We start from the raw sequence: 72,089 nt of genomic DNA on the forward strand, positions 1-72,089 counted from the left end.
TACTCATAATGGGTCAATGCACACAAAAACATCTTCTTACAACGTTTCTCGAAAGGAACGCATTTGCAGCAAACATTTCCTTGTTTACCGCTGTTCAACCACAAAGAAAATTCTGTTCACAGTGCTCATAATATTAACACAGATACAAATGCAGGCTGCAAATACACATCACTCTACTTCATTCTCAAAATACTTCAGAGCAGCCATGTTTCTTGTCACACCACGTCACACACAAGAACCGAATACCACCAGAGGCAGAACACTATAGGAATCTTTGTTCTTGTTCAAAATTACAGGTATGACATCTCTGTGGCATTTCTCATTGGCGGGGTCGCCGCTCGCCCCCAACACCTTAGTTAAGATATAGTAGCTACACAGTGTAAGTAGTGAATACGGATATCGACTATTGGGCATAGACATCTTAGCAAAGACTACTTTCGAGATAATGGGCATATAAAACCTGATAACTATGAAGTTGACAATAATAACAGCCAACTTTCAACGTATCCTACCAGTCCTTCTGTTGTTGGATTTCTTTTCGTGGTACAGTCTGTACTCCCAGTTCTTTCCTTATTTCTTCATTTTTTGTTTTGCCTTATCTTGCGCCGTCTTTCTCAGATCTAGCGAATTTGGTTTCTGATGTTTCTAATTGCCTTAGGCCTTTTCACCATGAAGTCCAACTTCCTGTTCCATGTAATACTGTTGGGGTTTCAGTGCTGTGAATTTCTTTTGCGTTTCTTTTCTCATTTTACCCGTTAATGTTTTCTTATAGTGCCACTTATAGTTTGATATGCGTTAATTTATTATTTATGTATTTCACTTTTCCATAAGTTATGTCATATCCTACATTTTATAAATAGGACATATTTTTTATTATCATCTTACTGATGATTACCTTAGTTATTATGGGATATTTTGCTAAATAGGCTATTGTGTTCCTTTTTGTCTTTGTCTTCAGGTTATAATATGGGCTTATATCGTTTAATATATATATCGCTATTTGTAACTTCTCTTCATTGTCTTTAAGAATACCTGGTCGTCAGCAGAAAGTTTCACATTCAGATATTTATCTCTTCCATTACATATATCTTGTATTCTGTCCTTCACCTATTCCCTGTCCAGATACTCGACGTACAAGTTGAATGGTGATATACAAAAGCATTGCCTTACTTTCTGATTTATCTCTATTTCTGGTGTCAGCAATTTACCGCTTTCTGCTTTATTTCGTCGTTTTTACATAAACCTTGGCATACTTTCACCAGGTACCAGAGGAAACAACTTTTCTCCATTGTTGTCTAGAGATTTTTCTCAGTGGATGCAATCAGATGCTTTTTCTTAGTCGATAAATGTTAGGCGTGTTTCCAAATCGAGTTCTCATATTTTTGTATAATTTATTTCAGCGTGAAAACTTCATCGACAAAGGATATTCGCTTCTGGAAGCCTGCTTGCTGTTGTAAGAGATGTTTCGAAGCCTTCCATTAACTATTTTGATGCAAATTTTATAAGAGGCAGTCAGAAAATTGATTAGTTGTGTTATTTCTATCCTCTTTTTAAAACAGTGAAATAAATTTAGTGCATCGCCATCCTTTTGGTATTTCACCTTTACGTGAAAACAAGTTATAGACGTTCGTGGAGATATGTACCGTCTGTGCAACTAAATGAAGGCAGTTTGTTTCTTTCCATAATCGTTTCGCTTCTTTTATTTGGGAAGCATCATCAGTGGCCTGAACTACATGTTTCTTTTTATTTATACAATAAAACGCACTACGTGGTAGGTATAATATGCTGCTATATCCAGGACCACACACATGTGTTAACAGCCCTGGAAATCGTAAGTAACACCGAATGATACATTCACAATACGAAACTTGTGCTACAAAAGTTGCTTCTAATCTAAAAAGCAAGGGAAAAACACGACTAAATATAAGATAGCAGCATATTATATCCATCAAATAACACGTTTTCTTGTATGTATAAAAGAAACATGTATTTCAGGCCACTGATGATGCTTCCCAAATAAAAGAAGCGAAACGCGTATGGCAAGAAATAAACTGCCTTCATTTAGTTGCGTAGACCATACATACCTCCACGAATTTAGAGCAACTAAGGGAAAGACGGAAACCAGATAAGAATGACAAGTTACAGAGATCGAATACTCTGAATTCTAGAAATGTTCCACCATATCTTACTGGTTCAGACTTTATTCCATCTAATCAAAGTGCATCTCTATTTTCTGCTCTGTTGAATTACTGTTTTAATTTTTTCAAATATATTAGATCTGTCCCTTCCTCTTCTTTTCCATCCGTTTGTTCTTCTGCATTCATATTACACCATAATTTGTTATTGACATGTATCAAGCTTTCTAAAGGAATGAAGCTTGTATTTGTAGTATTTTTGTCTGTTCTTTTTAGCTGTCTGATGAGCTTACATGCTATATCGTGTCCACCGTGAGTGTTACGTTCAGCTCTGATTGTAAAAGTATTCCGTGATATCTATGTGTCTATCTTAATAGTTTTTGATTTCGTGTCTGATTTTACTATATTTTCGTTCTTATTCGTCAGTCTGTTTCTGCAAGAACCTAAATGCATTATTTCTCTTTTCTATGGCCTTTTTGTTTCAACGTTCCCAATTTTAAGCCCACTATTTTCTGTTCGTTATGGGTTCGTCGTGTTGTACATCTTTAGTGACCTGTATTGCGACACTTTTAATGTTTATCCATTCTTCAGTTAGATCTTCACTTGACAGTATTTGTTGGATTAGTTTAGTTAATCTACATCACTATAGTTTCCTTAAAGTCTCTTCTTGGAACAGATAGACCTTAAAAGTTTTGTTTGGGTTTCTTTCATTTTCCTACGTTCTGTTTTTTTTTTTCATTTCCCACAGCTGGCTCTTGTAATGAATTAGAGAAATTGTTCATGCATCACACAGTATGAAAATTATCAATGAGGTCATCGCACACTAGAAGCCAACGATTAATTGATACCAATAAATAAATGAAATCAAACGCAAAAGGTTATGAGGATAAGGGTTTGATGTATGATTGGAACACATTGCTTAGATGATTAAAACATGAAAAAAGTATGTAATTCAGTACACGGTGTGCATATTTCAATACACAAACCAAAAAAAAAAATTACAAATCTCAGGGCCTATTTGATTGGGCGTGGACACGTCTCAGTTATTAAGGGGAGGAAGGCGGGGTGAATCACCTCACCATTATTTGTCATTATTCGTCTTGTACTGTACTGCTATCGACGCCAGGCGCTGCGCCCGTACCGTGCGTCACCTCGGAGCTGTGAGGCTGCCCTCATCAGCAGTCGCGACTTTGCGGCGAGGCCCAACAGTTACGGTCTCCACGTTGTCTCCCCGTTGTAGGTTGCGTGGCCAAAACCGTGACATCATGGTGCCGGAAGGCGAACATTGGCGATGGATGGAAGAGCGCCCATATCGTCTCGCTTCCGGCACTATCTCACCGACTCCCACTTTCAGTGACCGAGTGAGGTAGCGCAATGGTTAGCACACTGGACTCGCATTCGGAAGGACGACAGTTCAATCCCGCGTCCGACCATCCTGATTTAGGTTTTCCGTGATATCCCTAAATCGCTCCAGGCAAATTCCGGGATGGTTCCTTTGAAAGGTCACGGCTGACTTCCTTCCCCGTCCTTCCATAATCCGATTCGATGAGACCGGTGACCTCGCTGTTTGGTCTCTTCCACCGAACAACCCAAACCCACCCCACCTTCACTTCTCATCCGTCCCCCAGCTGAACTACCCTTCGAAATTTTCTCCTCTCACGGCGTTGGCAGTGACGGACTCAGTTTACAGTGTGGCCGACTAGCTGATTATCGTTTCATGACCACGCCTCACCGTGCAGGGTGGAAGTTTCCTATCTTGCGTGGGCTGGGGTGTGACTCGGTAACTGGCGTCTTTGTCACGATTTCACATTCTTACGATGTTTTTCTGCATTCCGAAGCTGCCGTGAGAACAACCACACAACACTTCTCTGTAACCACTATCTCTGCGTAAGGCCTGGACAGACTCGTGTTTAGGCTTCGTCCGGGAGTCTGCTGGTATCCGCGATTTACAAGGAACGTCCTTACTGTCCAGAAACCATATTTATGAGAAGGCCGACTTCTTTCACACGCCTCTCTGTGCGAATTCTACGCGCTTTGTGTACGCTCCTCCCGATGTCTTTGGAATGGTGGAATTGTCGCCACATCTCTGCTTTCTAAAAAAAAAAAAAAAAATGCAGCTAGAACGACTGCTGCTAGGCCAGAAGAAATCACATGCTTTCGCGTATACATTCTTGGCCTTCGTTTCTAATGGGTGCAGGGGTCCATCAGTTTTCGGCACGCTTCTTATTGTCCGCCAGGCTCTTCGAAACATATTCACTCTTAAGAGAGACGAAGGCGTCCGCCGGCTATCCGCTGTGTGGTTGCAGAATGGCTGCAGTGTGTGCTTCTCGGCGCTTGCGCATTGGGTTCGGCTCCCTCCTCCTCCTACTCGGCTGCTGACACTGCGAGTTGGCGAAAGTGGCCCCGGGCGGAAGTATACACTGTTATGTTCAACGAGATAGTGGTCCACACTCGTGTTTCTCCTCCTGTATACTTTTATATATATAATCTTTGAAGCTAGATTTATTTTCTATTGTGTAATCAATAAGGCATCTATGCCGATGTGCAGATCACGAGTTTTATATGTGTATCTTTCTTTCAAAAAACTATTGGTTACTTTCAGTTCATTAAAGGTGACAAAGTGTCTTGGATTTATTCCATTGTTGTTAATGGTATATTCTCCATAGTTGTCTATCAACTGCTGTATAGATCCTTTACCTGTTCTAACATTTTGGTTTCCTGCAAAGATGACGTTGTTAGTGTCGAGTATTTTATTGAGATGTTTCTATAATTGCTTGCCATACAGATTTGTTTCTTTCTTCTTTCCTTCCGCTGGTGAAGACTTTTGAGAGGAATCAATGAGACAAGTAGCCTGCTCGTACCAATCAAGAAACGAGACTTATCACTTATTTAGACTCCACAAATTTTTAATAAAAATGGTGGCTCTCCCGCCGGAGGTTCGAGTCCTCCCTCGGGCATGGGTGTGCGTGTGTTGTTCTTAGCATGCATTGGTTTAAGTTAGTTTAAGTAGTGTGTAAGTCTAGGGACCGATGACCTACGCAGTTTGGTCCCTTAGGAATTCACACAAATTTGAACATTTTTGAAAAATGTTGGTCCGCCGGGACCAAACAAATTAGGTCAAAGTATATTTGTGTGTTAAGTGAACGTCCCCTTTAATCAGTTTCACTGAAAGTGACGAACGCCAATTAAACGTAGCAGCACGTTAGTTTGTTTTGGACAGTGTCTGACGGAAAGTGAAATTCTGACTGCTGCTATCAATGGCTACGAGAGTGTTTGTGTTATTGAGTACTCTGAGTAAAACGTTCCCTGATTCTAGCTGCCACAACACTGAAGGTAAATGTTTACACGCTGGCTTCCTGTTATGACGCTTTTGCAAATCACACATCGAGTCCATGTTGATCGACCTGTCACTGTGACATGGAAAACGTACCGGCTGCGAGAGTGCTGAATCGTGTTCATGCTAACAGAATACTTCACATTTTCTATGTTTATTCATTCACGTTGACCGCTGAGCGTGACACTCACAGTTTATTGAATTCATTTTTTGGTAGGTCCTGTTTTTCCCATATTACCTTCTCTGTGTGTTCTTTTGTTTTCTTTCTACCGTTCATACTGCTCATCTTTTATTAATTTCTCTGCTTTGGAATTCTCCATAAATTTTCTTTCTTAATTATCTTTTTTGCATTATTCCTTCCTAGAACTTTCTTGACCTCTTTCATGCAGGTCACATTTGATTTTTTTTGCCGATGAAATACGTGAATCGTATGTGATTGGTCGAATCCCTGAGTACGCATAGTAAAACAGTGAGCAGCACCCGAAGTGGACGACTGCTTTTGTCATGCAGAAAAATGAAATCGACACCAGTGCTGGAAAACTTGTAGCACATCATTAACCAATCGCTCAGAGAAAACCTGAGGGATTACACGGAAAATTTTTCTTGTCACAGTGATTAGCTCATAAATAACATAATCTGTAATCTAAAACGTTTATATAGAAAGTAACTGCCATAATTATCAGTTTTATTATATTATTGGTATGAGTGCAGGCTACGTAATAATGCAAGCACTTTTCCGAAGAGCTTGTTTTGATTAGTACATTAAGTAGCCACGGTTTTAAAATAGTCTATATATTGGAACTAGAACGATTAATAGAGTGTCGGTCTGCCTAGCAATGATACATCCGAGATTTTTGACATTATGCGAGAACGTTATTTGGTGCAGCTAAGTACAGTGCCAAAATCTGCAAACGATAGAGATGACGAACAGGAAGTTTTCCACGTTCTCGCCTGGCGTAGACGTTGATTGCAGTCCTCATTAATTGAGTGAGTGGGCTGAAACACCGGGTGAAGTTCTTGCAAATGTTCTCCAAAGCACGGCATAAACAACAGAGACGAAGTTGTAAACGTACCGGCATGCTGTACAGCGCTTTGTGTGACATGACCAACAAAATTTGAGAACCGTTAGATCACATGTACCAAATCCCAGTTCTTGGGATATGTCTAATGATGATGTCATCGACTAAACAGTCCACTCTATTCTTTCACGCCAGTTTATCACATTTATATCGAAATATTTGAGGAATCCATTGCCATCTGACCTAACAGAATGGTAGAGCATCAGACAGGAGGAACTCAATAGTTTCATGGAAACCAACATTCAACATGAAGCTTGGTTTATTGTTGGTACAAGGATGGTTAAAAAATTACACTAACAGGTCGTCCATGATGAAAGGTTTATTGCTGAAACGAAAACGACAGACAGAGTTACAAAGGCACTGCTACACATTACTGTTCCACATAGTTGTGTAAACAGTTGTTACATCGGTAAAAAGTTCTGTCGAAGCCATTACAAATGAAATAACGCTGTAGATGAACGAATCACTTACCAACAAAATCTTCTTTAACTGTCGGTGGGGATAAAAATCATTTGGTGCGAAATCAGGGGCGTATGGAAGGTGTTCTAACAAAGACCATCTTAAACGCCTGACCAAAACTTAAGTGACTGAGGCCGTACGTGGCTGGGTGCTGTGCGTGCAACAACACGACACATTTTAAAAGCAGTCTCGGTCGTTTCTTCACAATCGCCCGCTGGAACGGTTCCAGTGTGGCACAATAACTAGCAGCATTCGTAGTCTCTGTATGGGTCAATAAATAGAACAGCAGCACACCCCACGTGTTTCCCAAGAGACTGAAGGCGTAACTTTCTTTGCCGAAACTATTGTTTCGAAATTCTTGAATGGTGGTGTGGGGGAATTTGGTGAGATGGGGGGGGGGGGGGGGCTCGAAGAACGGGGTTTGCCTCCATAACACTGATGGCTTTTAGCTATTTCGTCACAGGTGTCATATGGTTTACCCTCGTTTCATCCCAAGTGCTGATATGCTACAGAAATGGCACATTCTCGACTGATGCTACGTTAATTACTGGAGAGACAACTCCAATCCTTTGACTTTATTCTTGCCTGGGACTTGTTGTGGTACCCAGAAGGAACACATCTTTCGTTAATTCAATATGTCATGCACAACATCCACTATATTGCTTGCCACTAGAGACTTATTCCTGTCCAACCTGCCTAAACTGAATCAGAGATTGGACTGAATCAATTCCTCGATATAAAATACGTCCTCGCAGATGGACATGTTGGACCATCAGGATCCGTCTTTTACGTCTTTTCTGACTACCCAACATTTTTGGCAACATAAACGTATCTTTTTTCGTGGCGTTACACTCGCTCCATGAACTTCCACTCTGATGTATCCTAGGGTATGGCTTTACAGCAATACAGGTACGTCCGTCGGGTTGCATAGACTGCCAACAGAGCGTAAATACAATGCATAACAGAATTAAATGATCAGTTTTTCGAAAGCCGTAACTCCCACGCATTGCAATGCTTAAGTTTGAAATTTGTCCCAAGCGAGGGGCCCACCATGTCACTCTCGGGTCCGACGACGCTTCAAAGACCAATGCGTAACCACATGCGAAAAAAACGTCACAACTCAGAAGTTCGTGTGACGTATGAAGTTGGTTAGTAAGGGTTAATAACATCACACTGGCGCCAAAGTTCACCACATTTATCGTTAATGCTACCATCGACATGTCACACGATCGGGAGGTCGTCACACCCCCTCTTACCCATTTTCACCCCTAAATGTGAAGCCTCTACAATGGAGGACAGAACTGCGACGCCCAGAGTTGAAGTCACCCGGTATTCTTCTGAGTGGCAGAGGAAAATATTCCACACACATTGCCGTTTAGTATTGGCACGAAAAGGCGGCAGGGATGGTATAAAGGGCCTCAATGAAATCACACCTTTCCCAAGCGCGTTGATTCCCACACCTTTCGCGCTCGGAAACGATAGTTTGCTGTGCATTGAGGAACAGGAAGAAGTTATTGACAACCTTTGACACTGTTCACATGGTCGGGCTTTTGAGCCCTTCTCTTAGGATGCTGCATCCCGATTTAACATGATCGCACCCCTTAGGAGGGCAGTGCAACCGCAAATTTTGCTCTGATGTACAGGTTGGAACCACAGCGGACCGTTTAACAACACCATTAGACGAAATCTGAACTAGATCTGTAACAACTGTGAGTGCTTATGCTTTTATAACCCTGCTATTTCGCCTCCTCCTGTGACGTGATCAAGGGGCGTTTTGCCGTGTTATTCACGCATGTGTCAATATCTCACCCCCACGGATTCCCTGTGATCACGCCACAGGAGGACACAAAATAGTAGCGTTGATAAAGCATAAGCACCGTTAGCTGATTCGGATCACGTTCATATTCTGTCTAATGTTTTTGAATGGCCAATAGTGGTTCCACCCTGCACTGGAAACAAAAAAATTTGAGTCGCGCTGCGCTCCAAATGGGTGCGATCACTTTGGATGGGAATGCAGCCGCACAAAGTCGATAGAGAGGGGCTCATACGCCCAACGGGGTTAGCAATGTCAAAGATTGTCAGGAAGATACTCCTGTTGTCTATCACACTGAAGACAGTCGCTACGACCACGAAATATGTGGAAATTAGCGCCTCAGGGCAAGGGTTGCTTTCTGTTATGTGCTTTATGCCACACTCTGCGCCCCTTTCAAGCATATTCTGAGTCGCGGTGCGTCTGGAATGTTTTCCTCGGCCTCTCACAAAAAAAGTGTAATTTCAGTGCTGGATGTTGCGGTTCTGTATTCCATCGTAGAGACATCAAAGGAAGGGGTGAAACATGGATAAAACGGGGTGTGACGACTTTCCGACCGTGTGACGCGTCTTATTTGGTACTGTGAAGAATTGTGGTGAAATCTGGTGCCAATCTGACATCATTAACCCACCTTAAACATCACATGAACTTCTCAAATGTGACCATTTTATTCCTATTAGGCGACGCCTTACTATTTGAAGCGCCGTCGAGCTCGAGGGTGACGTCACAAGGCATCACGCTTTTTCAGAATTTCAGAGAATATTCATATGTACCACTGACATACATCTCGAACATATGCATCGCAATGGGTGGGAATTAAGAGGTTTCGAAAAAGTGATACTGTAATAATTCTGTTGCGCATTGTAGCAACACGTTTATGAGCTGGTTTGACGAAGAATCCACTCAGACCGATGGTGCCAGGATCATAACCCATTTCCTTTATACTGGTTTCGATAGGACTTTTTACCGATGGAATAAACGTTTACACAATGATAGGTATTACGTGAAAAAGTAATATGTACTAGTGCCTTCGTAACTTCGTTTATAGTTTTCGGCTCAGCAATAAACCCTTTCTCACATAGGACCTGCTACTGTCATTTTTGAACTATCCTCATATTAGCAGTTTTGGGCTAGAATCAGACGTGATCATTGTGTTTGAACTTTGTGCTAAAATTTGACTATTCGCCAGTTCAACTGCATAAACTGTGACTTGATAAATGTTCAGATATTTGTGAAACTGACAGTAGTGGTTATGTACTCACCTTAGGAATAACTAACAATTGAGAGCGTGCATTATAGCATCTGGTGACTGCCGTAACGGTACATTGCTTGGCCACGAATGGCCGCTAGAGGCGCTTTCTTTAAATGTTAATTCCTTCTTACACTTCGCACTTCGACCATGTATCAACGCCTGTATCTTGAAACTGTATTTAGAATCGCAGAAGCACAGTTATCTTCAGTTGCTGGTGTCGTCTGAAAGCTTTGGTCGTTTCTTCTTCCTAGGATTGGAATTTAGTTCACACGAGAAATTAATAGACCAATGAGTGCCCTTGTTACCCTACTTACTGAACCACTCTCGTGTTAGCACTTATTCTATTCCTCTTCGTTGCCCACTCATATATGTTGGATGCAAGACAAAGCGGACGCTGACCTTTGCATCGCCGACACGGCATACATGTGAGTCTGACTTGCATCGTCTGGTGTGTGCATTCCAGTCTTCGATCGCCGACGTGTTGTCCTGGTGTGTAAATGTTTGCCGCTCTATTCTGGCGCAATCACTTCCCGCCCCACCTAGTGGTAAACACAGGGGCCGCGTCGAAATTACTTGCCTCGTATCCGGCTAGAGTGGCGTCAACGTGGCGTGGGAAGAGATAGGGGTCACGCCATGTACTACACGGGAACGACAGTATGTGATCGCAGCGCGTTGCTGTATAGCCCAGAGAAGTGACCGGCGCAAGGGGTCGCAGGAAAAACACTCGTACTTTGGCACCAACAGGCCAGTTTGGAAGTTCTGCATTTGCCACAACTGTGATAAGGTACGATTCCTTTCCTTTTGTATTTATACTGCTTAATGCGTTGCTTCGAGAGAGATTATAGGCTGAACAGCATCTCAGAAACGGGAAAAGCTTTAGAAGAATCAGGAGATCGTTCGCTCTGATCGGTTATCGCAGTACTCGTCAGTATTTGTGAATGATCCAACTGCTTTTTAGTTATCATTCTACACACTTCGATAAAATGAAACTAGTTTTTTGTTGCCTTGTACGTTTGGGGTTCAGCAGCTTGCAGAAATTGACATGTCACATTATCAATTAACCGTTCGACGAAAGCTGCTTTGTGGTACTATTTTATTTCACTGGACTAGTTTCTGGGGTTGTCTATCACCAGTGGTATCTGTACTATGCGAAAGATACATATTTCGTGTAATAAGTTACTTACAGTACATACTGTAGTGGTTTCATACATTCGACTTGTCTTGTATGTGGTGTTCACAGGATTTTCCCAATGACAATATTTCGTAATGTTCATGTGATAATAAGATTACATGACTTCTATTTACATATATGTAATCAGTGTAGACATTTTTTCTGAAATATGTGCAATGGTCATTGGCAATTGCTGTATGTTCAAAGATAACTTTTGGAATGCAACTTAGAATATACGAGTATAAAACGCTACTTCTAATTTGTATTATCTCTGTTAGCAGAACAAAGAAATATGTTTTCATGAAATACGCTAGGGAAATTTTTGATGAATTTTTAATCTTTTAGATCGGTCTGTACGTTTAAAATTATGTCATCATGTTTCATTATATATGAGAAAATTCTATTTCTTCCAAAACGTTTAGTAAGCTGCCTGTTTGGCAATATGTGGGACTGATAAGCATTGAGTCAGGTCACTGGCCGTGTGGTTTTGTTCTTTAAAGTGCGTAATAAACGAAGACAGGTTCGTGCCACTTAGGTTGAGATTTTCTTTAACTCTTGTTCTGAAATTTCGCCCAGTTTGTCCTGTGTAAATTTTCTCTGTCATCACATTTTAACTTACAGAGACCTGAACGTGCATATTTACAGGATTCACCTACGGCACGAAAAATTTTTAATCACAATATGTGCTCCAACATATTTTTAGATTGCTTTTCTGAAGTGCAAGACTGATTTTATCTGAAATTTTTCCCCAGTTTGGTATGACAGTGAATTGTGTGTTTCCTACACTTTGTTCTTGTTAAGTTAACACTATCTTTCATTTTCTTTCAATTTGCGTGTATTTTTCTGGTACAAATTTTGTCGACTGTGGTGGGACTATAACCTTTATTTTGCCACCATTATTTTTTGCTGTTGTTCCTAGTATCCTTAATTCAGATGTTATGTTTGAACTTGTCAATGGATATTTTTTTAGTCTCTCTATACTGTTTGAAAATATGTTTCTTTCTGTGTTTTTGTATGCCTAGAGATAATATGTATTATAAAGTCTGTGGTGGTCTGTAATTTGTGCATTGGTCTGTATCTTGTGATTTCGTCATTTAGATAATGCTCTTCAGAAAAGCAATCTAAAAATAGGCTTCAGAACACGAAACACATTGCTGTCCGGGTGTTTATAATTGAAAATGCGATAACTGTGAGAAAATTTATATAGGATAAATTGAACGAAACTTGAAAACTAGATTCAAAGAACATCTGTACCTATCTAGTGCGTGCCTGTCTTCGTTTAGTACACACTCAAAAGAACAAAACCACACAGCCAGTGACATGACACAATGCGTGTCAGTCATAGATATTGCCCAAGAAGGCAGTTCACTAAATATTTTGGAAGAAACAGAAATTTTTGAGTGTATAACGAAACAGACTGACATTGTTTTAAACGAACAGACCGACCTAAAACATTAAAAACTCATGGAAAACTACGTTAGCGCACTTTAATGGGAATACATTTCCTATTTTTGCAAATAAAATGTCTGCCATACGTAGATAACCATGGCGCTAGCGCTCTGAATTCATTGTTATTCTCTTAAATATTTGGAAGATTGATAGTTGAATCTACGTCGGTCGTGTTTGTTGTGTATTGTTCATCTACTGTCGTGTCGAAGCTTACGAATCTCAATTAGGACACATTGTTGGTAGCCTCTTAGTTGGTGTATCAGTGGCAATAGTGGCAAATGTACTAGAGACACAGTACCTAGTATCAAAACTCAGTATGTTGGATCACGTTCTTTGCTGAACACAAAAAAGGAGTTTAAGAAAGTCAGTTTGGTTATAGGGAGAGTTTCAGTAGCATGTAAAAATATGTTCTTTATTTACGTAATTGATTTTGCTTGAGACTTTTGCTTGCTGTATCTATTTGTAATCAGTGATTTGAAATGTTTCCAACTCTGATTTTATTCTGTTTCTCAAACTATCAAATGGAAAAAAGACATGATACGCATCGAAAGCATCTTTCCAATCGCAAAACTATAAATCTGTGTGTTGGTTTATACTGAAAAATTCCACATCAGCAATACTATTGCTGAAGACGGCGAATACCAATTCCCACTATCCTCTGCCCCGAGTCCCAGTAATCAGCTGTCTTCAAGTTCTCTATGAAGACCATGGTTCTAACAAATAGTCATGTCTGCACTAACAATATTTTGTGTAAGAATTGGAACATACTGCGTTTTATCGCAGCTAAGATTCTATTAGCTGTAAACGAAGACTTGCTTCTATGCAGAAAATGATGTGCGATGTTACTGAGACCTTGACTTAAATATATAACAGTTATGTTGCATTATTCGCATGCAGTACTGGTTTAATTTACCAGCAACAGATAGAAAGCAGTAGGTATATAAGGAAATTACGTTGCTATTGGTCGCAAACCTACTACGAGAGAGTAAAACAACGTTTTGCTTGGTACTGTTTGAATAAGCCATGAAGAATTACATTTGTTTTAAAACGTGTATGTAACATTTAAAAGGCACTAACAGCCCTCTTTAAATGCAATACGGGGCGTTTATGCTACAATTTTGGTTTGCATAAAAACATAATGAAGTGGATGGCATATCGTCTATAACTGATAGCAGAAAGAAGTGGGCTGTTATCACGGATGAAAAGAGTGCATAGTCCAAAGACAAGAAACTTATTTTAAGAATGTTGAAAAGTAAAAGGAACACGATAATAAAAGTAAGAACGGAGAATTTCACTTAAAGAAAATAATGAAAATACATACAATTGACAACAGATCTACAAAGCAAATCGGCAGAGAATAGAAAACAGCTATATTTATACAGGGTGGTGAAATACTGTGTCACGAAATTTTAACCCTGGGTAGCTGATGCCAGTACGGACCAAAATTACTCATCTTGTGTAGTTCGACTACATACAATTTTTAGACTACGGAAACTTGGCGCCACGCGCTCCGATTGGCCGCAGGATTCCCCTGTTGCCGGATTCTCTGGACAACGCATGACCGCGAACGCTTTACGTGCCAGAGATCGCGATGTATCCAAGGCGGCCCGCACGCTCGGAGGTATCACGCCAGCCTTCCACTCTGGGGCCTGGGGGTAAATCCGCTGGGGTCCCGACACGTCCATTATAGCTTCATGATAAGACGCACCGGGAACAAACCCGTCAACAGCTGTTAGTTCGCGTACAGAAAGTCTTTTACAAATTGTGTCGGCCCTGAAAAGGGCCTTTTTTGGAACTGTTTACTAAAAACAGGTGCTCGAACTGGTAACGTCGTTCGGTGTTTTGCTGAAATCTTTCAAAGATTCGTGGCATTGCCCTGATGTTACTCACGGCACGTTGCGTGCGATCCATTAAGTCCTCTTCATTATTAGGTGGTTCGCGTCTGGGTGGGTGATCTAGAACCTTGAAGAATCCTTACAGGGAAAAGTCCGGTGGTGTGAGGTCTGGTGATCGCGGGGGCCGTGTCCTATGAGCACGTCTGCTAATTATCCGACCGTCGAAGAATTCATGTAAATACCCGCACACAGCACGACTGTTATGTGCAGGCGCCCCATCTAGCTACAACCACATGTATAGCCATATGCCCAGGGTAAAATCTTTCGCGGGGGCCGTGTCCTATGAGCACGTCTGCTAATTATCTGACCGTCGAAGAATTCATGTAAATACCCGCACACAGCACGACTGTTATGTGCAGGCGCCACATCTAGCTACAACCACATGTGTAGCCATATGCCCAGGGTAAAATCTTACGCGGGGGCCGTGTCCTATGAGCACGTCTGCTAATTATCCGACCGTCGAAGAATTCATGTAAATACCCGCACACAGCACGACTGTTATGTGCAGGCGCCCCATCTAGCTACAACCACATGTGTAGCCATATGCCCAGGGTAAAATCTTTCGCGGGGGCCGCGTCCTATGAGCACGTCTGCTAATTATCCAACCGTCGAAGAATTCATGTAAATACCCGCACACAGCACGACTGTTATGTGCAGGCGCCCCATCTAGCTACAACCACATGTGTAGCCATATGCCCAGGGTAAAATCTTTCGTGGAGGCCGTGTCCTATGAGCACGTTTGCTAATTATCCGACTGTCGAAGAATTCATGTAAATACCCGCACACAGCACGACTGTTATGTGCAGGCGCCCTATCTAGCTACAACCACATGTGTAGCCATATGCCCAGGGTAAAATCTTTCGCGGGGGCCGTGTCCTATGAGCACGTCTGCTAATTATCCAACCGTCGAAGAATTCATGTAAATACCCGCACACAGCACGACTTTTATGTGAAGGCGCCCCATCTAGCTACAACCACATGTGTAGCCATATGCCCAGGGTAAAATCTTTCGCGGGGGCCGTGTCCTATGAGCACGTCTGCTAATTATCCAACCGTCGAAGAATTCATGTAAATACCCGCACACAGCACGACTGTTATGTGCAGGCGCCCCATCTAGCTACAACCACATGTGTAGCTATATGCCCAGGGTAAAATCTTTCGTGGAGGCCGTGTCCTATGAGCACGTCTGCTAATTATCCGACTGTCGAAGAATTCATGTAAATACCCTCACACAGCACGACTTTTATGTGCAGGCGCCCCGTCTAGCTACAACCACATGTGTAGCCATATGCCCAGGGTAAAATCTTTCGCGGGGGCCGTGTCCTATTAGCACGTCTGCTCATTATCCGACCGTCGAAGAATTCATGTAAATACCCGCACACAGCACGACTGTTATGTGCAGGCGCCCCATCTAGCTACAACCACATGTGTAGCCATATGCCCAGGGTAAAATCTTTCGCGGGGGCCGTGTCCTATGAGCACGTCTGCTAATTATCCGACAGTCGAAGAATTCATGTAAATACCCGCACACAGCACGACTATTATGTGCAGGCGCCCCATCTAGCTACAACCACATGTGTAGCCATATGCCCAGGGTAAAATCTTTCGCGGGGGCCGTGTCCTATGAGCACATCTGCTAATTATCCGACCGTCGAAGAATTCATGTAAATACCCGCACAAAGCATTACTGTTATGTGCAGGCGCCCCATCTAGCTACAACCACATGTGTAGCCATATGCCCAGGGTAAAATCTTTCGCGGGGGCCGTGTCCTATGAGCACGTCTGCTCATTATCCGACCGTCGAAGAATTCATGTAAATACCCGCACACAGCACGACTGTTATGTGCAGGCGCCCCATCTAGCTACAACCACATGTGTAGCCATATGCCCAGGGTAAAATCTTTAGTGGAGGCCGTGTCCTATGAGCACATCTGCTAATTATCCGACTGTCGAAGAATTCATGTAAATACCCGCACACAGCACGACTGTTATGTGCAGGCGCCCCATCTAGCTACAACCACATGTGTAGCCATATGCCCAGGGTAAAAACTTTCGCGGGGGCCGTGTCCTATGAGCACGTCTGCTAATTATCCAACCGTCGAAGAATTCATGTAAATACCCGCACACAGCACGACTGTTATGTGCAGGCGCCCCATCTAGCTACAACCACATGTGTAGCCATATGCCCAGGGTAAAATCTTTCGCGGGGGCCGTGTCCTATGAGCACGTCTGCTAATTATCCAACCGTCGAAGAATTCATGTAAATACCCGCACACAGCACGACTGTTATGTGCAGGCGCCCCATCTAGCTACAACCACATGCGTAGCCATATGCCCAGGGTAAAATCTTTCGCGGGGGCCGTGTCCTATGAGCACATCTGCTAATTATCCGACCGTCGAAGAATTCATGTAAATACCCGCACACAGCATGACTGTTATGTGCAGGCGCCCCATCTAGCTACAACCACATGTGTAGCCATATGACCAGGGTAAAATCTTTCGCGGGGGCCGTGTCCTATGAGCACGTCTGCTCATTATCCGACCGTCGAAGAATTCATGTAAATACCCGCACACAGCATGACTGTTATGTGCAGGCGCCCCATCTAGCTGCAACCACATGTGTAGCCATATGCCCAGGGTAAAATCTTTCGTGGGGGCCGTGTCCTATGAGCACGTCTGCTCATTATCCGACCGTCGAAGAACTCATGTAAATACCCGCACACAGCACGACTGTTATGTGCAGGCGCCCCATCTAGCTACAACCACATGTGTAGCCATATGCCCAGGGTAAAATCTTTCGTGGAGGCCGTGTCCTATGAGCACGTTTGCTAATTATCCGACTGTCGAAGAATTCATGTAAATACCCGCACACAGCACGACTGTTATGTGCAGGCGCCCTATCTAGCTACAACCACATGTGTAGCCATATGCCCAGGGTAAAATCTTTCGCGGGGGCCGTGTCCTATGAGCACGTCTGCTAATTATCCAACCGTCGAAGAATTCATGTAAATACCCGCACACAGCACGACTGTTATGTGAAGGCGCCCCATCTAGCTACAACCACATGTGTAGCCATATGCCCAGGGTAAAATCTTTCGCGGGGGCCGTGTCCTATGAGCACGTCTGCTAATTATCCAACCGTCGAAGAATTCATGTAAATACCCGCACACAGCACGACTGTTATGTGCAGGCGCCCCATCTAGCTACAACCACATGTGTAGCTATATGCCCAGGGTAAAATCTTTCGTGGAGGCCGTGTCCTATGAGCACGTCTGCTAATTATCCGACTGTCGAAGAATTCATGTAAATACCCGCACACAGCACGACTTTTATGTGCAGGCGCCCCGTCTAGCTACAACCACATGTGTAGCCATATGCCCAGGGTAAAATCTTTCGCGGGGGCCGTGTCCTATGAGCACGTCTGCTCATTATCCGACCGTCGAAGAATTCATGTAAATACCCGCACACAGCACGACTGTTATGTGCAGGCGCCCCATCTAGCTACAACCACATGTGTAGCCATATGCCCAGGGTAAAATCTTTCGCGGGGGCCGTGTCCTATGAGCACGTCTGCTAATTATCCGACAGTCGAAGAATTCATGTAAATACCCGCACACAGCACGACTATTATGTGCAGGCGCCCCATCTAGCTACAACCACATGTGTAGCCATATGCCCAGGGTAAAATCTTTCGCGGGGGCCGTGTCCTATGAGCACATCTGCTAATTATCCGACCGTCGAAGAATTCATGTAAATACCCGCACAAAGCATGACTGTTATGTGCAGGCGCCCCATCTAGCTACAACCACATGTGTAGCCATATGCCCAGGGTAAAATCTTTCGCGGGGGCCGTGTCCTATGAGCACGTCTGCTCATTATCCGACCGTCGAAGAAATCATGTAAATACCCGCACACAGCACGACTGTTATGTGCAGGCGCCCCATCTAGCTACAACCACATGTGTAGCCATATGCCCAGGGTAAAATCTTTAGTGGAGGCCGTGTCCTATGAGCACATCTGCTAATTATCCGACTGTCGAAGAATTCATGTAAATACCCGCACACAGCACGACTGTTATGTGCAGGCGCCCCATCTAGCTACAACCACATGTGTAGCCATATGCCCAGGGTAAAAACTTTCGCGGGGGCCGTGTCCTATGAGCACGTCTGCTAATTATCCAACCGTCGAAGAATTCATGTAAATACCCGCACACAGCACGACTGTTATGTGCAGGCGCCCCATCTAGCTACAACCACATGTGTAGCCATATGCCCAGGGTAAAATCTTTCGCGGGGGCCGTGTCCTATGAGCACGTCTGCTAATTATCCGACCGTCGAAGAATTCATGTAAATACCCGCACACAGCATGACTGTTATGTGCAGGCGCCCCATCTAGCTACAACCACATGTGTAGCCATATGACCAGGGTAAAATCTTTCGCGGGGGCCGTGTCCTATGAGCACGTCTGCTCATTATCCGACCGTCGAAGAATTCATGTAAATACCCGCACACAGCATGACTGTTATGTGCAGGCGCCCCATCTAGCTGCAACCACATGTGTAGCCATATGCCCAGGGTAAAATCTTTCGTGGGGGCCGTGTCCTATGAGCACGTCTGCTCATTATCCGACCGTCGAAGAATTCATGTAAATACCCGCACACAGCACGACTGTTATGTGCAGGCGCCCCATCTAGCTACAACCACATGTGTAGCCATATGCCCAGGTTAAAATCTTTCGCGGGGGCCGTGTCCTATGAGCACATCTGCTAATTATCCGACCGTCGAAGAATTCATGTAAATACCCGCACACAGCATGACTGTTATGTGCAGGCGACCCATCTAGCTACAACCACATGTGTAGCCATATGCCCAGGGTAAAATCTTCCAGCAGGCCAGGTAGAGTTTCTTGCAAAAAAAAAAAAAAAAAAAAAAAAAAAAAAATGAAGGTAATTCGCCCCGGTAAGTCGAGGAGGTAGGTGGACCAGCCCAATCAGATGGTCACCCGCAGTGCCTGCCCAAATGTTGAGGGAAAATCGTTCCTGTCTGTGGATGTACGTGACGTGAGGATTTCCCGTTGCAAAGTAATGAACGTTTCGAGTATTGTGAAGGCCATCCAGATGTAAGTTGCACTCGTCGGTAAATAACACAATGGCGGGGAAGTCACTACAGGATTTAGATCTTGGACAGGGTAGAAACTAAATGGATGCTGGCCATCATTCCTCAAAACCTCCCAGACTAACCAATGAGTGACCCCCATGTCGTGTCTAACCGCTCGAGAACTTGTCGTAGGTGCTTCCCGAAGCCCTCGAGAACAGTCTCTTCAAATGCAGCATCCTGTTGCGTTCGTGGTCTCCCAGCCTCACCAACGAGCCTGTTTCGCCAAGTCGCCGGTGAACCGCTGTAAACGTTTGCGGGTGTGGATGGCGTCTTGCTGTGTACCGTTCCTCATGCAACCGCCGAGCTACAAGCGCATCACCGTCGGCTAGTCCATAAACAAAAAACATATCTCGTTGTTCTTCAAACTAATACTGTGCCCCCATGCTTACTGTATGACTGTATTGCAGTTGACGTGTCTGTGCTCCAAAGCGAAGCTTACGTGTGAATGCCTCTGACGTGAGGTATCACGTTGGGGGCAATGACGGGGCGAGGGACGTTTTTATGTGTGAACCGACAACCATAGCGCTGAAACTTCCTGGAAGATTAAAACTGTGTGCCGGACCAAGACTCGAACTCGGCAAAGGTGACGAGTTCGAGTCTCGGTCGGGCACACAGTTTTAATCTGCCAGGAAGTTTCATATCAGCGCACACTCCGCTGCAAAGTGAAATTCTCATTCTGGAACCATAGCGCTGTCCGTCAACCGACGAACGGCAACAGGGCACTCCCACGGCCAATTGGAGCGCGTGGCGCCAAGTTTCCGTAGTTTAAAATTGTGCGTTGTCATCCTACACAACAATAGTAATTTTGGTTCCTTCTGGCATCAGCTATCCAGGGTTAATATTTCGTGACACAATTTTTCTCCACCCTGTATATACATGTAATGTAATCGGAGTTGTGAATACCAACAACCATAAATTGTATAATGGAGTGACAACAATGAAAATTTGTGCCTGATCGGCACTCGAACCTAGATTTCCCGCTTTACGCTAGCGGTTGCTTCAATAACTTTGGCTAACAGTGCACGACCCACAGCCATATCCAAACTTAAATACGTCATCGTTTTTACGTCATAATCTGCATGCATGCTTGGTCAAAGGAACATTGTATCGTACATCTTAACAATAAATACACTGCAGTATCGTATCATCCTTGTATATAGTATAAAAATTAAACCTGCGCATGTTTGTGTTCGCAGTACTGAAAACAGTAGTCGGTCGAATGATTTGCAATTTTGAAACAACGTTGCATGAGAAATTGTGCATGTTTTATACACCTGAAAAAATTGTTATCAAAAGTCTTGAAAAGTTCTTAAGCGATAGGAAAAGTTATTGCCTACTGCCTGTATTAAACATTCCTACTGACATAGACAACATATTCTTTTAAACAACAATTTACAGGTTTTCTGTTGAAACCTAGAGCTAATATGAAAATGTTCTACTATGCTGTGCATTATAAATTTCCGGTTTTGTTTCTTTTGTCGCAGACGGTTTTAATACGATAGTGGAGCATATAAACCGTCGGCTACATTTTTTTCTCCCACACATACTGTTACTCAACTCTATTCACAGCAGTGTGCAGTTTTACTTTCTTCCTAGCAGACTGATTTCACAGAAGAAAGGGAAATTGTGTTCCTGGTTTACCAGTATACGATTAGAGTACTGCTACAGAATGTGAATTAGCAATAGCAGTAAACAAGGCTTAAGGTCAGAGGGGTTGGGGAGGGGGGGGGGGAGAGAAACGGAAGGGTGGGAGGAAGAGGTGACAGAAAGAGATACTGGGAAAGAGGAGGAGAGGGTGAGGAGAGGATCGTCAGAGACAGGGAGGAGAAGGAGATTAGGAGGTATATCTAATTCCCATACATATTAGAAACGTGTATTTTATCTTTTCTTTCTTTTCCGTTTAACCAGACTGAGCCAAAGGAACGCGTGGTCGGGTACAGCTAGTTAAATACAAACCTTTGAGAGAATGAGGAAAAAGCTATTACAGGAACAAGAGAAAACTATACAAATCTTCTTCTGAGGAATGACATTTAACCTGTTTAGCTGCAAAGGCGGTTACCGCAAAAATAAAAGTATTACGGAATTAGAACTTTAATCAACATGATGCTTGTGCACGGTTTTTTCACATTAGACGCAAGTGCTGTGGCTGGAACCAATACATGTTAGGCCGGCTTCGTAGACTACATACGTTCCTCCCGTTATTCGGACCTTGACAGGGAGCGCATCGATTTTAATCACACTAGAAGAGGTAGGAACGAAGTTGGAAAAATGTCTGAGAAAATTATTGCACCATCTAGCAGTATGACTGTGTGTCAGTTCCACATGCGCACAGCTCTTTGAGCAAAGTGAAACAAATGGTTCCTGTCGTCTATAAGATCTTGAGATACTATCATGTAGATTGGCGGTTTCTGCTGCTGTGTTGTTATGTCTGAAATACCGGTAGATCTTCTGATTAGTTTTAAGAAGGTAGCGTCCCACGGGTCGTAAACATTTGAAGAACGTCATGATTTACCACCAAGAAATGCTGATAAAATTTCTTTATGGAACAACTGCATTCTGTACATGGAACAACATCAAGTTCACAAAAAGATTTACAACATCCAACTGGACGATATAAAATCAGTGGAGTCACATAATAAGCCCCGAGAATTCCCTACTGCTGTCACATATTAACAGAACTTACAGGGTCAGTCATAAAATATGGTAAACATTGGACTCATTCCGGCTATAAAGTACAGTCAAATGAAAACGAAATACGGGAAAAAAGTAAGAAAAATGTTTATTTCAAAAGTAATCGCCGTAACTATTTACACATTTATCCCACAGCGAGACAAGGCGGCCAATGCTTTTATGGAAAAATGTTTGCGATTGCCTGCGGAGATCTGAGTGTAACCAGGTGTGCATCTCTTCGTCCGAAGCCCATAGACGGCCACGAATGTCTTTCTCCAGAGCACCAAAGATATGGGAATCGCTAAATTGCATGGTTTTTTTTTGGGTGGGGTTTAAGGGCGCTCAACTACTGAGGTCATTAGCGCCCAGTCACCGTTGTTAGAGCACATGGAATCTAGTAAAACTCAAGGGGAGGGGGGGACACCAGAAAGACCTGACAAAGATGCAGATAAAAGAAGTAAAAAGGTTAGATGTCTTTGGACAAGCCAGTTAAAGTTGTAAAACGCAGAACACGAGCAGCTGCTCGAGCGTCATCAGCTAAAATATCCGGTAAAGTAGATGGCAGAGACAGGACAACACGAGATTGACTAAAGCGGGGACACAACAATAAAACATGGCGCACTGTTAATGCCTGACCTCAAGGGCACTGTGGGGCTGGGTCACCGGAGAGCAGGTAGCGGTGGCTAAACCGCAATGCCCAATCCGCAACCTGGTCAGAAGGACCTCCTCTCGCCGAGATGGTCGGGAGGAGGTTGTCCAAGCAGTTGGGAGCGGTTTTACTGCCTGGAGCTTGTTTCCTTGGAGGGATGACCAAGCATCCCACCACAACGACACAAGCCTCTTACAAACATCCCCACGAACGTCAGATGTTGGGACACAATGGGAGGCTGGCCGAGGCAGGAGGACTGCAGCCTTGGCTGCAGCATCCGCAGCCTCATTCCCAGGCACTCCTACATGTCCGGGAACCCACAGAAAGCTGACAGGAGAACCATTATCAGCGAAAGAATGGAGGGAATGCTGTATCCGTTGAATCAAGGGATGGACCGGATAGGAAGCCCCAAGGCTCTGAAGAGCACTGAGTGAGTCAGAGCAGAATACATACAATGAATGGCGATGGGGGCGGGCATACTGAACGGCCTGATGGAGAGCAAAAAGCTCGGCCGTAAAGCTCGATCATTGGTCGAGGAGCCGGTATTTAAAGGTGGCGGCCCCGACGACAAAGGCACAGCCGACACCATTGTCAGTTTTGGAGTCATCGGTGTAAATAAAGGTGTGACCGGCAAGTCGAGCACGAAGTTCGACAAACCGTGAGCAATACACTGCACCCGGAGTACCCTCCTTCAGGAGTGAGCTGAGGTCGAGATAAATATGAACCGGAGCCTGGAGCCTAGGTGGTGTCGCGCTCTCACCCTCTCTGAAGGTGGTAGGGAGGGCAAAATCCAACTGTCGGAGCAGGCGACGGAATCGGACTCCGGGGGGCAGCAGGGCAGACACATACAACCCGTAGTGACGGTCGAGAGAATCGGCGAAGAAGGACTGGTAAGAGGGGTGGTCGAGCATAGACAACAGCCGGCAGGCATACCGACACAGCAGTAAGTCTCGCCGGTAGGTCAATGGTAATTTGGCAGCTTCAGCATAAAGACTCTCGACGGGACTAGTGTAGAAGGCTCCAGTCACAAGACGTAACCCCTGATGGTGGATGGAGTTGAGATGGCATAAGAGGGATGGCCGAGCAGACGAGTAGACGAAGCTCCCATAATCCAGCTTCGATCGGACTATGGATCGATACAAGCGAAGCAGGACAGTGCGATCCGCTCCCCAATATGAACCACTAAGAACTCTTTATATCGCCAAAAGTTGATACAAACCGTCTTCTCTTCAGAGAACCGGAAGCCATTTGCCACGCTTCATGAGTATAGGCTGTCTAGACAACGCTGAAGGCAGCGCTCCAGGAGGCATGTTCTCTGGGCACTGCAGTAGATCGCGAAGTCATCGACAAAGAGAGAGCCTGAGACAGTAGGTGGAATGCAATCCATAATTGGATTGATCGCGATGGCAAAAAGGGCTACGCTTAAGACGGAGCCCTGAGGCACTCCGTTCTCCTGGAGGAAGACATCGGACAATATGGAACCCACACGTACCCTAAACTTTCGATCCATTAAAAAGGAATCAATAAAAAGGGGCAGGCGACCGCATAGGCCCCACCTGTGCATAGTGCAGAGGATACCTCCTCTCCAACAGGTATCATAAGCCTTCTCCAAATCGAAGAACACGGCTACCGTTTGGCGCCTTCGCAAAAAGTTGTTCATGATGAATGTCGACAAGGTCACAAGGTGGTCAACAGCGGAGCGGCGGCGACGAAAGCCGCATTGGACATTGGTAAGCAGCCGTCGAGATTCAAGAATCCAAACTAACCGAGCATGAACCATGCACTCCATCACCTTACAGACACAGCTTGTAAGAGAAATGGGGCGGTAACTAGAAGGAAGGTGTCTATCCTTCCCGGGTTTGGGTATAGGAACAACGACGGCGTCACGCCAACACATGGGGACCTGACCTTCGGTCCAGACGCGATTGTAGGTACGAAGAAGGAAGCTTTTGCCCGCTGGAGAAAGGTGTGCCAGCATCTGAACGTGAATGGCATCTGGTCCCGGAGCAGAGGACCGGGACAGTGCAAGCGCACGTTCGAGTTCCCGCATAGTAAAGGGGCATTAAAATTTTCCAAATTCAGTGAGTGGAAGGAAGGTCGCCGAGCCTCTTCTGCCTCTTTCCTGGGAAGGAAGACAGGGTGGTAATGGGCGGAGCTTGAAACCTCCACGAAAAACCGGCCGAGGGCGTTGGAGACAGCCACAGGATCAACGAGGACCTCATTATCTGTGGTCAGGCCAGGTACCGAGGAGTGGGCCTTAATGCCCGACAGCCGGCGCAGGCCACCCCATACGACAGAAGAGGGAGTAAAACTGTTAAAGGAGCTGGTGAACGAGGCCCAACAAGATTTTTTGCTGTCTTTGATGACTCTACGGCATTGCGCCCGGAGTCGTTTGTATCCAATACAATTCGCCAACGTAGGATAGCGGCGAAAGGTGCGTAAAGCACGTCGTCGAGCACGGATAGCGTCTCTACAGGCCTTGTTCCACCAGGGGACGGAAACGCGACGTGAAGAAGAGGTAGTACGAGGAATGGAACGTTCGGCAGCATTGATGATAACAGCTGTGAGGCATTCGACCTGACTGTCACAACTGAGAAAATCGTGGTCCGGAAAGGTCGCCAGGAAGGAGTAAAGTCCCCAGTCAGCTTTCGGTATGTTCCAGCTCGAAGGACGTGGGGATGGGGTGTGGTGCAGGAGACGAACGAGACAGGGGAAGTGGTCGCTCGAATAGGTGTCAGAAAGGACATACCACTCGAACCGACAGGCAAGAGTGGTAGAACAGATCGAGAGGTCCAAGTGGGAGTAGGTATGAGTAGAGCCCGAGAGGAAAGTTGGGGCGCCAGTATTGAGGCAGACAAGATTGAGATGGTTGAAGACATCCGCCAAGAGTGAGCCTCTTTGACAGGATGCAGGATAGCCCCAAAGGGGATGATGGGCATTGAAGTAACCAAACAATAAAAACGGCAGGGGAAGCTGAACAATCAGGTGCATCATGTCAGCCCGACTAACAGCGGATGAGGATGGAGTGTAGATGGTACAAACTGAAAAAGTAAAAGCAGAAAGAGTAATACGGACAGCTATTACTTGGAGCGGGGTGGTCAATGGGATGGGATGGTAATAGACATCGTCCCGAACGAGCAACATGACCCCACCATGAGCTGGGATACCGTCCACAGGGGTGAGGTCATACCACTCCGAGGTATAGTGGGTAAAGGCAATACGGTCAGTCAGGCGCAACTTGGTTTCCTGGAGACCAAGGACGAGTGGACAGTGCAGGCGGAGGAGCAGTTGTAATTCCTCCCGTTTAGATCGAATACCTCTTATGTTCCAATGTAACAAGGCCATCGCTAGTCAAGAAAGAGGGGGAACGAGACGGGGGAAGAGCTCGTCACCTCGACGGCCGCGGAGGGCCAGGTTTCGAGGGAACAACGCTACAACCGGCGGGAGGCGGATCCTGTTCCATCGAGTCGTCGCCAGCTGTGGCCGCTGTCCCTGGTGGTGTAGGAGGGGCAGCATCATTTGCCGACGAGAGGCCAGCTGAGCGCCTGGCAGCAGAGCGTTCCGGCGAAACTGAGGACGGCCGGGAGCAGCGACTCATGGATGGAGCATCAGACGAAACACGCCGGGGTGGAGAGGGGGATAGAGACTTTTTCTTGGAGGCCTTCTTGGAAGTCCGAGGAGGCACAGGGATGGTGGGCTGGACCCAAAGAAGGTCCTCACGCGCGGGGTCCGTTTTGGAACGCCGGACCTCGAAAGCTGGGGTCCGGAACGTTTCCCCAACGGACGCCTGAGAAGAGGATCGCTTCTCAGGCGGCGGGGGGGGAGGAGGAGGAGGAAGGCTGGCCCCTGGGTCAGAGGGGGCGGGGGCCACGGGGGAGGAGGATTTGGAAGGGAGGGATTTGGGAGGCGGAGGCAGAGACCCCGGATGGGGGGAGGAGGCGGAGGAGGGACAGGATAGGGGTGAAGATACTGCGGAAGGAGTGGACACAACTGAGGCAAACGAAGTGGTCAACGGCATGGGATGGAGGTGGTCATACTTCTTCCTGACCTCAGAATAAGAGAGACGATCCAAAGTTTTGAGTTCTTGTATCTTCTTCTCCTTCTTATATGCGGGGCAGTCTGAGGATCTAGGCAAGTGGATGCCAGGACAATTAATGCACAGAGGTGGTGGGGTGCATGTATGTTCCTCATGAAGAGGACGTCCACAGTCGCCACAAAGGGGCTCAGCCTCACACCGTGACGACATGTGCCCAAAGCGCAAACACCGAAAACAGCGCATAGGAGGCGGGACGTAAGGTCGCATGTCGCACCGGTAGCACATCACCTTTACCTTCTCTGGGAGAATGTCCCCCTCGAAGGCGAGGATAAAGGCCCTGGTGTCGATGCGACGGTCTTTGGGGCCGCGCTGGACTCGCCGGGCGAAATGCATGCCTCGGCGCTCCAGGTTGGCCCTGAGCTCCTCATCAGATTGCAGCAGGAGGTCCCGATGAAAAATAACCCCCTGCGTCCTATTTAGTGCCAGATGCGGGACGATGGACACTGGGATGTCCCCTAGGCGGTCGCACGCCTGGAGCGCCGCCGACTGTGTGGCGGAGGTGGTCTTTATAAGAACGGACCCCGAACGCATCTTGCTGAGAGCCTCGATTTCCCCGAAGATGTCCTAAATGTGCTGAACAAAGAACATGGGCTTGGAGGTGGCGAACGTCCCCCCATCGGTTCGAGAACATACTAAATAGCGGGGGAAGTACTTCGCCCCAAGCCGGCGGGCCTGTCCCTCCTCCCAGGGAGTGGCCAAGGGGGAAAGGGCAGGAGAACCAGAACTAGAGATAGTACCTTTCCTTTTGAAAGACTCGGCCACAGAGCGACCTGATACGTGTTACGTTTCATCTGCGAAACGTCCGCCCCAATAACACCCACTCCGACCAGGGGCTCTCCCCACTGGCGCCACCCAGCCTCAGCAAGGGCCACCTGGCAGGATGACCGTTGCCGGGAGTCCTGATGCCCCAAGGAGACGGGCATCTACTCCTTGGCCGACGTGGGGAGGGTGCAGCTCAGGTATCGGCAGTACGATCCCTGTGTTGTCAGGGGGCTACAACCTAGAGGGTACATGACGACCCCACCACAACAGGCTGGCTACCGTGCTGGGTTCCTGGTGCCATGGAAAGTCCATCATGATCGTAGGTGCAGATGGGGACGCACTATGGGCGTAACTTGTACAACCCATCAGGCGTTGAGGCCCAATTTGAGGAATAGTGGGTACAGTTACAACGCCGGTACAATGCTGAGTGCCAAGGTTTTAGTGCACTGAGGACCAGTGGTACACCACGTAAGGCGTCCTTCCCCTAAAGGCTCGTACTCCTGTAGAATTTTGAAAAATGGAGGTCAAACCCCAAGGGGGACCATCACATGGAAGGCCGAAACGGTTGAAACTCCTTTTAGTCGCCTCTTACGACAGGCAGGAATACCTCGGGCCTTTTCTTACCCCGGACCCGCAGGGGGGGAAATTGCATGGGGAGGGATCGGGAGTGTATAGAGGATATCTAAAGACTTCCCGGTGAAACGTCTCGAGCGTAGTTCACAGAACCCTGAGAGTAAGTGGGCGGGCTTTACATCTCATCCTGTGGAGGCTGTTGGTATAACTGATTCCATTTTTCAAGACTCCATCGTGTCTTGTCTTGCAGGTCCACGTATCCAAATAAAAGATGTCGCGTGCCATCAGAGCCGAAGATAATTTCAGCATCAACCTAACCATTAAGCGCGATCTTCAATAGCCAGTACCAGTACTGGCGTTGAACAACATTTGTATGTTTTTGCTCTACACTGTCCAGCCATATTAACGTAACCACCTGCCAGAAGCCTGGATAACTATCTTCTGCAGCGCGGACCGCTGCGAGAGGTTTAGGAAGAGAGTCATTGAAGTTCTAGAAGGTACTAGGAGGGACATGGAACCACGCCAACTGCGGAGCCGTGGTTAGCTGCGATACGTTTCTCAGCTGAAGATCCACGTCGCGAATAGTTCGTTCGAGGTGGCCCCAGATCTCGACTGGGTTTTAATCCTGGGAGTCTGGTGGCCGGGGGAGTACGGTAAACACATCCTGGTGTTCCTCAAACCACGCACGTGCACGGCGAGCTGTGAGACGCCTTGCATTGTCCTGCTTGTTAGATGCCATCGCCCCAGGGAAAAACGAACTGCATGTCGGAGTGGACATGGTCCTCAAGGATAGACACATACATGTGTTGATCCATTGTGCTTTCCAGACTGACAAGATCACCTAAGAATGCTTCGAAAACATTCCCCAGACCATAATGCATGCAGGATGTTTGCTTTCAGACGTTTCATGCCGTACACGCCTGTGACCATCGGTCCGGTGGAGCATAAAACGTGATTCATCTGCAAGGCAACCTGTCGTCACTACGTTGGCGTGCAAATTCCAGCCTTAGTCGTGGATGAACAGCAGTCAACATGGGTGCATGTTGCAGGCACGTATTGAGGATGTTGGATAGCACAATTTTGCCACGCATGGTATACTTCAACCTCAGCCGATTCGGTATTTCTTTCACCCTTGACTAGAAAGCCATTGATCATGTGCTGTTGGGTTTTCAGCTAAATCACTCCGGTTCCTTATTACGACAAGGACTGCATTGTTTCCCGCGTCTCCCCGACACCCTTTATACACCCTCCACTGATGGTGTTGCCAACCGGCACTATGAGAGATTATGGTACGATGACGCCGAAGAAAGACGGTGGTCACAATGTGTCTGGACAGTGTGTTGTGTAAACAGATGTTATTGACCAAGTATGAAGTGATAATTAGTGCAACGGTTTCCTGAAACTTATTTGCAAGGTTGCATGCAAGTAAATCCGATACGCCACCTCACGAGGTCTGAGCAACACCTGGAGTATGTGTAGCTTTCGCAGCCTTCCAACAAAAGCTTAGACTCATTAAAGCCATTGCTTTAGTTTTGTAGTCTGCGAGGCTGCATTAATTAATTCGTCCCTGGGTAATTGACGCTTGCGGCTTTTGAGCTGGCACGCGCTGTCCGCTCCAGATGCAGATCAGGTGACGTCAACTGTGGTAGCCCACATCCCTGCAACGGCATTTGTTGCGGTGTTCCGCACTGTTGGGCGTCACAGACGCAGTAGGTATTGCGTTCCGGAGCGCCCTTTGTGTTCGTTAGTGCGCCACGTGGTTACGCTCATCGTCTGGGGACTAGACCAAGCCGCTTGCCTGATTATACCGACACCCCTCACTGCTTATCTGATGTCGCACTGACGACTGAACATCGCCTAGTTCCTCTCCTCTTCGTGAACGTAGGAGAGATGATCGTAAAGTTTTAATTAACACCCCGAACAAATCAAGCTTCGACCGTCAGAGTCTGTGTTTATCCTTCTCGACTTTTCTATCCATCAGTGTCACTGATTCTCCCCTAAGATGAGTGAACTGGTGGAGACTTCGGTCGGTCGTAGAGGTCTGCTTTTTCAGGAACCCCCCCCCCCCCCCCCCCCATTTCCGAAATCACCTCGTCGTCATTTGGAGAATGAGGGCCATGCTATGGTTCCTTCATACTAGAAAGAAGCCCATGGGTACTATGTCAGGAGAATACTAGAGTCAATGCAAAATTTTATAGCTGGAAGATATTGCGTGTATGACCAAGTCCTGTGCAGAATGAGCTGAGGCACTATCATGGAGCAAAGGCACCCCTCCAGACATATCGCGGGGCTGTGTGTTGACAGCTTACCATAGCCTTGTCAGGATAATTCCGTAGTACAGTTACAAGACAGTTTGCCCCTTACAGTCATCACACGATAGCAGTCCCTATAAACATCCAAATCCTTTTGTGTCATGATGGTTGTGTCTTAGTCTTTTTCGACTATGGCGAATGTGAAATTTCTGCCTCTGTGAGCCATTGTATTCGCTCCTTAGCCTCACTTCATAAAAGAGAAAGTGAATGTTAGCTGAGTTGTGACGTAAGATGCGAGGTAAGATGCAGGCATATTTTCATTTACTAACATTTCTTCAATATAGATCTGATGACAGGCCTTGCAGAAATCCTCAGTAATAAGATGTCATACTTTACTCAAATTATTTTCATTAACAATATTCCTTACTTACTTTCGAGTTATGTAATGCAGAATAAGCACTTGGTGCACCTTCAGCCCACCAACAATGTCTGCCAAACGAAATACCGAGTGATCAAAAGGTCAGTATAAATTTGAAAACTGAATAAATCACGGAATAATGTAGATAGAGAGGTACAAATTGACACACATGCTTGGGATGACATGGGGTTTTATGAGAACCAAAAAAATACAAAAGTTCACAAAATGTCCGACAGATGGCCCTTCAGAATAGCAATAATTGGCATAGCAAAGTAAGAGAAAGCACAGATGATGTTCTTTACAGGAAATGCTCAATATGTCCACCATCATTCCTCAACAATAGCTGTAGTCGAGGAATAATGTTGCGAACAGCACTGTAAAGCATGTCCGAACTTATGGTGAGGCATTCGAGTCGGATGCTGTCTTGCAGCATCCCTAGAGATGTCGGTAGATCACGATACACTTGCGACTTCAGGTAACCCCAAAGCCAATAATCGCACGGACTGAGGTCTGGGGACCTGGGAGGCCAAGCATGACGGAAGTGGGGGCTGAGCACACGATCATCACCAAACGACGTGCACATGAGATCTTTGACGCATCTAGCAACTTTTTTCGGTTCGAATAAAACCCCATGTCATTCCAAGCATGTGTGTCAATTTTTACATACGTATCTACATTATTCCGTGGTTTATTAAGTTTTCAAATTTATACTGACTTTTTGATCACCCGGTACTTCGGGCTGACTATGGTAGCCGAGTCTTAGACAAGCCAATGAGTGCACCAACTCTATGGTACGGTTTAGGTGGTACGTCACATGTACAACATCTTATTTGTGCGCCATCCATGTAAATATTTTAACGTACTGAGTATCTGCGAGCGATGCAGAGTGGAGTGTAAGTAGAAATTATATTTTCATATTATCAGTAAACCAAGGCTGCGTTCGCAAATCAGTAGTTTTGATGTGATGAGTTACTATTACTACTTCTCGGCTCTATAGCACTTGAAGGGCCTTGGCCTGCATCACAACATCTTGACATTCTATCCGGTCCATGGCTTTCCGTTACCATCCTCTGACACCCAGGTTTCTCATGTCTTCTTCAATTCTGTCCATGCATCTCTTTTCTGGGACATCCCTTCCGACGACTGCCTCCAGCCTTGTCATCAAAAATCTTCTAACATATTCTGTCTTCCTCCATTCTGATCACGTGTCCTGCCTGTCGTAGTCTTCTTATTTTAATGGTACTGACAGTGTCAAAAAGTTGTTCTAATTCTGCATTCGTACAGATGCACCAACCTTTCTGATCGTATATTGGGCCGTATATTTTACGCAGAACCTTTCTCTCCCAAATGCTAAAGATCCTTTCCTCATTTGCAGTCGTGGTCCAATTATCGGCTCCATACATAACAACTTGTCTTATAATTGTTTTGCAAATGAGGATTTTAGATTTTCGTGATGCAAGTAAGCTCCTAAGTACGGGTAGTGTGGCAAAGTGGCATCTGTTCTTTGCCGCTATTCTAGCTTTCACCTCGTTGCTGATGTCATTTGTCTCTGTAATAGTACATCCGAGGTACTTGAAGTCTCTCACCACTCCAAACTCCTTGTCGGCTATCCTGAGATTTGGTAGGTTTCGCTGGTTTATCATTGCCATATATGTGGTCTTTTCGACATTGACTACCAGGCCAAGTTCTCTTGAATCTCTGTCCAGTTGTTGATAGTTATCAGCCAGCACGGCAGTGTTTCGTGCGAGTAATGTCACACCATCTGCGTAGGTTGTGATGAATGTTGGTGAGTAAGTTAGCTACTGTTCACGCAGTAACATCAGCTGCCCTCACGTTTTTGCCTATTTGTGTAAGCATAGGTCGTCGTGTGCGACCTACTCTCCCTCCTCCTAAACTATCCCCATGCACGATGCGTTGGCATGCTCATTGTTACTGCCGAGCTGTGCATATAAAGGGTCCTGGAGAGGAGTGCGCAGGTATGCACCTAGCTATTAAAGTAGGTATGCACTATACAACATGTACATTGGGTAACAAATAGCGTCTAACTATGGATTAAACACAATGAAGATTATGTAAGTATTCTATTCATTACTTTGAATAGTTTGAGGTAGCACATATCAACCAATAAGATAAAGATCGTAAGTCAAAGAGTAAATAGCATTTTCAAAGAGTCACTACTTTTTGCTAATTCGCGTAATATGCTTCAAATCAATAAGCTTCTTGCACCACAGCCTTTCTAAAGTAGCCTGAGTTCATCATCAGTGTTCAAGCTATGTCCATACCAAACTTCATCGAAATGGGTTGAGCGGGTTTGTGGTGAAATAGTAGTAAACAGTGTTCCTTTCGCATGTGTAATATTAGTATGGATAAAAATTACAGTTACGATATCTTTATATTTCGTGATCCGATTTTGATGAATTAAAGTCTGTACGGGTCTCCAAGCTGAGCTCAAGTTGTCTGTGAAAACCCCATAAATGATATTAGCGTGTTCTAACCGTCAATCAAAGACGAAAGGTTTATAGTTTTTTTACCAGTATAGACGCGCCTGTAAATTATGTAAAGTGTTTTAAGGACAAAGATTCTCAATATTACTGTACACTGTGTGGATCGGTAGTCTAACTTTATTATACGGTTTGTTATTAGTTTGTGCTTTCTCTACTATGTGATACGTTTGTTTATTAAAAAGTCACTCGCATACCTACTAAATTTTGCTTTTTCATTTAGTGGCAATGGGAGCCTTAAACCACTAACCAGTAGGTTTCTTACAGCCTCCACTCAAGAAACAGGGTTTCACGACCTAAGTAAGCCGGTTATGCGCAGGGCATCTCTAGAAGTCACTGTGTGTTCTGCTTCGATGCGGCAGAGTACAACTTGGCTGCTCGCATGCACTGCATCCACAGCACAAACGTGGCTAGGCGCACGTTATCTGTAGAAGTACAGAGGAGGAACTAAGCAGGACGCTGGTTGCACTGAAAATCTGATTTTGTTGCCATCTTGGGATGCAAAGTTAATCACATTCAAGTCAGTCAGCGTTCCCTGTCATATGCGCCCGATGTACGAATCTACGTATTTCCGTTGTTGGCCTCGCGGGATTAGCCGAGCGGTCTCAGGCACTGCAGTCATGTACTGTGCGGCTGGTCCCGGCGGAGGTTCGAGTCCTCCCTCGGGCATGGGTGTTTGTGTTTGTCCTTAGGATAATTTAGGTTAAGTAATGTATAAGCTTAGGGACTGATGACCTTAGCAGTTAAGTCCCATAAGATTTCACACACATTTAAGAACAATTTCCGCTGTTGCTTTCCTCCTCTGTCCTGGACTCATATTGGTTCATCCAGCACTCGTCCATGTTGAATACATGGATAGAGAAGTCATCTGGAGAGGGCCGTCACGGCTGTAAAATTTACACTACCGCTTCGGATCAGGCGAGTTTTGGGACGGGCGTGAGCAGTCAAAGAACCGTGCAGGCGGTGGAATGTGTCATAGCAGAAATGTCTTGCAAGGTCTTGCAAATAAATACATGACTGGTTTTCACTTCGCCGTCCCTTCGGCTGTGATTAACCTGCCTTCGAGAAAGAGTTTCCACAGCTCTTACGTTTCCTGATTCTTCACAGAGATGATCTGCCAGCGTATATATAGTCGGTCAGATTTTTTTGATCACCACGTAAGTGTCCGCGTCACCAAGCGCTGTGGCATTTGGCGGTGCGTTGTTGCCATACACTGCTGAGTCTGGATTACTGCAGCGTTGTTTCTCTTCAAATGCAGAAAGCCGATTACCACACAATGGGCTGCGCCAGTTGCGCCATTCACTGCACTCACGAAACAGTACAACCTTTTTGTTCTAGCAGGCGGTGCTGAGCATCTCACTAAATACTTAATAAGTGAAATAACAGTTGAGTAATTTGCAACAGGAAATGTGTTTGATTAAAAAATTTCCTTGATTTTCTTATATTTTTAACTGGCAAGCTTTCGCATACTCTTGGTTTTATCAGTTGTGTAACAAATTTATACCAATGAGAGATTCATTTCATAAGTTTTTCACACTGCAGTATGGTATTGAATAGAATAATTTATTTTACAATATATGTTCACAGGCCTTAAATACAACCTCCATTCTTGCTTACGACAGCTTCCCAACGTTTTGCGGCTTCTGTATTTCGGACAGGGCACCTAGGCTAATCAGCTGTCTGGAAGCTTCAACACTTACATCAAAACGTTTTCTGTGGAGTTATTGCTTTAATTTGGGAACAAATCAAAGTCTGATGGGATCATATCAGGAGTGTATGATCGGTGGAGAAATATTTGCCATCCATATTTGTCGAACGTTTCTCTCACTGGTAGGGCAATATGAGGTTCTGAATTATAGTGCAAAATGAGAATACCGGCTACAAACATGTTTGGCCTTTTTTTGATGGATTTTCTGGTGCAAAACATTTTGCAGAAACATCTTGTAGTACGCGTATGTAGAACGCGCCTCGTGGAGACTCAGAACTTTTCCATTGTGACGACTGATACTTCAGTTCATCAAGTACAGCAACCCTTTCACAAACTGTCTCCTTCTTTTCGATACTGTTGAAGATACTCTGTGATTCTCTTACGACTTGGTTTCTGCTCTCCACTCAGATCATGCCGAACGCACCTGCCAACAACTTTACTCATCTTTGATTTGTCACTTACGCTTTTGTAAACTGAAATGACAAACATTCATTTCATATGCAGTTTACTCACACGTTTTTCGTTGGTTCTCTCTCAAAGTTTCATTAACAGTAACCTGAGATGTGAAATCTGTTACAAATGATGGCCTTCCACTTCTTGGAATGTCCTCAGTGCTTACCCGACCTTCGCAGAAACGAGCAGACCACCGTGATACCACGTTATGATCCACTACACTATTCCCTTCCACCTACCTCAAAGAATTGTCGGTTTCTTTCCACTTAGGGATTCGATTTTGATGCAGTAACTCTGGTAACTATGAGTAATCCGTCCTGACTTGGTTTCAGCTTCCATTTAGAACTGAATAACCACACAACCACGCCAACCAGCAAACACATATACGACGATCACGCCTCACGTCTAGCTCATAACTGACATGAATTTCAACTTGGCCACGACACCATAAGGGTCTTGCAAGAGTACTCAGCAGGAGCTTAGAAATGACCCTCGTATTTTGAATATCGTAATTAGGATTTTTTTCCCCCCTGAACCAGACCTTGCCGTTGGTGGGGAGGCTTGCGTGCCTCAACAATGCAGATAGCCGTACCGTAGGTGCAACCACAACGGAGGGGTATCTGTTGAGAGGCCAGACAAACGTGTGGTTCCTGAAGAGGGGCAGCAGCTTTTTCAGTAGTTGCAGGGGCTGCAGTATGGATGATTGACTGATCTGGCCTTGTAACACTAACCAAAACGGCCTTGCTGTTGTGGTACTGCGAACGACTGAAAGCAAGGGGAAACTACAGCCGTAATTTTTCCCGAGGGCATGCAGCTTTACTGTATGGTTAAATGAAGATGGCGTCCTCTTGGGTAAAATATTCCGGAGGTAAAATAGTCTCCCATTCGGATCTCCGGGCGGGGACTACTCAAGAGGACGTCATTATCAGGAGAAAGAAAACTGGCGTTCTACGGATCGGAGCGTGGAATGTCAGATCCCTTAATCGGGCAGGCAGGTTAGAAAATTTAAAAAGGGAAATGGATAGGTTAAAGTTAGATATAGTGGGAATTAGTGAGGTTCGGTGGCAGGAGGAACAAGACTTTTGGTCAGGGGAATACAGGGTTATAAATACAAAATCAAATAGGGGTAATGCAGGAGTAGGTTTAATAATGAATAAAAAAAATAGGAGTACGGGTAAGCTACTACAAACAGCAAAGTGAACGCATTATTGTGGCCAAGATAGACACGAAGCCCGCGCCTACTACAGTAGTACAAGTTTATATGCCAACTAGCTCGGCAGATGATGAAGAAATTGATGAAATATATGGTGAGATAAACGAAATTATTCAGATAGTGAAGGGAGACGAAAATTTAATAGTCATGGGTGACTCGAATTCGTCAGTAGGAAGGAAACAAAGTAGGTGAATATGGATTGGGGCTAAGAAATGAAAGAGGAAGCCGTCTGTTAGAATTTTGCACAGAGCATAACTTAATCATAGCTAGCACTTGGTTGAAGAATCATAAAAGAAGGTTGTATACATGGAAGAACCCTGGAGATACTAAAAGGTATTATATAGATTATATAATGGTAAGACAGAGATTTCGGAACCAGGTTTTAAATTGTAGAACATTTCCAGGGGCAGATGTGTACTCTGACCACGATCTATTGGTTATGAACTGTAGATTAAAACTGAAGAAACTACAAAAAGGTGCTAATTTAAGGAGATGGGCCTGGATAAACTGATTAAACCAGAGGTTGTACAGAGTTTCAGGGAGAGCATAAGGGAACAATTGACAGGAATTGGGGAAAGAAATACAGTAGAAGACGAATGGGTAGCTCTGAGCGACGAAGTAGTGAAGGCAGCAGAGGATCAAGTAGGTAAAAAGACGAGGGCTAGTAGAAATGCTTGGGTAACAGAAGAAATATTGAATTTAATTGATGAAAGGAGAAAATATAAAAATGCAGTAAATGAAGCAGGCAAAAAGGAATACAAACGTCTCAAAAATGAGATCGACAGGAAGTGCAAAAAAGTTAAGCAGGGATGGCTAGAGGACAAATGTAAGGATGTGGAGGCTTATCTCACTAGGGGTAAGATAGATACAGCCTACAGGAAAATTAAAGAGATCTTTGGAGAAAAGGGAGCCACTTGTATGAATATCAAGAGCTCAGATGGAAACCCAGTTCTAAGCAAAGAAGGGAAAGCAGAAAGGTGGAAGGAGTATATAGAGGGTCTATACAAGGGCGATGCACTTGAGGACAATATTATGGAAATGGAATAGGATGTAGATGAAGATGAAGATGAAATGGGAGATACGATATTGCGTGAAGAGTTTGACAGAGCACTGAAAGACCTGAGTCGAAACAAGGCCCCGGGAGTAGACAACATTCCATTAGAACTACTGACGGCCTTGGGAGAGCCAGTCCTGACAAAACTCTACCATCTGGTGAACAAGATGTACGAGACAGGCGAAATACCCTCAGACTTCAAGAAGAATATAATAATTCCAATCCCAAAGAAAGCAGGTGTTGACAGATTTGAAAATTACCGAACTATCAGATTAATAAGTCACAGCTGCAAAATACTAACACGAATTATTTACAGACGAATGGAAAAACTGGTAGAAGCCGACCTCGGGGAAGATCAGTTTGGATTCCGTAGAAATGTTGGAACACGTGAGGGAACACTGACCTTACGGCTTATCTTGGAAGAAAGATTAAGGAAAGGCAAATCTACGTTTCTAGCAATTGTAGACTTAGAGAAAGCTTTTGATAATGTTGACTGGAATATTCTCTTTAAAATTCTAAAGGTGGCAGGGGTAAAATACAGGGAGTGAAAGGCTATTTACAAATTGTACAGAAAGCAGATGGCAGTTATAAGAGTCGAGGGGCATGAAAGGGAAGCAGTGGTTGGGAAGGGAGTGAGACAGGGTTGTAGCCTCTCCCCGATGTTATTCAATCTGTATATTGAGCAAGCAGTAAAGGAAACAAAAGAAAAAATTGGAGTAGGTATTCAAATCCATGGAGAAGAAATAAAAGCTTTGAGGTTCGCCGATGACATTGTAATTCGGTCAGAGACAGCAAAGGACTTGGAAGAGCAGTTGAATGGAATGGACAGTGTCTTGAAAGGAGGATATAAGATGAACATCAACAAAAGCAAAACAAGGATAATGGAATGTAGTCGAATGAAGTCGGGTGATGCTGAGTGAATTAGATTAGGAAATGAGACACTTAAAGTAGTAAAGGAGTTTTGCTATTTGGGGAGCAAAATAACTGATGATGATCGAAGTAGAGAGGATATAAAATGTAGACTGGCAATGGCAAGGAAAGCGTTTCTGAAGAAGAGAAATTTGCTAACATCGAGTATAGATTTAAGTGTCAGGAAGTCGTTTCTGAAAGTATTTGTATGGAGTATAGCCATGTATGGAAGTGAAACATGGACAATAAATAGTTTGGACAAGAAGAGAATAGAAGCTTTTGAAATGTGGTGCTACAGAAGAATGTTGAAGATTAGGCGGGTAGATCACATAACTAATGAGGAGGTATTGAATAGGATTGGGGAGAAGAGAAGTTTGTGACATAACTTGACTAGAAGAAGGGATCGGTTGGTAGGACATGTTCTGAGGCATCAAGGGATCACAAATTTAGCATTGGAGGGTAGCGTGAAGGGTAAAAATCGTAGAGGGAGACCAAGAGATGAATACACTAAGCAGATTCAGAAGGATGTAGGTTGCAGTAGGTACTGGGAGATGAAGGAGCTTGCACAGGATAGATTAGCATGGAGAGCTGCATCAAACCAATCTCAGCACTGAAGACCACAACAACAATTAGGATTTGAGTTATGGTCGGAGAGCACGGGCAGCCTGCGATCTTTGTTGGAAGATAAAGTTACGGAGACCTCAGAGACGAGGCACAGCAACAGGATTTAAATCTAACGGTTACTGTCCAAATTATTAACAATCGGAACCAGGACTGATCGTGTTGTGTAAACAACAGAAGCCCATACTCTCACGCCAGGTGCTGATCACATATGACAACGGTAATGTTGGTTCTCCTCGGAGTCCCAACGCACACATGCATTCATCGTGATGCTGTGCAAAAACCTGGGACTAGCCTGAAAAGACCTGGTGCCAGTCACGTGCCAGGTATTGTTGGGCACACCACTTCCGGCTTGACTATCTCCGCTGCAATGTCAAGGAAACCCGCAGCTGTAGTCGCTTTGCTGGCAATACATAGTGCTCCAGACGTTGTCTGTCTGGGCACTTGTATTATTGCAAACAAATCCTTTTTCTGCCTCTGGGTACGTGAACGGGGCTGTACGAGCCCGAAAGGCCGATAGAACGGTGTGATTGTCCTATCAAGAGCTACTCGCATGGGGGCGCTAAGATCCTGAATGGCGTTGAGTATGGCTCTGTCGAACCCACCGCCATCATATCCGCATGAACGTCGTAGCGTAGTGACTAACTTGAACAATAATATTGCGAAGCAATGAACCCCAGTTCCGCTAGGCTACAAATGAACCACTGCCGAATTGAGACACTTGCTGGTGTAGTTTTTCCTTATTACACGATTCATAACACCATCTCACAAGCCGGCCGGTGTGGCCGTGCGGTTCTGGCGCTTCAGTCTGGAACCGCGTGACCGCTACGGTCGCAGGTTCAAATCCTGCCTCGTGCATGGATGTGTGTGATGTCCTTAGGTTAGTTCGGTTTAAGTAGTTCTAAGTTCTTGGGGACTGATGACCACACATGTTAAGTCCCATATTGCTCAGAGCCATTTGAACCATTTTTGAACCATCTCACAAAGAACCATTATTTACTGCTATTTCTGAATGAGAAACACACTACTTTAATCTTTTTATGTACATAACATAAATGGCGTTATTCCTCCATACATTTAGTAGTTTGATTGAAACGCTAATCATTGGAAATCCAAACACGTAGTACACATGATGCTTTTTTGACGTTTGTTGCGTGCCGCCATCACAATGTTCCAATTTTAATGGGCAGCAAAGTTTTTGCAAAGGGAACTTACCACAGCAGATGCTACTGCAAACAGAATAATAGAAACTCACAATACCACTGATTTGTTTAGACAAGATTATATACACATAGCTTACATTAGGCTGCGAATAAATACTGGCACTGTGACTTTGGGCAAGGAGTATTGTCGAGCCAAAGTACCAACCAGTGACTGAATGTTGGTGATGGTTAAAGTATGACATCGGTCGACTTTAGAGGTAAACCGTCAATTTTTACTGCCTATTATCTTTGACGATTATTAATAACGCAATACGTAGCCGATTCTGCTTACCATGGATTTATCAGTTTGTTGGTAGGTTTGTGGTGGTACGTCGCACCAGACGTCCACGCACAAGTAATGTAATGTCCTTAAACAACGGGGCGCTGATTTGTGTACGCAGTGATGGCGCCTGATAGCGACACAGATGGATTCCATTGAATTCACATCAAGCCAATTTCGTGGCCAAGACATCAACGTGAGTACACTATCATGCTCCTCAAAGCACGTTCTGGCTTTGTGACACGGACAATTATCCTGCTGGAAGATGATGTCACGAGCGGGAAAGGCATCAACGTTGGAGGGGCGCACGTGGTCCACACCTCCCAGCGTCTCTTCGGTTACCACCAAAGGTCCCATGCGTGCGCAGCAGAATGTCTCCCATAACATACTGTTCCCATCAGCCTGCGTCCTTGGCACAGCGCACATTTCGAACCGCCGTTGGCGTGGATGACAACCATCGAGCTGATTTATCAAAAAGCGTGATTCACTCGACGAGGCGAAATCTTCCATTGATGCACGGCCCAACCCCGATGATCCCGTGGCCACTGCAAATCGTAACTGATGACGTCGTAGGGCCATGAATGGCGGGTGATTTCAGTTAATCGCTTAAAACGAAGGCAATAATGGTTGCTTTGAAAGAGCATGGCCGTTTTTCTTCCCTGTTATTCCTTAATTAGATTTTGTACACCGTCTTCGATGACGTGATAACGGGAAGCTATACACTAGTCTTCCCTCCTTCGCTCATGTCTAAAAAATTGATTAACATGTGCGCATGAAGGAAGAAATTCAAAATTTGCAATTAACGAATATATCCTGTAATTTGTATCGAAGTGCGAATACTGTAGATACCATGAGGGCAGATTACACATCTCGGTGAACAGATGGCACTCAAAATGCGTAGACAGTTATTACAATTACTCCCCAATGCAGGTGACACGTTATTGCATGGACCACATCTGATTATTGTGCGTTGATGTCGAACATAGACGGTCGTCACGTTAATGTGACTCGGCGACGTAGTATCGTCGCCTTTAAATGAAACGTGGCTTGCATCACAGAAAATGGTTAGAAGAAACTTTAAATTAAAGTTCAATGTTAGTCACTGATTTAAAATTTAGATATCTCCGAACACGGAGCATAATGCACATCACTGTAAAAAACACATTAGAAATAACACACAATTATAGTGAATATGAACTTGTTACTGCATAATCAAAATGTTTCGATCTTGTTTGCTACTTTGGGCCTTTAGAGAGTTGGACCTGTCATTAGATGACGTCATAATAATGAAAACAATATACGGCAAGAATCAATTTTCAGGTAACTTCTGGAGAAAAAATGATTTTTGTTTACTGTTGTGCTATCAGACAAGATTTTTTATGGTAATGGTAAAATCTCATGCTGTCTCCAGCGGCTCATTCATTCGCAATACTATTTTCATAGTCCACAGACATCATGGTGTCTTCGATTATTACCATAGAGCCTGCAGACGCCGAGCTGAACGTTCCCTCTTGTGTAATTCTAACCACAATGGCCTTCGGCCGTGATGGCGGTGCCTGTTTCGAGCAACTCTTAGGCTCAATGACAGCCTGTGTCGACACTACCAACGACCTAGTGGTATAAGAAACATGAATCATCTCACCAGGCGACACTTTTCAACCGACCCACGGTCAATTTTCGGTGATCTCATGATCACTGAAATCATATTTGACTTTGTATTCGGGTGAAAACCAAACACATAGAGGTTGCCTACTGCGAACTCCAATGTTCAACAATGTGCACTTTACATGTGCTACGACAAACTTGTGCCTACAACAGCATTGTACTTTGTCGTCAACCTGGCATAGGTCGCCGCCTATCCTGCTAAACCAATGTTCACGTTCTGGGATGTGGTGTGGATGTCAAACACCCTGCCCCTTCTTGTGTCTTCAGCTACGACCTTCCAGCTTGTGAACAGTCTTCCAGATTTGCCAGGAAGCTCTTTACCAGGTGTCGGGAAATAAGAATCTGCCTTTCGGCAAAATTGCTTAGGTCAGTGAAATTCCCCATTTACGTTGCATATCGTACGTACAGTCATTCCCCATGCGTCTCTAATAACGATTTTGATCTTTCTTTAGTACGTCACGTGCTCAAATCGCCATCATGTGACATTCATTCTCGTGCTCTGTAAGTACCATAATAGTTTGACGTATCAGTGTATAATTAGCGTATATCATTAGCATTAGCGTGGTTTCAGTCAAACAGTAAACATCAAAGTTACTTAAACTAAGTAGTATTTGGCAAGCCAGTGTTGTATAGTGGTGATGTAAATATACAACAAAAGAATGTGTGAGAGTATAGAGAGTAAAGAACGAAACACGACTAGGAGCGCAATAAAGACTACTACTATGGCCATAACTCAAATACCATTTGTTCAAATTTGGGGACTTAACATCTGAGGTCATCAGTCCCCTAGACTTAGAACTACTTAAACCTGACTAACCCAACGACATCACACACATCCATGCCCGAGGCATGATTCGAACCTGCGAACGTAGCAGCAGCGCTGTTCTGGACTGAAGCGCCTAGAACTTCTCGGCCACAGCGGCCGGCAATACCTTTATGAAAGCTAGCTAAGACAGACACGTCTCAAGAAGGTGCGCAAATTCTTTTCATACTTCCGTCACAGCCCCCACTAAACTGAAGGGACAGCAAATTCGCCTTAGTAAGAAATCTTGATTGCATAGATCCCAGCGGCACCCAGTTACAACGGGAATGAACGAAAATACGTGCCTGATCTATAACATCACTTATGACAATTTTCTTGCTGCATAAAAATAGGAGGAGAAAAGAAGACGGAGCACAGGCTCCGATTGAACAAGTGAGGAACGAAATCGTCTACGTTCGTTTCAGTGATAACAATCGAGTAATTTTCTTAACCCTTTGAGTTCTGGATTTTTTTTATGGATGACGGAAACTTTTTTCTTCTATGTTAATGCTCTTAGATGATTTTTAATCATATTAGATGCAAGATTTAAACAAAAATAAGAACCCATCTTCAAAATATACTTTGTACACTCAGCTTCATTTTGTGGACTAAAATAACTAATTACGAAATATTCTCTATTTTAATAAATAGCGAAATGATCATTCAATAAATACCATGCAAAATAACAACAATATTCAGTTATACAGTGGAGTATAGCCAACCAACCATATCCGTGTAATCTGATGGTCACGAGCTGCGTGCTGCTACATTGACTTGCTGATATTTTCTCGTCCAGCAGTTGGCGTGAAAAGGGTAGCATTCGTAAATGTGTACCTCAGGTTTCCATTGAGACAAAATACTTCTGTTGCAGCTAAAACACTTAAGGTTTATGTACACATTTGCTGACAGTGGGTCTCAAAGGGTTAGGTGAATTAGGAGAACTACCGAAAAGCTAGAAACGGATAATCGGGCGATAATTCTGACTCCTCTCGAATCCGAATCTAACACATTATTAACGGCACTATCGCGCTTGTAGCGGGAAAAGGTTATCTTCAACAGATCAGAGTAAATAGTACCTAAGGGTCGAACATTGAGAACCTCAGTTGACAGAGCCAGCTGAGGTAGAGTTTCATGCCAATTTAAGCCTTGGTCAGGGAATGGTGGCCTCGCTTCAGAATGCAGTGGCGGACTTACTGGTGTGCTGCCGGTCTGAGGTGAATTATGAATGAGAGCGTCTCACAGAGCGCGACACATTTGGTCGGACGACAGGTACGGCGTCATGTGAAGATACGTGAATATTTCATTGCATCAAGCGCGTTGGATACCTTAGGAGGAGCTGCACACAGACACTGGATGCGTCTGATCGTATTAAGCTCTAGCAAGAGACACGAAGGGTGCCTCTGCTCTCTTATTCTCCAATATAGGCACAGGGAGAGATGTTTGCCGTGAAGTCTCTGATTTAGCTGGCCATAAGTTTAACATGCAGTCCGTACAGGGAGGTATGACGGCGGAAGCTACGAGGACATAAAAAGTAGACTATTACAAGCAAAGAGGGCTCCCGTGGCAAAAATGAAGTCTTTTATATGAATACGGAGGTGACCCCGCATTCTTATAATCAATCACTGTACAACATTCATTGCGGATGCACAATTACGTCCGAGATCCTGCGAGTATCTGACGGTAGCTATCATTGAGGACATAGACAGCGACTGCGGGCAGATGGCGCTCGGTGTTAATAGGTAGGTTCATAGCCAACAGTACGCTTCATGGGAAGCTGCTGAATGGAGGAGAACGACGAGAAAGACTTCTGCCCACTTCGTACTTCGCAGTCGTCCCCCAGAGATACCAGCGACAAGTAGCGCCAATGGCGTGGTTGTGACATCACTTCGGCTGCCGTGTAATGCCTGTAGCCGTCGTTTTTCTTCTACTGAAGAACAACACCCCATGGCCATTCTGCAAGAATATCTGTGGTTCTGACTGCCTGCTGCAGATGTTACAGGCTAGCGAGTGTGGAGCATGCACTAATGACAGCTAATACTTGATCCCAGCACATCAATCCTTTCAATAGTTCTTTGGAGACTCACCAGTGTCTGGTGCATGTCTTTTGGGCATGGGAGTGTAGCAATGAAGGATATGTGCAGATAATGATACCTCTATAACAAAAATAGAATGTTGATGCATATAATCAACAATTCACTTATTGGATATTTCGAAACCGAGTCCAGTAGACATTGATCCTTTAACTCACACATTTTGAGATACGAACACTTCTTCATATGAGGGGCCGGAAGACATTTGTCTGCAATATGAACACAATTGTTGCACTGACGCCATGTCGTCATGGTCAACGGAGTGTTTTTATGTTTTTCAGTAGTGCAGTACTCTAGGTAGACGTGTGTCTAATTTTTAGGTGGTCTGCAGTCAGTCATGTGGTTCCAGTTACGGTTTTTCCGTCGTGTTGGTCGTGTTAATATGTGGCAAATTACTCCTTTTTATCTTTATTGTATTTCCATTTCCCCATCTGGGGCGGGCTGGCAGCAGCATAGGCGCTGCTCTTCAGCCAAAAGACATTACAAGTAGACAGCAAGACATTTAAAACAATGTAAAGAAGAAAACATGGCGGAACATAGAAGCAAAATAGGAGGAACATAAGTGAAGAAAGCATACAAAAATCTAAAAACGTATTGTACACACAAAAACACACACTGTAAGGATTAAAAGGCACCATGCAAAGTACTGCCAGAGTATAAAAAGTCGCAGAACGATTAAAACAGCCACGTGATGGACGGCATAACATGGAACAAACATGGACTATATATAAGTCGAGCACACAATTAAAACCAAATGCACTAATGACACTGTAGGACGGCACCAGACACAACACTAATGCAGAACACTTGATTATGATTAAAAACCTTGGAGGATCTGCAAGGGGTGGGGACAAGGGAGAAGGGAAAAGAGGCGAGAAGAAGGCGTGAGAAAGGGGGATGAAGTGGGGGGGGGGGGCGCCAAAGGGAGGCCTGGGAGGTGGAGGTGGAGGGAGGGAGGGATACAGCGATAGAGGCATGGCAATGGGTGGCAAGTGGGGAGGAAGGAGGAAACCAGGATGTGGGGGATCACGCCTGAGGACAGTGTAAAGGATGCAGAGATGTTGGAAACAGAGGAGGTGGGGGAAGTGGATGATGTCATACAGGAGTCGTACAGGGGATGGAAGGTGGATATGGAAGGCAACGTGGAACATGTGGCATTCTAGGATTTGCAGGTCCTTATAAAAGTGTGGGGGTTGGAGATCCAGGCAATGCTGGCATAATAGAGGATAGGAAAGATGAAGGATTTGTAGGTGTGGAGGATGGTGGAAGGATGCAGTTCCCATGTCCAGCCAGACAGGAGTTTCAGGAGGTGGAAGCAGGAATGGGATTTCTACTGGAAGGTCAGGAGACGATGGGTCCAGTTGAGGTGATGGCTGAGGGTGAGGCCAAGGTATCTCAGGGTGGGTGTGAGCTGGAGGGGATGACCATAAATGGTTAGGTAGAAATCATGGAGATGGAAGGAGCAGGTGGTTTGTCCTATGATAATTGTCTGGGTTTTGGAGGGGGTTGATACAAAGGAACCACTGGTTACAGCAAGTGGTGAACTGGTCAGGGTGGGTTTGGAAGGTGCATTGGTACTGTTGAAGGGTAGGATGAGAGCCAGGAAGGAGGTATCATCAGCATATTGGAGGAGGTGAACAGGTGGGGGTGGCTTGGGTTCAAAATGGTTCAAATGGCTCCGAGCACTATGTGACTTAACTTCTAAGGTCATCAGTCTCCTAGAACTTAGAATTAATTAAACTTAACTAACCTAAGGACATCACACACATCAAATGCCCCAGGCAGGATTCGAACCTGCGACCGTAGCGGTCGCTCGGTTCCAGACTGTAGCGCCTAGAACCGCATGGCCACTCTGGCCGGCAGGGCATATTGGTGGTGTACAGGAGATAGAGGATAGGGGAGAGGTCGGAGCCCAGGAGGACGCCAGCAGTGGGATGAAAAATTTGAGAATTGGTGTCGTGGAGGGTGACAGAGGAAGGACAGCATAAGAGGAAGGAAGCGATCAGACAGGCAAAATTGATAGGCAGGGCGTAGGTTTGGAGTTTAAAGCGGAGACCAGTATGACATAAGCAGTCGTAGGCATTTAGGAGGTCGAGGGAAACAAAAATGGCAGAGGAATGGAAGTTAAGTTGAAGGGAGAGAAGGTGGACGAGGTTAAGAAGTTGCTCTTTAGCAGAGAAGGAGGGTCGGAACCCACATTGGGTAAGGTGGAGGAGGTGGTGTCAATGGAGGCCCACATTGGGTAAGGTGGAGGAGGTGGTGTCAATGGAGGTGGTGATGGATATGATGGGAGAGTATGGATTCGAAGACCTTATTGAAGACAGAGGTGAGGCAGATGGGATAATGGGAAGAGGCGACAGAAGGGGGTTTGTTGGGTTTGAGGAATAAGAGGACATGGATAGTCTTCCACAGGTTGGGGTGGAAGTTAGTAGAGAGGATGACGTTGTATAAATTGGCAAGGGCAGTCCGGAAGGAGAAGGGGCATTCTCTGAGGTGGTGGTAGGTGACACAGTCGTGACCAGGAGTCGTGTTGAGTTTTGACCTGAGGATAATTTTAATATCTTGTGCTTATGATTGCAATGTTGATGTCAGAGGAGGGCAACTGCCCCAAGTACTGGAGAGTGGGAGCAAGTGGAGCGACTGAGGTATCTGCGCGTTCCATGACGATGCGGAAAAGAGTATAATCAAAGTGGGGATCATCAGGGACGGAGAAGACCTCGGAAAGGTAAGAAGCGAAGTGGTCGGCCTTACTGAGGCTGTTGCAAAGGGGGCAAATGAATCGCAAGTCTAAGTATAATATGTACTGTGGTGTCATATTATTTACACAAGTGTCTTCACTGTTATTGTGCTTTTTGTACGTACAAATGGTTCAGTATATTTTCCTTAATCTTTTCCATCACTTGTTACTGTTGGAAGCCTACTAGATACAGGTAATATTGCAGAAACGATTTGTGCCGCACTAGTGACTGCTAGTGACTGGCTAGGGCGCGCAGTCGGTGGCGTTTGTGGTGCGACTAGCGCCAGTCCGAGAATTGATGGGGAGGCGCCAGACGGAGGAGAGGCAGACAGGCCCGAGTGCCGTGGCCGCAGGGCAGCTGTCTGGAAGCCTGGGACGTCGCCGGTGGTCAGCGCGAGGTGTGACCGAGCTAAAGCGGCGGCCGAGGTTGCTGGGGTAGGCAATGATTGTAAGTGCGGACATTGAAGGAAAAGATGTGGTGACAACAGCATCCACCTACGCCAATAGCCATGGCAGAATCCGCCGAGGACACCGTGGTCAGTTGATACGCAGACGGCAGGGCACATTTGGGGAGAGAGGTTGTGGTGGGGGTTACGGGCAGGGTAAGTGCCGTTCTAAACTGTGCTGACACTTTCTGTAAATTAAGTGGGGTATCTCCACGCCCTCACTTGTTTGGGGACCATTCAGAAAGATCTATCACCTTTGGTTAGTATCTAAAACGAATACCGCCAAAAACGCACAACTTTCAGAGAACAGTCGTGAGTGGCGAATTTTGATCTTTAAAAATTCATCAAAAAGATTTTTAGTTAGCGGAATAACATGCCAAATAACAAAGTTTTGCAGAATACCAATAAGGCAAAATACTGTCCTCCTTGTGTGCTGCCGGCCGAAGTGGCCGTGCGGTTAAAGGCGCTGCAGTCTGGAACCGCGAGACCGCTACGGTCGCAGGTTCGAATCCTGCCTCGGGCATGGATGTTTGTGATGTCCTTAGGTTAGTTAGGTTTAACTAGTTCTAAGTTCTAGGGGACTAATGACCTCAGCAGTTGAGTCCCATAGTGCTCAGAGCCATTTGAACCTTGTGTGCTATTATTTGCCAAAATTTCATTTAGATTTCTGAAACCGTTTGTGAAATATGAGGAATCTTGTGGATATTTCACTCTGGCTATATCGCTGGAGTGGCGCGATCGCAAATGAGTGCGCTAATTCATATGAATTTTCTTGAGACTGGTGAGGGGCAGACACCTCTACCTAAGTCTAAAGAAAAATTCAATATGTTAGCTAAATCTCGAATGCATCAACATATTTAATATGCACCAAACGCAAAATCACAGCGACCTCTATTTGTCATTGCAAATTTTTCCGAATTTCACGTAGTGTCTTCCTTCCACATTAATATCACAATAACTACGACCGTTAACGAAATGATGAGCACGTCGTCATAAACCTGAAATATATAGCTACAAGTAAAGCCAAAACGATTTTTGTTACCAATTAGTTTCTGTAAAATCGTTTGAGAAAGATAGGGGAATGTGCCACAACTGTCATTGCCGACCGGCTGAAAGGTGGCAAGCACTTGTAGGCCTGCCCTTCTGAACAAAACAAATGAACTCCACAACGCATTAGACGAAAAATGGTCACTGTGCATCAGAGTCTGTATCCTGCACGAACTCTACCTGTGGTTGACGAGTAGTGGCGAAGTGTCGGGCTAGCTTTGGGGCATTGGCCCGACGCGTCTCAATTAGCGTAGCAGGTCAAAGCTGTCGTAGTGGCTGCTGTTGCAGCTGCGGGGTTAAGACGTGGGTTATTCAGTCTGTGGACAGCCAAGAATGAGATATCATCTCCAAGGTTCGTGTGCCCAGGAGCCAAGTTAGGGACTTCACTAACAGTCAGCATGTGGACACAAACAGTGCGGTGCAGCAGTTAGTGTCTTTTACCCGGAGACACAGACAGGGGCTTCCACGTTACAAGAGGAGCACTAGCACAAACTGTAGGACCAACAGTGGCATTGTGGTCGGTTGAGTGTTGCAAAAGGTGTGCATTCAAAGTGACAAACTGTCAGCAGTACTCCATACGGAAGTTCCGTGCGTGCAGTGCAGCGTGTTGAGGTTATTCTGTGTTGGTACGCCGGGCATACGATTGTTTTCTGTAACCGAAAGCCATAGTGGTATTGTTAATTTTACGCTTTGAGGATGACTGATTTTGTGTGTGTTCCACGAAAAATTACTCGGGTGGTTGCTGTGATGAGTGGCAGCTAGCTCTAAATGTAGGAAAATGTGAGTAAATGCCGATGATCGGGTAAATCTAACCCGTGATGTTCGATACAGGATTAGTAGTGTCCGGCTGACACAGTCATGTACTTTAAATATCTGGGCGTTACGTTGCAAAGCGATATGAAATGGAACGAGCATGTGAGGGTTGTGGTAGGGAAGGCGAATGATCGACTTCAGGTTATTGGAAGAATTTCAGGAAAGTGTAGTTCATACGTAAAGGTGACCGCATATAGGACGCTAGTGCAACCGACTCTTGAGCACTGCTCGAGTGTTCAGGATCTGCACCAGGTCGGATTAAAGAAAGAGACTGAAGCAATTCAGAGGTGAGCTGCCGGATTTTTTACCGGTAGGTTCGAACAACACGCGAGTGTTATGGGGATGCTTCGGAAAGTCAAATGGCAATTCCTGGAGGGAAGTTCTTTTTGAGAAACAATATTCATGAAATTTAGAGAACCAGAATTTAAAGCTGACTGCAGAACGATTCCACTGCCGCTAACATACATCTCACACAGGGACTGTGAAGTTAACTTAAGAGCAATTAGGGCTCATACGGGGACATACAGACAATCCTTTTTCCTCGCTCTATTTTAGTGTGGAACAAGAAAGGAACCGACTAGTAGTTGTACAAGGTACCCCCCGCCACGCATCGTACCGTAACTTGCGGAGTAAGTATGTATGTAGACGTAGATATATTTTATTGCTGTTATGCTGTGAGCGTGGTGATTGTGTATGTAGCAATGTATGCTTAATTACCTTGTTATCTTGTTAGCGGGATTGTTTTCGTGTGTGCAATTGTACAGAAAATTGTCATTTGGAAATTTGCGTAGTTAGTACTGTAGGGAGTAGATAGTAGGGTGTTCTGTTGGGTAGTTGGTGGTGGGAATAACTGTAGATTTATATTTAGTGGAGTGCTAATGTGAGGAAGCCTTAGTTAGGCCAGAGAGTTGTCTTCTGATTTTTTTTCTTTTTCTTTAATTATTCGTGGTAGCTGTCATTTGCCATTTTAGCGTCTGTGGACAATGACCACAAATTGTTAAGTACTATTGTTGGCCCAAATTTCTTTGCTGGAGCGAAGTCTAATTTAAACTTTTACGTTGTGCTGAAGGAATTTTACGTTGTTATCCTTTTATTAGAAGCCATGCCTTCGAGAACTGTAATCGAGCTGCTGGTTTAAATTCAGATGTATTATATATAGTCGGCTGTCAAAAATGGCATGTTTGATCACACACATCCATGCCCGAGGCAGGATTCGAACCTGCGACCGTAGCAGTCGCACGGTTCCGGACAGTAGCGCCTACGCTGAGTTGACGGTGCGCTAAAGTACAACTCAACTAGATGCGCACAACTGACTGAACACTATAAAACGTTCATTGTCAGACTAACATGTACTCAGGATGCTGTAATAAAGAAAGATATCAAACTATTCTGTTGGCCATATCGACGGAGTTCCGGTGCAGCCACTGTGCTCACATCCAATTTCTTTCAACATCTTCTCTGAACAAGTGTTTATTTTGCAAATAGTGTGCATTTCGATACATTCGTTTGTTTGACTTTGTTCTCGTGAGTCAGTGAGCACTACGACGTCTCAAAATATTCTACATTTTTCAGCATCTTGTAAGCCTCATACTCGTTTTCAAACTTAATCTGAACACAAAACTGGCATGAGGCCCTGAAAATATACCCCTTCGTATACAAAATTTTGACCCGTGAATGAATATTAACACGAGCTGATTCTATTTATGAGAGATTTCAAAGTCGGAATGACTTTCGTAGTGTAACGATAAACATAAGGCGAGTGCATCAACATATACATGATGCGTTATTATACCCTATACACGCAAACTTACTAACACGATCTGAAAGTAAACTAAATCGTCTCATAGAGAAAGAGCGTATAGTGGATATGTAGATTCCAAGCTGTACAGCCTAAAACCTGTTTACGAGAAGCATTAATGTCAACTGTCATTATCAACATATTCAAAATCGGCACGTGCCTAGAAGTTCTCAACAGCCTATATCTATCTTATATTTGCAATAATAGGCATTCAAAGAAATCAGATATTGTATGCCTATGCCAATGTGTCTCAATAACGATTCTACTGAGAGTAGACTTTCAGTCAACTGAACTAGCTTCAACTACAACTTTACGCACAGAATAAGTAACCAGGGTGGAGTTAACCATGGAAACGTGATAAATAATAAATGGCTTACGAATGAAAAATAACTGAAGAGAATTTGAAATTACCCCTGCTTATTATTATTCTAGAAATGAACATGAAGCTTATCTTATAAAGTAACGTATGTCCTCCATGGGACGACGAGGAACAGAAGACTACAAATCAATAAAAATGGGATGTAACTCATGTATTGATATTAAATTAGAGATATAGTAACTTGAGCCATTACCTGTATTCGCGAATGAGTGAATGAAAGATCGATAATTCATCCTTGAACACTGAAAAAGTTATCTCGTTCGGGACAACGTATTTAAATTTGATCACAAGGAAATCACTTCTACAAATCTGAAAACCTTGCGGATAGAATATTACGCCAAAGCGAGCTGGTAAACAATGTTCTCTCCATAAATTCCTATACGTTGCAGCGTAGAAATGGCCCTTGACATAAAACATTAGACAAAGTCATCGAATGTCAACAAACAGAATCACAAAAAATGCAAGCAACGTCCGCGCTGTTCCTGTAATAGATTACTAGCAGTCACGAAACCCGTGGAATTACTTTCGAGAACGTATACAGGCTCTTGGAAAATGTGGAACTGTTTTCTTAATGGCTTGGCCTACCGAGTACGTTATCTAAAAATACATACAAGAAGAGTGAAGAAATTATGAGAAGATGAGTTTTGAACTATCTGATTTGAAGCTGAATTAATATTTGACCCCCTTAAGCAAACTGACAGGTAGTCGGTAGTGGTACAGAAGATCTGATGAAAAGGAAACCTTCATAGCGGCGCTCATCGGTTTACATAACGTTGATCTGGGGATAATTTTATATACTGATCTGATTGAGGAGTGCATGTGTGTTATTGCTATTTTAACTAGTTCTGTGTCTCATCTGCAGTGACGAAACAGCGTTGATATCTTTCGTAACGATTTTTATTTAAATTCAGTTACGCAGGATGATAAATACAGGATGAGTCACGAACTACTGCCACTTATAACAACTCCAAAAGTATGATAGTAACTGAAAGTTTGTGGTGAAAATGTTGCATGGGACAACGAGAGCCATAATATTACGGTTTTTTGTTGTTAGGTGGGGTCGCGTCAGAGGTATGAAGGTCAACATTTTTTAAAAATGGAATGTTATAATTTGGTACTTCTTTTCTGATAGCGCTTATCGAGATGAATCCAATGATATGTAACAATAAGGTCTTTGAAGGCCAACGAAGGTCAAAAAGGTGGCATGAACGTCCATTTACAGAAGGTGTTCGAAATGTCAATGCAGCGCTGTAATCTTCTTATCATGGATTGAGTGATATTGCTTATCACTTCAGCCCTTGTCGAAGCACCTCCTCTGACAATTCTCTGTCGTATATTCTGCAAATAGTAAATATTCGCCGAGTATCTAACATGCCAATGACATGTAAACATCATTCGACGATTGCGCAATACAACACTAATAGGAATGGTAAGACTAGTATCATCGAATCAAGCGAATGTGAATGATGTATTTCTTCGAAGAACAAGTCTATATGCTTCTCACTTACGAAGACTGCCAACGAAATTCAGTGAGAGCTAGCGACTTATAGGCTGAAAGATATCCTCAACGGTCTCACACTACACGTCGTACATTTAAATATGTGTACGATAAATTGAGAACAACTGGATCTTTAACTCATCGGAAACATATCCGGCAAAGAAAAGTTACTAACGAGGAAACAGAAATTGGTACTCTTGCCACTGTGGTTTCAGATCCTTGTGCTAGTTCGCGCCAAATCGCAAGGGAATCTGGCATGGACCAGATGAAACACGTATGTAACGTAGCAGCGATGGCGAGGCATTGCAGCGTCTCTGACCAGAGAGTATGCGCTTGACCGCGCGAGTGTTGCGAGCAGTTCGCTAGTTGTCGCTATGCAGAGCAGTACTCTTGTCAGTAGTCGTTGCGAGCAGTAGCTCTGTTCAGTTGTGTGCAGTACAGTAGTAGTCGTCATGTAGTGCAGTACGCTAGTAGTCGTCATGCAGAGCGGTCGGTCAGTAGTAGCAGCCCAGTGCGGTTGTGTGATGTAGTCTGTCGGCATTCTGGTCAAGAGGCTGAATGAGGTATATTATTAATTAAGGTAATGATCAGATAATGTAAAGTTTATTTATTGTAATTAATCTCCAACAAGTGCCCCAATAATAATTTTGATTTCAAAAGCAATTTTACAAAAAAAATTTTATTTAATTGCACTTCCCATTTCGTTCCACTTCCCTTAAAGAAAAATTTCAGTAAAATCACAAAAAAAGGAATATTATTATTTGCAATGCAGTTCCTCCAAGCCGTGCGCAAGAATAAGAGCAGAAATTTGACTAGCAGTTACAATGAGGTAAGAATTTAATTATGATTTTTGCACAGGGCCAAAGACTGATATTTCGGATTAATTGAATTTTCTTATCACTGAATAGACTTTAATTTTTTGTGAAGAACTTATATTTGAGTCAGATTGCTAATTTTTGTTTAATTTTCATTGTCAGTAGATTTCATTGTGGGGAGGTTACACTTAGCGCAATGTCCATTAGCATTTCTAAATAATATTGTCATTTCTTTTAAATTTCGGTGGGGAGGTTACACAGAATAGTGTTGTTCGTGATCTGCATCGCCATAAGTATCATCCGTACCATATCGGTCTCCACCAAGAATTAAGTGCTACCGATTTTACGCATCTGCCATCTGCCGATTGGCTCAACTTCAGATTCAGAGGGATGATACATTTATTAATTTGATTTTATTTACTGACGAGGCTATATTCACGAACTATGGAAATGTTAATTTGCATAACATGCATTATTGAGCAACTGAAAATCCATGTTGGCTTCGGCAAGTAGCACACCATAAACCATGGTCGGTGAATGTATGGTGTGGGATTCTGGAGCACATTATAATAGGCTCCTGTTTCTTCGATGGAAACTTAATGGTAGGAAGCACATCACATTCCTGCAAGAAACATTAGGTCTTTAGGAACAAGGAACAAGAATTTGGTATCAACACGATGGGTGTCGGACACATTTTTCGCTGATGGCTAGCAATGAGTTGCAGAGACAATTCCCAAATCGTTGGATTGGACGCGGAGGAGATGTGTCGTGGCCGGCTCGTTTGACAGACTTGACGCCTCTGGGTTTTTTTGTGTGGGGACACGGTAAAAGACATTGTTTATAAAGACGTTCCAACTACACCTGAAGAAATGCGAAAGAGAATCGTCAGAGAATGTACTTCGATGAGTGCCGATGTGATAAGGAATACCACTCAATCCATGACAAGAAGATTGCAGCACTGCATTTATACCAATGGTCATCACGTCGAACACCTTCTGTAAAAGGACGTTCAAGCCATCTTTGTGACCTTCGTTGACCTTCAAAACTTTACTGTTACGCATCATTGGATTCGTCTCGATAGCTACTATCAGAAAATAAGTACCACACAATAGTATTCCATTTAAAAAAACGAAGTTGACCTTCATATCTCTGAAGCGAGCCCACCTAGCAACAAAAAACCAACGTTGTATTATGACCCCCGTCGTCCCATGCAACATTTGTCCCACAAACTTTTCAGTTCCCATCATACTTTCGGAGTTATTCAAGGTGCCAATAGGTAGTGACTTACCCTGTGTATAGGGAGCACTAAACAAAATTTAGTGATTTAAATTTGTAACTATAAATTTATGTACGGTTAGTTGCCGTTTTTGGGAGGCAAATAAGAGGCTACTGATTAGACGTCAATTTAGGCAATATAAGTTATTTGATGCGAATACTGTCTGAAAAGGAGCTACCATTATAATATCGACTGTATCTAGGGGATAATTGTAAAAGGAATGCGTCAAAATGAAAAGTGAAATTTAGAAGTATTACAAAATGTGTCAATGCAAGACAACTTCAGTATTGTGGCTCACACTATAGTAGCGGGAGTGGTTGCCATACGTCGAACTATATGTGCAGAATGATAACCTTGGTAACCGTAGCATCAAATAGAAGTTTATATCGTCATCTCTTACTTTTTCGTATTATACAGTAATGCTCAAGCACAACTAGGAAATCGCTTGCTTTTGTAAGTTGAAAGAAGCAGACCGATTATACGAGGACGAGGTGAGAAATACGTATTTATCACAGAGAAAGACTGCACTTTTCATGCAAAAATTTTAATTTTCTGTAGACACTTCTATTACATGCCAATGGAACGAGACCTCCGTTGCACGCGTGCGAATAAGAAAGAAAAAGAGAAATACGGAGACACCAGACACTACAAACACACACACACACACACACACACACACACACACACACACACACACACACACAGAGAGAGAGAGAGAGAGAGAGAGAGAGAGAGAGAGAGAGAATGAGTAAGAGGGGGAGAGAGGGAGGGAGGCAGAGGTTTCATCCGAGCTGCCAGAATTGAAAGAGGGGGGCGATATAGCAGCGGCAGAGATCAGCAGTGAAAAGGATTCGACAGAGTTCGGCGAAGGAGCAGACGTCGCCTCTCACCGGACGACGTGAATGGAAGGCGGCCGCAACAATCTACTAACAGTTGACTCCTACGCTGAAGGAATCGCCGCCCGAAGTCGATTGAAAAGTGTAGACACCTTGCGCAGAAGCCGCCCTCTGCTGTGTGGCACGATTCATTCAACTGGTTCCACTTACCACGGTACAAATGTGCTCTCAACAGAACGAAGATAGCGAACGATTTGTTATGGTGTCTACTAAAGGGAATTCAAGATAGACGATGAATCTGAGTAACATAATACCAATAACAATAGTGGCAGGGTAAGGTGCCCTATTTTTGGAAAGTAGCCTATTTCCGGATAGTTGGTTATTTTCTCCTTTGGACAGCGCTGCCGATTCGGAAACGAGCTGAATTCCTTGTGCTTCCGCCATTTTAGTGTCCTGCTAGCCGTCAAGCGTATCAGTCGCGTTTCATGATCGCAGCTGATTTTTTTTCTTAACTTATATTTAAAGGCATTATGTGGCAGATATAACGTTTGAATCACAGCTGCATGGTAAGTTGTTTGGTATTTCGGATTTATATGTAATCGAGACAATAGAAGATGGCTGGAAGAAAAAGTGTCGAGCAGAGGGAAACAAGAGGCTAAGGTGTTTAGGATGTTTGAGTTTGGTATGTGAATTGTGTGCTAGGACTGAGAAACATGGTTGGAACATACACAAATGTGAAAACTGCAAGTGATGGCCTCAATGTAGTTATGTGTATCATTACTGCAATCATACCGGAATACCTCAACAGTACTTTTTGTAATAAAAAATGTTCCTGTATGTTTGCATTCTTGGATTTTCCTTATGAAATAACTCTATCCGCAATTAGGAACCACTCTATCTTCAATTGTGCACGCTTTACACCCTCCAAAATGCACATTTCCTTGACATGAATTATGACATTTAATCTGTTAATTTTTTCTTTAAAAGATTACATATAACAAAACTGTTGTGTTACATACGTCAGTCATTTTCGGGAGCTTTCAACTGATTTTTAACCAACGATATCCTCAGGTTTCCTAAGCTACATGAAAACCGGGCACCTTACCCTAATGATAATGTATATAACAACAAAATTCATTAAAATCAAATTGGATATCGTCACAAACCGTAATATTTGACTCTTACTGGCGTTCACTCTAACGCACCGATGGCCTGTCGTCATGCCTTAGACTGCTCAGATCGAGTCATTACATTATAGTGCATTGTCCTATTGGAGATGTTGTGCCCTGTTTTCCTCTGAACTTTGAATTGACTCATGCAGCCAGTTTCAAAGGACATACGGTTCATATTGGACTCTGAACCACTGGAAAACTCATTCATTTCTGTCGTTAACTAACAATTTCTAGAAAGAAGGCATTATTAATAGAAAGAAATCTATGACCTATGGCGGATCAAGCCCCGACGCTTCGACTGACATATCAAGAAGAAAACTGATTATTTAAATAAAATCTCTTCATGGTTATGGGGTCAGGTAAATTTAGTTACAGAATACTGCACAATCTCATAATATTTCAATTCCTCGTACGCGTATTGTAGTAGTTCATTTTTTTTTGTATTGTGTGCTGCAAACACAAGTAATACATTTAAGACAGGGTATAAAGAGGAGAATTTGCAGTGACAAGCCAATGTGTGGCGAATACTAAGTACTATAAATTACAGCCAAAGAAACTACTATTGTGTATCATATTTTGCTAATCATTTGACTTTTCTTGAGCACACATCACTTGTTTCTTTCTTACGTGAATCTCGCTTCTCATGACGCTCGACTCTTAGGATGTACGTATCGTGTAAAAAGCTTTGTATAAATAATAGCAGCATTCTACTTCAAATGTCGTTAAAGAAAAATATTTAAAAATCATTCCCTCCACTACATTACCCATATCTATTCAACGTATTAGAAATTCTCGGCCGTTTAAAAAGTTGGGACGGGGTTGCTTAGTGGTTAAAACGATCGTGTGCCAGTCGCGCACTATCGGTAAAGATATACATGTTTTTCACAAAGGACCTGTTTTCATACAAAAGGGAGCTCGACTATATTCCAATATGCATTTCATTGCTTGAAAATTTCATTAACATATGTGGTCAAATGCGACTAAATAATGTCGGGAGCCAACATTGCACATTTTCCTAATTCGAATAATTTCCGATGGGGACATTTATGAAAAGTCCTTTTAAAGTAACTTTTATATATTTACACTAATTTTCAGTTCCATCGCTTCTGAAGTGTAGGCACACTAGATGCCACCACTTATAGATACGGTAATTTAACGTAAATTTTTATTCTTTGCAGTCACAGAATTAGAGATGAATTCTAAGGTTACTGTAAAATAAAGGCGAGAAGGTACGCTTCAGTTTAAATTTTTGGCATTGCTTCATATTAAATTCAAATCACAAGGAGTCTCTCACGCAATATGCACATCGCAACATAATTTCAGCAACCCAGTCTTAAACCCAGTCTTATTAAAATTTTAATGCTGCATCGGTAAGACTCGAAAAACATAGAGAATACTTTCAAAAACCACCTAGAATGACACATTGTGTATTTCAAATAAAAATTTTAGTTTAGTACCACATAATTCCTTTGTGTTTTCTTCCAGTGACAAGATTCGATCCCTGAAGTGCGAGTCGTGCAGATCCGCAAAATATCCACAAACGGCTTTCATAAGCTCTTAACTGGACTGACAATGTTCGCAAATACAGATTGCTTTACACCTGAGAATAGATCAAAGATTGCTCGAACTGGTGTGTCAGGTGCGAATTGAAACTGTACTACAAATCGCTACGTATTCCCATTCCCATATAGACTTTTATCTGAGGAAACCTCACTTGTACCTCTGTTTCTTTAATTTGAATAGTCCAAAATGTTTGCATAAAAACTGGCAGTTACGTTCTGTATGGAAGCTATTCAACAAGGTGAATCCCAATTCCATCACAGAAAACGTTGACCATAATCCTTTCAGTAGCTTAAATAGATTACCCTTCTTTTACGTGTTGCATTATCAGCTTTTACGTAGTACGGGGCCGTCAGTCAACCAATTAGTTATAACGTTACCTTGGTTGTTCACAACATATATGCTTTTTCCAACAATACTTTATTATAGTTTATTTATGTATGTGTGAACTGGAGTGCCATCACTTAGACTGGAGCTTGCCGTATGCTCCCATGTGTAGCAATTACGGTGGCATGTTTCTATGCTGAAATACGTGATATACCAATAATATTTTAGAGAGTAATTTGTCTTTGTAGCTTTGAGATTTCGCATATCACAAGGTGTCCGTTGACTACTAACCCCTTTATCGTACTGCGTTATGTTAATGAGGTCTGGATGCATGCTGTTTTTACCAAAGACGGATTCTCACTCTAAATGTGCAGGAATTTTCATTTGTCTGAATAAATCCTGACATGTTTGTATTTTATTAACCATGGGAAAGTAATACCTTCGTGTCACATACACTCCTGGAAATTGAAATAAGAACACCGTGAATTCATTGTCCCAGGAAGGGGAAACTTTATTGACACATTCCTGGGGTCAGATACATCACATGATCACACTGACAGAACCACAGACACATACACACAGGCAACAGAGCATGCACAATGTCGGCACTAGTACAGTGTATATCCACCTTTCGCAGCAATGCAGGCTGCTATTCTCCCATGGAGACGATCGTAGAGATGCTGGATGTAGTCCTGTGGAACGGCTTGCCATGCCATTTCCACCTGGCGCCTCAGATGGACCAGCGTTCGTGCTGGACGTGCAGACCGCGTGAGACGACGCTTCATCCAGTGCCAAACATGCTCAATGGGGGACAGATCCGGAGATCTTGCTGGCCAGGGTAGTTCACTTACACCTTCTACAGCACGTTGGGTGGCACGGGATACATGCGGACGTGCATTGTCCTGTTGGAACAGCAAGTTCCCTTGCCGGTCTAGGAATGGTAGAACGATGGGTTCGATGACGGTTTGGATGTACCGTGCACTATTCAGTGTCCCCTCGACGATCACCAGTGGTGTACGGCCAGTGTAGGAGATCGCTCCCCACACCATGACGCCGGGTGTTGGCCTGTGTGCCTCGGTCGTATGCAGTCCTGATTGTGGCGCTCACCTGCACGGCGCCAAACACGCATACGACCATCATTGGCACCAAGGCAGAAGCGACTCTCATCGCTGAAGACGACACGTCTCCATTCGTCCTTCCATTCACGCCTGTCGCGACACCACTGGAGGCGGGCTGCACGATGTTGGGGCGTGAGCGGAAGACGGCCTAATGGTGTGCGGGACCGTAGCCCAGCTTCATGGAGACGGTTGCGAATGGTCCTCGCCGATACCCCAGGAGCAACAGTGTCCCTAATTTGCTGGGAAGTGGCGGTGCGGTCCCCTACGGCACTGCGTAGGATCCTACGGTCTTGGCGTGCATCCGTGCGTCGCTGCGGTCCGGTCCCAGGTCGACGGGCACGTGCACCTTCCGCCGACCACTGGCGAAAACATCGATGTACTGTGGAGACCTCACGCCCCACGTGTTGAGCAATTCGGCGGTACGTCAACCCGGCCTCCCGCATGCCCACTATAGGCCCTCGCTCAAAGTCCGTCAACTGCACATACGGTTCACGTCCACGCTGTCGCGGCATGCTACCAGTGTTAAAAACTGCGATGGAGCTCGGTATGCCACGGCAAACTGGCTGACACTGACGGCGGCGGTGCACAAATGCTGCGCAGCTAGCGCCATTCGACGGCCAACACCGCGGTTCCTGGTGTGTCCGCTGTGCCGTGCGTGTGATCATTGCTTGTACAGCCCTCTCGCAGTGTCCGGAGCAAGTATGGTGGGTCTGACACACCGGTGTCAATGTGTTCTTTTTTCCATTTCCAGGAGTGTATGTGTACAGAATACAAAAGAGTGTTCAGAGGTTCGTTGAATTGAATTTCTGTAAATTGTATGTCATATAATTTCTTCTGTTATCCATCCCATTTCTGAATATGTAAATGAAAGTAGACTGCGTGAGTTTATTTTAAGAATGCGATTTCCTTTGTTCCTAAATGAATGTGATGAACATGGGTGCGTTTAGCCAAACGTAATAAGAGCCTTAACGTGGAACGTGAGAATAGTGCGCTTGTTAATCTGTATTGGAATCAATATACCTTGCACTTGTTCATTGCGTGCTATGTATATGATTGCAGCTTCGATCATTTTTGTTAAAACGACCCTTTGGCTCCAAGTGAAGGCATTATTTTTGCAAGAGAATCAAAAAGGGAATATTCAGATTAAGACAGCAAAAATCTTAGAAACAACATGGTCAGGACCGAGTTAGTCCGTTGTACCATCACCTTTTACAGAACATAGCACTGCGTCACTCTATTTTCTTTCTTCTGTGTTGGTGCAGAGCGGCGTACAAACACCATGACAGATAGATGCCTAATTGTCCTCTGACTCCACAGTGTTGGATGGATCCTGCAGATGTGCTTACGTATAGAACAGTGAAACAGAAAAAACGAATAGTCTTTGTACAGTCAGAACCGCTACTTTATGTGCGCTTTTGCGAGACGAGGTTTGATTTTTTGTGCGCTTTTAGTGGGTCTTACCGGTTAACCTTTTGATGGATCAAATTCTTTTCCGTTGCGCTTGAATTATAAATCATAGCAAATGCGATATTCAATTTTGGTCAGATGCAATCTAAGATGAGCTTTATGGGCCAGTTTCAGTCAGTTGCACTTGAATGACAAGTAACATTGTCATGTGCTTCAGTATTCTGTCCCATTCTCACTGCTTCACAAGCAGAAACATAACTTTCACTGGACGGCATTTACTGTTTCGGAAGTCCTCAGCTCAGGCAGGGGTGGCTGAGCGGTTCTAGGCGCTACAGTCTGGAACCGCGCGGCCGCTAGGGTCGCAGGTTCGAATCCTGCCTCGGGCATGGATGTGTGTAATGTCCTTAGGTTAGTTAGGTTTAAGTAGTTCTAAGTTCTAGGGGACTGATGACCTCAGAAGTTACGTCCCATAGTGCTCAGAGCCATTTGAACCAGTTTTGTGGTCCTCAGCGAAGTCCCGTAGGTTGGCCAACAAGTAAGGCGTTGAATGTTTTTAGAAGAGAGTTCGAAGTACCTACTGCTCTCTCCTAGGTTATCGGCGACTGTCGGGACCTAATCAGATAGTTTAGCGTGGGTGCTGGAGCTTGGACCCATGAATGAAAAGTAGGGGATGGGGAAATTACCAGGAATAATAGTGCCCTCCGCTACACGTTGAATGAGACTGCGATAAACAAAATATCGGTCGGTTCAAAGCCTAGGTGAAGCAATTCGGCTCAACACCACTTCGGAAGTTTGCATGGCAATGTCGCTACCTCATTATTCAGGCAACTTCGCAGTTGGCTCCACGAGGCAGAGTGGAGCCTGTTGTAAACCATTCCACCGCGTACAAATTTCAGGTGGTGACCGACAAATGGTTTCAGAGGAAAACAGAGACTGAAACATTGAAAAGAGATTACCGAAGAAGTTTAAAGTGAAAGGCTGCAGATATTTTGCGGTTTTCTCAGAGTAACTTGCAGTGGAGGACGGCGATAAACAGTCCAGAAGGCACAAATATCATTAAGAAAAAATTGACCTCTGCTTGCAGCTGGAATACCTTACCCGCCCATATAACCGACTACACTTGTTTATTACATTTCACAGTGATGGGCAGTGCCATCACACGTCCAAACATGACCATAGAAGCAGCTCTAGCTAGAGGGAGATCTGCCATTGATATAGTACAGCTAAAGAAATTCACATCCGTTCATGCGACATCAACAACTTTTACAGCGGTAACCACTTAGAAACAACAGTAAAATTGAGCCACACCTAAAGTTGTAACGCGTAATGCAGTACATCTCATGCACGGTAATCTTTTATGAGTAAAGAGGGTCTCCATTTTGCCATTTCTGTTTCTTAGAAACAACAGTAAAACTGAGCCGCACCTAAAATTGTGACACGCAATGCAATACATCTCATGCACAGTAGTCTTTTAAGAGTAAAGAAGGTCTCCAGTTTGCCATTTCTGTTTCTCGGCAAACGGACAATGTACTTTATTTTGATAGTAAACTCAACCAGTAAGAAGGTTCGTCTACATCAAACTTACAATTCCATGCACACCGCCGACCGCTGTGGCTGAGCCGTTCTAGGCGCTTCAGTCCGGAACCGCGCTGCTGCTACGGTCGCAGGTTCGAATCGTGCGTAGGGCATGAATGTGTGTGACGTCCTTAGGTTAGTTAGGTTTAAGTAGTTCTAAGTCTAGGGGACTGATGACCTCATACGTCAAGTCCCATAGTGCTTAGAGCCATTTGAACCATTTCGAACCGTGCACACAACAATTTCACTGATTCTTTATATATTTGTATCCAGAACCTTTCCAAGACACAACGCTGAATTGTTGGTAAATAACTGAACCAGTACGTTGATTTGTCCAGTGCTTACGAGTGGGCATTTAGGACTGCAGACTGTAGGAATTTTGATGTCTTCTTACCACTTTAAAAGGTGGGCAATGTGTTACGGGTATTATAATAGCGGTCAACCCAGGTTGTGAGGATTCTGTATCCTCACACGCCGAGAAACAGGAATTTTGACACAATCATTTACGTTTATCTTTTCGGGTATTTGTATGTCCAGTAAATGGTGCGGCATTTTTTGCAGATCTTTGTCTGACAATAGTGGAATGTGTGTCGACAGTGTTGCACCCGGCTGGCGAGAGAATTCTGGTGTTTCGCAGTGCACTACAGTACGAATCTGTTAGCCAAAGTGGGCGGGGAGCACTTGCTCCCTCACCCCCCACCACCATGACTCTCGAATACAGACTTCTTGTTTACTTATTCAGTGGATGACCATAAAAACTGCACTAAGTTTTTGTGTCACCTGTAAAATCCAGTTCTTCTGGCATGATATATTTCGAAACTGAACACCTCATTTACGTCTAAAATGTCAGTTTTGGTGTCTTGCTTTTACCTGGAAGAATTTCTCCGGCCATTCATGACAGCGTTCAGTGTGGAACGGAACGACGATGATTTCTGATATAAGGAGTGAATTTTATATGTGTAGTAATAACTGACATCATCAGGTAGGCCTAACAGAGAAAGTGATGCTAAGTATTTTCATAATTTTTTTAAAATACACAAAATTATTTAATTATCTGTAACAATATGCAGATGATGTGGTCTAACTTTACTGTATACGCTGACAATGTCTATGCCTTGATTCGTACCACATTACTTTTACTTCGTTACTCTGAAATGTATATATTCCTGAAGTCTATTTAATCAATTTGACCTGAAGCAGTTTTCTGCTTCTGCTTGTTTCTTCAGAGCTGAGAATGGTTGGGTGAACTACAGAAATTAGTTATCAGATTAAATATTTTGTTTACGATCAAGACAATTAAAAGAGTTTGTATAAAAATTTAAAAAAATTATTCTGAAATATTTATAACTTCTAAGTTTCTGTGGTCTTTATGGGTGAGTAAATTCATAGTGCATCATTTTCAAAACTTAATACTTTAAATTTAAAATAAAAATACTGCTCGTGTATGAACCTGAATAAGAATCTCAATAATAAATAGCAAATGGAATCACGTGCGAACTGTGAAAGGGAATAAATTAATATGGCAATATTCAGCTTGTAATAGAGGCGAGTAGCATTATAACATCTTGTAGTTTGTCGTTGAACTTTCCCGACATAAGAGTGAAACCACTCTCTGTTCCTGATCGATGGTCAACCGACAGTGGTGGAGGTAACTTAGGAAGCCGTGTTATTAATTTATAAACTTCAAAGGTATTCAACAAACCACTGTAAGTTATTTACAGAACACTTTACAGTGGATTGTTAATAATAAAGAAGAGTTAGTCAGCGTTATGTAGTCAGCCTTATGTAGGTAAGTACGTTTCCCTAACAACTACTTCCTTTGTAGTGCCAAAAAATAATCTAGAGAGCAATGACTGTGTGGTTCGAAAGAGTTGATAACGAAGAAGAAACAACAACAGTGAGTTAATATTTTTTCAGTAGAAACTCTTTAGACTTAATTGAAAATTTGAAAGAAGGTGCTGATGACAGTGCAAAGTGACGGAGACATCATCACAACCACAGCTTAATTAAAAGACTAGTGTGGCACTACAATGCTTTATTTACTTACCACGAGAGCATACACCACTTGTCCAGCAGTAAATATTTTACAAGTGAAAGGAAAACTGCCTTAACTACATAAAAAACAGAGTTGAGGTGTCCTGTAACAATGCACATTGGTACAGTGTTTCGAGATGACGAACTAGATACACGCCTGCATTCATTTGTATCCCCCTTTCACCCCTTAAGCCGATGGTGAACTACCTAGCTATACAGAAGAAGCCATCTGGCGCGCTGACGCAGTCGTCTGTGAACTGGCGATGTGATCATGCAAATGTGCAATTCTTGAACCATTACTTTTATCCCTGTATAAAAATAATATTACACACGTGAATTATCTCTTATGCGATACACCGAAACGCCAACTATAAGAACAATTCTTCTGCCACGTCAGACATGAATCAAGCCCATTTCGAGGTAGAAGGCTGGGTACAAAACGTTGGAACTGAAGAAAGCCCTAAGAAGTCATACGTGATTTCCATATCACAGGAAATGTTGATTAAGACCGTACTCCTCTACGGGACCCACCTACTATTAAAAAAAAAAAGAAAAATAAACAAATTAAAAGCTCCATGCATTTCCTTGGGAAACAATCTGAGCTGAGAAGAACAAACTCTTACCGCATGTCGTAGGTCTCTTTTGTTCTTATATGTACGTCAAAAACATAGAAATGTATTTCTACTTGAAGTAAGGTAAAAAGTAGTCTAGTCTTTACTCATAGCGAATATATACAACTGTTAGGTATATATAGCCAACGGACTTGCCAGAGTGGTAACACCGGTTCCCGGCAGATTACCGAAGTTAAGCGCTGTTGGGCTGGGCTAGCACTTGGATGAGTGACCATCTGGTCTGCCGAGCACTGTTGGCAAGCGGGGTGCACTCAGCCCTTGCGAAGCAAACTGAGGAGCTACTTGATTGAGAAGTAGCGGCTCCAGACTCGCAAACTGACATACGGCCGGGAGAGCGGTGTGCTGACCACATGCCATTCCATATCCGCATACAGTGACGCCTGTGGGCTGAGGATGACACGACGGCCGGTCGGTACCGTTGGGCCTTCCAAGGCCAGTTCAGACGAAGTTTAGTTTAGTTTTTTAGTTAGGCATTTAAATCGAAAACTGCAGATCCGTGAATGTATGCTTAAGGTGTTAGTGTAATACTCGCATGCACGGTACTGAAAGACCATGCGGTCTGTTAGCGCGAATGGACCTGGATACACGATGTAGTTTGTCGCAGGCCGTATGTTTTCATCAGATTCTTAGTCACTGGTGACCAAACTACTTCTCACACATCAAATACCAACCACCGTTTCTTAATTACAATAGAAGACCGGGATGCGTCCAGTACCTTGCCTGCACTTATATATTACTGTACACCATTCTCAACCTCATTCTTAGGAGAAAACTACTTTTCTCATGGCTTATAACAGCTTCCTTCTTCCAGTCCCACAACAAGCCAGTATTTTTTATATTGTGGTCTCCTATTCTCACTCTTCCGTAACTAGTTGTCTTTTTTTTCTTTTTTATTTGCTAATTTCGTTCTGCTATTTCTCTCCAGTGCACCTCATTTCCAGAACTGATCCATTCAATAACGATGCCCGTGCATTTCTGTTAGTATAAGGGGTGATCAAAAACTTTCCGTTCGAAGACCGTATGGTCCAGAATCGATATGTCAATCAGCAAAAATCGTCCGAAGCACTGAGGCAATGATCCTACCGATGTACCAGGATGAAGTCTGGTTAAATACGGTGCCTCGTGCGTGAAGAAGTCCTTAACAGCCTGCTGTACATCCCCGTCCAACAGGAATCGTCAAGCCATCAAGGCCTTTTTTCAGCGACTGAAGGCGTGATAGTCACATTAGGTTTACAGGGCGGGTGGTCGAGTGTCGCCCACTTGAGTCTTCCGTAATGGACGAGGCTGGCATCCCAGATCCACTGGCCTCTCGTGTCGATTTGCGACCAGCACGATCCTGGGTGCACCATTCAACAGCGGTAGATTTTGACAGACGTGCTGTCCCCAATCATTCTCCGATTGATGTCTACCTGTGTTTGTCCTTCGGCAGTTAAGAAATGAATAACAGCTCGCTGGACCTGTTTGGATGTATTTGTCAATAACTTTGCCATAGCTCACGTTACCGCATTTACCGAACACACATCGGAAAGACACAAATGCCACACCTGTCTATTTTCATAAAACCACATCCGAGACGCGCTACGTTGCATATACGCTGTAGCAACTTCCCCACGTGGAAATTTTTTGATTGCTCCTTATACATCATCAGTCCCATGGTGAAAAACTGCGGTATTGTCATTGTGAAAAATTAATTTAATACGAAGTTAATCATTAATGTAGAGAAACAACTGAAAGAGTAGATAAAAATGGAAATGAGCGTTTGGCGTCATTGGCCGGGAGGCCCCTTACGGGGCATGTCCGGCCGCCTTGGTACAGGTCTTATTACATTCGACGCCACATTGGGCGACCTGCGCGCCGGATGGGGATGAAATGATGATGAAAACAACACAACACTCAGTCCCTGAGCGGAGAAAATCCCCGACCCAGTCGGGAATCGAACCCGGGCCCCTTAGGACGGCAGTCCGTCAGGCTGACCATTCTTGCGTTTGGTCTTGGCGGACGTCACAAGACATCCGTTCAAGCTGATCGTTGATTCCTTGACTCAGTTTCTTTTTTATTACGGAGAGCACCGAACACGCTGAGCTACCGTGCCGGCACCATTCAGCTATCGGGGCGGACTAAAGAGTTGATAGGAGATAAGTCTGTAGGTCTGATGGAATTTCCATTCGGTTTTACAAAGAGTACTCTACAGCATTTGCCCCTTACTTAGCTTGCATTTATCGGGAATATCTAGCCCAGTGCGAAGTCCCAAGCATCTGGCAAAAAGCGCAATTGACTCATGTATACAAGAATGGTTAAAGAATGGACCATCAAAATTACAGACCAATATCTTTAACATCTGTGCAGGATATATATATGGTTTGATACGGAATTAGCTTCCGTTCACAAATCAGCACGGCTTTCGAAAGCATCTCGCGTGCGAAACTCAGCTTGCCCTTTTCTGACATGAGATCGTGCAAACCATTGATGAAGGTTGTCCGCCCCGATAGCTAAGTGGTCAGAGTGACTGATTTCCGTCCTACGGGCCCGGGTTAGATTTCCAGCTGGGTCGGAGTTTTTCTCCGCTCAGGGACTGGGTGTTGTGTTGTCTTCATCATCATTTCATCCCCATCCGGCGCGTAGGTCGCCCAATGTGGCGTCAAATGTAATAAGACCTGCAGCAAAGCGACCGGACCTGCCTCGTATGAGGCCTCCCGGCCAATAACGCCAAACGCTCGTTTCCATTTACCTGGATGAAGGGCCACAGGTGGATTCCATAATGATAGATTTCCGTAAAGCATTTAACAAGATGCCACACTGCCGACTGTAGACGAAGGTACAATCATACGGAATAGTTTTACAGGTATGAGAGTTGCTCGAAGACTTTTTAGGTAATAGAACCCAGAATGTTGTCTTCGACGGGGAGTATTTATCACAGGCAAGGGTATCGTCACGAGTGTCCCCGGAAAGTGTGGTATGACCCCTGTAATTTTCTACATACTAGTACATAAATGACCTGGCTAACAGGATAAGCAGCAGTCTGCTGCTACTTGCTGACGATGCTGTGGTGTATGCTAAGGTGTCGTCGTTGAGTGACTGTAGGAGGATGCAGGATGACTTATACAAAATGTCTAGCGGTTTGATCAATGGCAGCTGGCTCTTAATATGGAAAAATGCAAGTTAGTACAGATGAGTACGGAAAACAAACACATAATGTTGGAATACAGCATTATTAGTGTGCTGCTCGACGCTGTCACGTCAATTAAAGCATTATAAAATGTAGGAAGCCTGTAAGGACTGTAGTAGGGAAGGCGAATGGTCGACTTTGGTTTATTGGGAGAATTTTAAGAAAGTGTGGTTCATCTGTAAAGGAGACCGCATATGAGACGTCAGTGCGATACACTGTTTAGTACTGTTCGAGTGTTTGAGATCCGCACTGGGCTGGATTAAAGGACGACATCGAAGCAATTCAGAGGCGGTCTGCTAGTTTTGTAGATTCGAACAACACGCAAAGATGACGGAGATGCTTCGGCAGTTCGAATGGGATATCACTGGAGGGAAGGCGATGTTCTTTTCTGTGGTCACTATTGAGAAAATTCAGAGAATTGACATCTGACGCTGACCACCGAACGATTCTGCTGCCGCCTACATACATTTCACGTAAGGCCCATGAAAATAATATTAGAGAGTTTAGGGCTCTTAAGGAGGCATGTAGATAGTCGACTTGTGGTGGTACGGGGTACCCTCCGCCGTGCACCATTCAGTGCCTTGCCAAGTAGATGTAGCTAAACATCCTGTGTGTGTGAGGTGTGCTAGCCCGTGCGGATGTCTGTTTCTTTTCCTTTCTGACGAAGGCTTTGGTCGAAAGCTCAATGTGCAACAGTTTTCGTTCTGCATATCGCCAACTCAACGTGTGATCTTCACAGTGAGTAGCAGTTCATCCTTTTCATACTGTTTTTCATATTCCAAGCTGGAATTTACACTAATTAAATAATTAATTAATTAGACTGAGACAAGGAGTGTTCTTGCCGTGACACATTACTGAAGCGGACATGCTAATGGAGAAAGTTGACCAAGTAACAACGACAAGGTCCAGCGCATCTGCAAGCTCTCTGATTTACCGTAAAGATGTTTTTTTGCCTCGTATCTTGTAAAGTTGTCGCGATGTCCCAGTTGGTCTTTTTTTTTTGTTGCCTGTCGTGGCTCCACACGAGCATACAATCAACTGCGAATAAAGGACTGGCAAGCTGGTAAATACCAACGCTACCTTAATAAATGTCTCCGTATAATGGGAATACTACCTTGCTTTTTAACAGAAAATTTAAGTAAGAAACAGTCTTCAGTGCCTGTTTAACAGTAATACCGGAACGTAGACTTGCTGATGCTAATTATCACGTATCGAGTACCATTACTAAGTTAATACATATATCTTCATGCGACTTTAATGACAGTTCAACTCTAAGTGGCTCGCTCGCTAATTCACAGGTAAAAGTTCTCAGAGACACCTTTAATCACGAAAAAATTCTCCCACTCAAAAGTTATTTAATTGGTCGGTTTAATCGTCCAGTGACCGACAATCTTAAATCAAATTCTAATTACCATGCGTTTAATGTTGCACGCAGAAGATGAAACAGGTACTACCATAATCATCAATATTGACCCTTCGCTCAACTCTACGATCCTCAGCCGCGCGGTCTAGGCGCCTTGTCACGGTTCGCGTGGCTCTCCCTTTCGGAGGTTCGAGTCCTCCCTCAGGCATGGGTGTGTGTATTGTCCTTAACTAAAGTTAGTTTAAATTAGATTAAGTAGTGTGCGAACCTAGGGACCGTTGACCTCAGCAGTTTGGTCCCAGAGTCCTTACCACAAATTTCCAAATTGCGCTGATCAGATAGTTGCATCCCGAACAACATGGTTGTGGAGATGAAGCAGCGATTAGCATGATTAATCAGTTATTCAAAAACAGTCTTAATCGCATTTATTAT

This window comes from Schistocerca piceifrons, chromosome 8 (genome assembly GCF_021461385.2).
Source record: "Schistocerca piceifrons isolate TAMUIC-IGC-003096 chromosome 8, iqSchPice1.1, whole genome shotgun sequence".
Taxonomy (NCBI): domain Eukaryota; kingdom Metazoa; phylum Arthropoda; class Insecta; order Orthoptera; family Acrididae; genus Schistocerca; species Schistocerca piceifrons.